The following is a 72,089-nucleotide window of genomic DNA, read 5'->3' as shown; positions in this document are numbered from 1 at the left end:
TAGGTAGGTAACTAGATAAGCAGGCAGGAAGACAGACAGACACAAAGATAGATCTTCTGACTTCACTTGTTTGGTTTTTCCCTAGGAATGATCGTCCCATAAGACCCAAGATTAGGGTTTTTTTCTCCTATGTTCCTAGAACTGGACTTTCACACATGTTCCACGACTGTTTTCTGGGGGAAGAGTTTGATTACCATAAGGACATTGGATTATGAAAGTAAGGAAGAGAAGATATTTATTTGGCTCCCAGGTTGGCAGTTCAGGAATCTAAGGTCATGCACTAGCATCTAGTGAGGGTCTCCTGTTGCATCACAGCACAGCATAGAGAGAACTAGTAGCCAGCTTGGATCTCTCTTCTGAAAAGCCAATAATGTCATCTCCCTCTTCGCAGATGAAATGACCCAGTAATTTGAGCAGCCTAAAAACTCTCCCAGAAGACTCTTTCATACATAAATAAATTCAGCGAAGTTGCAGAATACAAAAACCAACATACAAAACTCAGTAGCTTTCCCATAAACCAAAAATAAAGGCCCAGAGAAAGGAACCAGAAAAACAATCCCATTCACAATAGCCTCAAGCCGTAACAGAAACAGAAGCAAGGACAGTCAAATGAGACTGTTATCAGATGGAACACAGCCTTTGGTTATATGGAGTGGACACTGGGACGTGCCATCTCTAGCATCCCCTAGAGCACACAAGTACTGCCTCTGTGGTACCTCTGAGAGAATGTGCTATGGCTTCATTTGTTCCCCTGAAAGTTAAGGTGCTGGAACATCCATGAAGATCTTGGGGCAAAGTCTAATCACTGCCCTTGAGTTGTGGATGACTCAGCTATTTGAGTTTGACCCTCTTTTTTTTTCTTTTTTTATGTACCTTGCTGCTCTTCCACTGAGTTGAAGCATCTCAAGGCCCCCACAAGAAGTCAAGCAGATGCCAGTGGCATTTTTCTTGTACTTCCCAGCCTCCAGAACCATGAGCTAAAACATCAAAACATTTTTTTCTTCATAAATTATCCACCCTCAAGTACTTTGTTGTAGCAACAGAAATGGCCTAAGACAGGAAAATCGTAGCATTTTACTCCAAATGCTCCATTCAAAAGCTCTGTCCCCCGCAGGAGCCAGACAGAGATGGTGATACCAGCACAGCCAAGGAAGCCATGGGTTAAAACCACACGGCTTTTCTCCTGTTGCGGCTGCTGAGTCAGGGACATTTCTCTGTGTGTGGAAATTTGTGTGGAAAGCCACCACAAACAGCAAAAAGCTGTGTTAAACTCTATTTTTTCTGTTTAAAATTAAGCTCTCTCAGGTTTTACATGGATCCAATTCACCACGTTGAGGTGCCAATTATAGTGATGAGGCAAGCAGGCGTGCTTTTTATCCCACCCAGCTCTCACACGGCTAGCTTAGCCCTGGAAATAATAACACAGAAATTGTATTCATTTAAACACTGCCTGTCCCATTAGCTCTCGCCTCTTATTGGCTAACTCTCACATCTTGATTAACCCATTTCCATTAAATCTGTGTAGCACCATGAGGTGGTGGCTTACCGGGAAGATTCTAACCTAAGTCCATCTCAGGCTGGAGCTTCATGGCATATGCCTGACTCTGCTTCTTCCTCCCAGCATTCTGTTCGGTCTACTTTGCCTATCTAAGCTGCTGTCCTATCAAAAGGCCAAGGCAGTCTCTTTATTTAACCAATGAAATTAATACATAGACAGAAGACCCTCCTACACCAAGTAGGCACCTTAAAAAGTATTTGCTAATATTGATCAGAAATACCAGTTGTTATCAGCTATAATTAATGTACTCCATCCTTGCAAAGAAAAGAGATGAGACAGTCACTATTCTGTATGTGTGTGTTAAAGTTAAGAAATCTCATGTTTAAAAGGCAATGTCCTTAACCAGAGGTCATGGGAACTTGTCCAGAGCCTGCCCCCAGGGATATTCTTTGTCCTCCTGTGGCCTGTGCATCTCATGTAACACAGCACTTGTACCAGGTGCTGTCTACCCATGTGGCTTTGGGAGAGCCTTTTCCATGTTTTACAATCTAAACCACAGCCAACTTGGACTAAGCAGAGGTTGAGGCTGGTGGCAGATGCCGATCCCAGATCTCCTTTGTTTAAACAGAGTTGTTTTAGTCACATTTTAATGCTCTTGGCTAAATAAAAACGCTAAAAATTTAAAACTTCCTAGCTCACCCAACTGCCCACTTAGAATTTTCTGGACCTAATTGAGCATTAACACCAGCTATCTCTTTGGGTTTCTGAGCTTTTGAGCCTCCAGCCCCTGAACCAGGTGTCTCTGTGCTCTAGTTACTCAGAATTCTGTAGACATTCTTGTCCCTGCCCAGCTACACACACACACATACACACACACACACACACACACACAGAGAGAGAGAGAGAGAGAGAGAGAGAGAGAGAGAGAGAGAGAGAGTTCTGTATGCATCAGCATCTTCCAGGCCCTAGGTCCCTAGACCCAATGAATTCCATGTTGTAGTATGAAGGTCTCATTAGCCGTGTCAGTGTATGCAAAGTGTATTCTCAGTATTTTTAGGATAAGCATTCAAACATGTGTGGAGACCCTCAGGAAAAAAGGGAAAGATGCCTACAAAATAGCTCATATATTCGGGAAAAAAATTTAAACCATATGTTTCTGCTTCTTTTACTGATTTTTTACAAGTAAACCATTAAAGTGTAGTCCTCTCAGAGCTGTTTGATGTCCCAAGAGCTCCCAAATATTTTACAAGCTGTTTTCCTTAGAACCAAGAGGATGTGTTTAAACTTACCTAAGAGGTATGGAAAGAGCCCAAATCTGAAGGATTCTTTCATGGCCTTTGAATTGGACCCAACAAATATTTGGGCTCTCGCTCTCCATGGTGGGTAGAATCTGTAACTGCCATGCTGAAATCAGGCTGACTTGGTTTCTGGACACTTGGGAAAGAATGCTTGTGGATGGGTCCAGGTTTGGGGAAGGTGTCGTGTTTGTAAATGTGACTTTTCTGTTGCTTGGCCTCATTCTCTGCACTAAGGGCCAAGAGAGAAACAATCGAAGGTTCCCAACGAATGGGCTAGGACCCATCTCAAGTTTTCTACTACAGTTTTTATTGCAAAAAACTGACATCTCTCTCATCCTTCCAACCCACAGGGAATAGTCATCTCATCTCACTATGTGGACTTCATCCTCCGGAAAGCATGACCGCTCTGCAATCCCTCGCCTGCACTATCATAGATATGCATGCATGATGTCAAGTCGGCTTGGGCAGCAGTGATTCCCATCTCAGATTGTGCTGCTCATGACAGATGGGCTTTCTTCCTGCCACATTATCTTTTTCTATTTTTGAGAAACTAAATAAATGCACTAGTTTTTTTTAATATCTCTGTTTTGACGTTGGCACACTCGTCACAAATTCAGACATAAACAATCTTGCTTAGATCTGGTTATTCTTAGGGAATCCTGGGAACAGCCTGCCGGCTATTCTTGCCACTCAGAGACCAGTGGTATTAGGGGGAGTAGGTAATGATGGACCTGGCATGGGTTCCTTGATTTAAAATAAAAAAAAAAAAAACTAATTAAGGCTTTTCTATGGAGGGAGTTTCATTTTAGTGAACACCACAGGACAGTCTTTCTACCCTGTGATCTAGTGTAGCAATACTGTGGCAGGAACAAGTTATCTCTAACCCTAAGAAAGCCGAGGAGCGGTGTGAGCCTCCTATGGGTGCTCACGAATCAGCTCTAAAGGCAGAAACAACCTTCCCAGTGAGTTGATGGGAACTTTCTAGGTTGAGGACAACAGGGAGGGTCGGCCAGACTCACCATACTTTAAGAAAAACAAGCTAGTCAAATTTAGAGCCTTCTAGAACTCGGCTCTTATCCAGGGTGAAAATCACCTCAGGCACCTGGATCTTCTCAGCATGAAAGCACACAGCTGGGACAAAAACCAGGGCTTCGCCTAATTACCTGGCAAATTGATACTTTGTTAAGGGCCATGGAGTACCTGCTGAGCCGTCAGCACACACACACAGCACACAGCACACGCTGTCCTTGTCTGACTCCAGGGACACTTCCAGCCTTCTCCTGTCTACAGAAAGCAGGTAACTCCACAGACTCCTCTAAGCCCCGAGAACCTGTCCTTCAGAGCCCAGAGCAAGAGCACAGTAGAGCGGGGCTTTTAGCATTGGCTGTCCAGTGTCTCTTGACCAAGAAAGAGAATCCTTCCAGAGGCAAACCTGCCTTCCCTCTGTCACCCATCACAACCACCCTGGGATGCTGTAGCAGCAGACCTGTTGAAACAACTCGTTTGTTACCTGCTACATTAGAAACCAATGGGAAGGACTTTGACACCCTTAACATGGCCAGCGCCTTGTCTGGTCAGAGTCTAATACTGTGGACACGGTTTGCACAGGCGGCCATTCACATCACTCCTGTGACCGGCTCTAACTGGAAGATCTCCCGTGTTCACTCCTAGCCGCAACCTGGATGTCCCACAGTCATTACTTGACACCATACTTCTCAACCAGCTGCTGTCTCATCATCCAATCACCAGTTTCCCCATACCTGATCTCATCTGTGCCTTCACACCTAACATCCTGTATGCGCGCAACCCATGCATAGAGTCCTGCCCATATGTATGCAACCCCATGCATAGGGTCCTGCCCATATGCCCACATCCCCATGCATAGGGTCCTGCCTGTATTTACGCATCCCCATGCATAGAGTCCTCCCTGTATGTATGCATCCCCACGCATAGGCTCCTGCCTGTATGCACATATCCCCACACATAGGTTCCTGCCTGTATTCATGCATCCATATGCATAGGCTCCTGCCTGTAAGCATGCACCCCATTCATAGGTAACTTCCTGTGCCTCTGTCCTCTATGTTATCCTGATGACACTTGACACCTACTGATGTGAGGAAGTTATCAAAACTTCATTCTAACCTCAGATGCTAGTAATATTGGGCTATGTAACACACAAATGACTTCTCTTAGTTATTGATATAAAATCCCTTCCTGAAAATAAGTCCACAACATGAAGTATTTGAGGATAGGAGCCGACCTATCTCTTCTTCCAGTCAACTCATGACTCCATGAATATCAAGGACTGGCAGTATTGCAAAGTTAAATAGCCACACCTCTAGTCAGAGCCTTGCCTCGAGAGTGTTCCAAAGTTGAAACCAAACAGGAGCTTGGCACAAGCTGTGGTGGGAAACCTCTTCCTCTAAGATAACAGGGTGGGTGTCAGCTCATTTGCTGGACATAAGCCTCCTGCTTGGCCTTGACAAGGAGTGGAGAATTCCGACTCACCAGAACCTTGTAGACTAACCCAGCCTTTGGGTACCCTGTCCCATTCGGTATTCACTGGTATTGTGTCAGAAAGTTAAGGCTTCTGAAAACAAAGTATCAAAAGTGTTTGCTCTTTGCTTCCTGAGTAATTCCTCTGAACACACACACACACACACACAGAGAGAGAGAGAGAGAGAGAGAGAGAGAGAGAGAGAGAGAGAGAGAGAGAGAGATGGAGGCATAAGGGATCATGACTCACTTCCCAGTGTTGCTTATAGAGGCTCCCACTTCCCTGAGGACTTGAGGATCTACATCTACTTAATGGAGAGAGAGAGAGAGAGAGAGAGAGAGAGAGAGAGAGAGAGAGAGAGAGAGAGAACCAAGGGAGAAAAAATATCAGCTTAATGCTGAAGACTTAACAGCAAACTAGTCCTCATCCAGCCAATGGGTAAATAAGAACTTGGCTTTAAGCTTATCCTGCAGGGTCCATTGTCCCTAAACCAAGCAGAATTTCATGAACTTTCTGGGCAGGGCTTTGGGGACACTGTTTACATTTAACTCTCCCTCTGTCTCCAGCCTTCAAGCTTCCTCACATTTTCTTCTTTCCAGGCTCCTCATCATCATTTCTGGGTTTATTCCCAAGATGTCCTCTGGCTTTTATCAGTCTCTTCTAACAGGCAAGCTAAAACAGTCCCTGGCCCCCAGAAGGCGCTGGCTTGGGATCACCTGCAATTTTTCAAGAATGGAAATAATAATAATAAAGCTCAGAACGTCTTTTGAGAAATGAGTCAGAGCCATGAGTATGGCTCCCTGTACAGCAGTTACGTCTCTGAGGACTTGATACCCTGGCTCTGCTTAAGATATTTTACCCACCCAGGAAAAGTCTGAAATGTAAATGCCTAGAGACCCCGTGCAGTTCACAGAACATACCTTCTCTTCGAAAGCTTCTGTGTTAATCAAAAGTGATTAAAGCCAGGCACCAGCGGGGGCAATCTTTCACAGTCAGAAACCAGTAGGGAATGACGGAGATGGTTATCTGACAGCTCAGCAGAGATTCGCTCCTTTCTATAAAAATACACAGCCTGACAAAGGCTGGGCTGCAGGTTTACAATTTGTCTGATCTCATCACCTTTTAGCGCAGGGAAGCCTGGCTTGTATATTCAAACACGGGGGCTGCTGTGGGCTTCTTTATAGCAGGCCCTGTTCTGCCTGGACCCCAGATGAGAAACTGCTCTCAGAGCTGCCACCAAAGTTTCAGACCCATAAAATAGTGTCCCCTGTTCTCAGTGAAATCATGTCCCCTGTCCTCAGTACTCCTATAACCATTGAGTTGTTTCCTCCTACACAGGCTTTGGTGTGTTGTATGTACCTATTCTAGACCATGGGGTTCTGGAATCTTCACTGGGAGTCTGTGATGTCCACCCTGCGTTGCTGTGACTGTCTCCCTGGGAAAGGGGAACACCGCTTCTTCTAGAGAGATGTGAAGAATGGGGGTCATCATTTCTGTCCAGGCAGCAGTCCCTGACAAGGTAACTCATTGTAAGACAGGTTCAATGGACGCTGTTTTCAGACTATAACAAAATTAGAAATTTGTTAGGATGATTTTGGTAAAGCCTCACACGACAGTTGTTCTCAAACGCTATTTTATGTGCATCAGAGGATGTTCACACAAACATTTGCATTTCAAGGTTAGGTAAAAACCTGTCACAGGGGAATCTCCCAGGAATCTCCGAGGATGACCCCAGCTAAGACTCCTAGCAGTAGGGGATATGTAGCCTGAACTGGCCATCTCCTGTATCAGGCAAGACTTCAAATGAGGGAGTGGGAAAACAACCCATCCACATCAACTTTGGCCTATAGTATGCCCTGCCCTTGGGATGCGCTGGGGTCAGGGTGGCCTAGAGGATGAAGGAGTGGCCAACCACGACTGGTCTAGCCTGAAAGCCATGTCAGGAGAGTGAGCCCACCCCTGACACTGCCTGGAGCACCAGGACCCACAGACCTAGGATGGAACCAAACTCAACAGGAGGAAAAATGATGACACCCGATGATATTCTGCTTGGTGTCTAGCCCAATTGTCGTCAGAGAGGCTTCATCCAGACTGATGGAAGCAGATGCAGACCAACAGCCAAATGTTAAGGCAGAGCTTGGGAAACTGTGCAGAGACTGAATGAGAGGATTATAGGAGCCAGAGGGGTCAACCACAAGAAAACTCACAGGATCAGCTAACCAGGGTTTGTAGAGGCTCAGCGAGGCTGAACTGTCAACCGAGGTGTCTGCATGAGTCTCACCTAAGCCCTCTGCATGTATGTTACAGTTGTGCAGCTTGGTCTTGTGGGTCTCCTAACAATGTGAACAGGGGCTGTCTCTGACTCTTTTACTGGCTTTGGGGACCCTGTTCCTCATCCTGGGTCGCCTTGCCCAGCCTCAATACATGGTGAGGTGCTTACTCTTACTGCAACTCGATATGCCATGTTTTGTTGATACTCATGAGATACCTGCCCTTTCCTAAACAGAAACAGAGGAGGAATGGTTTGGGGCTAGGAACAGAGCGGGGTTGGGGGGAGGAACACAGAGGAGAGGAGGAAGGGAGCTGCCACTGGGATGTAAACAATTTTTTTTTTAAAGGAAGTAGAGAAAGTTGTTGACTCAAAGTGTCATTGAAGCTAATCTACACGTGATAGTGAAACAAGTGATAAGAAAATGTCTAGGAGACAGCTAAGGCTGTAAATACTTGTGAGACAGTCCTTAGACCAGAGTCGGAGGGCTTCACAGAGGTGTCCGAGGCCCCCAAGAAGCCTTGCTAAAGTGAGCTGTTGTTATGAATGACAGTGTGTGTTTCCGGGACCAAGAAGTTTCAGAATGGACTGAGAGCTTGGTATCCAGGCCTGGAGTTGAACGCGTGTGCAAAACCCTGCTTCCAGAATGTGCTCAGAAGCTATCCAGTGATTAAAAGCAGCCTGTACTCTGGGAACGAGCTGGACTAAGTCAAGATAAGCAGACTTTTTTATTGTAGGACTGATTTGAGCAGCAAATACACTAACATGTCACTTCAGTCTCAGAATCAGTTACAATCTGTAACACGCTCCACATGCCTCCACCAACTAACTCCATAACTAGGAACATCCTGTAAGACCAGAACACTGTTAAGCAGCGTGGGAAAATGTCTGTTCCCTTAGCTCTTTAATGAAAGATGTCTACAATTAAATCAGCTTTAGCCAGGCTCTGCTATCTTGGCTTGTTGGCCATACTGCACAGCACTAGAAGAAGGTCACATGACAGAGTCTCAGCTTTGTCCATTCTGTGATTTGGCCTCAGCACATCTAGAGGACTATGGAGATAGGTTGTTAGGGATATCTTCATGAAAGGTCACGGATCCTTCTGGAATAGCCTTATCTTAAGGAACAGATTGGGCACTAACAGGTAGGAGTGATCCAAAAAAACATTACCTCCATCACTCTAAATGTTTCCATAATCTGGCTTGTCATTACCAGCAACCTGGCAGGTCACCACCTCTTCTCCTGGGTTCACAGAGTAGCTTCTCCCCCAGACATCACCAGAATAAAACTTGCTAAAACCCAAATGAGTCGTGTGTACCTCCGTATCACCAGAGTAAATTTGCTAAAACCCAGAGTGAGTTGTGGCACACCTCACTCGAAAGATTTCTGTAGCTCCTCACTAGGCCCTATGCCAAGGCCCTCGCAATTCCTCATGAGGTCTCTGAAACCAGCTTGTTATACCACCCAACCCCAACCCCCTACTGACCATTTCCCTGGCCTATCTGTTCCTGGCTCATGTTGCTCCATCCACTTTGGCCCTGTGTTAGTTGCTTGTACGTGATAAGACACCACAACCAAGGCAACTCAGAGAAGAAAGAGTCTACTTCTGGTTCTGGATGGTCCAATGATGGCAGGAAGAATGACAACGAGCATTAGGCGTGGTGACCGGAGCAGGATGTTGCGAGTTCATATCCTTTACTGTAAGCACAGAGCAGAGAGAGCAAACTGGAGGTAAGGAGGGGGTTAAGCTCTCAGAACCCACTCCCTGTGACGTTTGTTTTCCAGTACCACCCAACAACAGTGCCAACAACTGGAGACGAAGTGTTCAGATATTTGAAACCATGAGGGACATTTCTCATTCTGACCTCACTCTCGGCTCCCTGGCCTCCACAGTCTCCTGGTTACATCGTCATGCACAACACACCAAATCCAAGTTCAGAAGTCCCTAGTCTTTCAGACACAACACTGTTTAAAAGTCCCTAGTCCTGAGTTTCCTTTGAGACTCACGGCCATGTCTTAATTGTAATTCCCTGTAATCAAAAGCAAATTATACATTTTTAAGATACAATAGAACAGAATGTACATTGCTGTTCCAAAAGGGAGAAACGGGGCCACAGTGAGGACAGACTTACCAAAGCGGACCAGAAACCAAAGGACAGATTCCAAATCCTGTAGTCCTATACCCCATGTCTGGGTGTTTAATTTCAAAGGGCTTTCAATGGCACGACCCCTCCAGGTTTGCTGCCTCTATCCTGGGTGATTCCACTCCATATCTGCAGCTCTTCTTGGCAGATGTTCCATGGTTCTGGCATCTCCAACATCTTGGGGTCTCCATTGAAACCTGGGTTTTACTCTCATAACTTCGCGCAATCGTCTTTCGTGGCCCCTTGCCCTGCCGTGGCCTTACTCAGGAACTCCCTTGCCGCACATGGACTGTCTTGATTGAGTCTCTGAAACGGTGAGAGGAGAATCCACAACCCTTCACACTTGAATTTTTCCTGCCTCTAAAAACAGTGTTCACTCCTTGGACCACATCAGCAGCCCCGTTTCCATTCCAAAGTCCTCTGTATTCCTCCCCAAACCAACATGGCAAGGTTTTTCACAGCAGCAGCCACAAACCTTTCTGTTCATTGTTTTTATGTTGCTATGGCAACATAAAATAGATGAGTTTATTTGGACTTATGGTTCCAGATGGGTAAGAGTCCACCATGGTGGGAGGTCATGTCAGCAAGCAGCAGGCGTGGTGGCTGGAGAAGGATGCTGAGAGCTCATATCCTACGTCCTATACATAAACACAGAGAGCAAAGTGAGCATTTGGGGAATTCTAAAGTTTCCTGAAAATCTGCCACAGTGACATACTTCTTCCAGCAAGATTGCACCACCTAAGCCTGCCCAAATAGCACTGGGACCAAGTGTTTAAATGCCCAAGACAATGGGGGACACTTCTCATTCGAACCACACAGCCCCATTGCTGAGCCTATGGCATTCTCAGAGATTTCCAGCTCAGATTTAACACTTAGTGTTTCCCCATCATGGATGCCTAGCCGCTTTATGATTTCTTCCATGTCTAGATGTCATCTTCTCTATGAAGACTTCTTTGAGAGCCCTATATAAACTCACAGCACCTCCACTGCTCCTCCTCCTATCTTCTTTTCCTGGGTTACTTTTTTCTATATCATTCTGCACTACTGGGCATATGTCACATCTCATTTTTTTGCACCTTGTCTCCCTAAAAGGGAATCAATGAGCATTGGTATGCATTGTTCACTGGAGTAGCTTCAGCCCTTGGAAACTAAAAATGATTTGCAGAGGGAAAAAAAATGATCAAATGTTCAACAAGGTTTACAGAATTTCCATAAAATGAGCCAGTGCATAAAGTTCTACACAGAGACAAGTCATATGCTAAAACAAAGTTCAAAGGTGAAAGTTTAAGCAAAGAAAGCTAACTTTTCTTTTTCAGATATAAAACATTTTCCTTGTCTCTATCATGATTTTCCCTTTCACAGATCTTTTGAACCCTGCTTGCTTGTTCTTCCTCTTATTGATGATTATTATTTCTTTTTGTTTCTGTAGACTGAAAATGATAATCTCTGAATCAGTCACAGCAATGCTGCAGTCTAGATTTCCTCACAATGCAGGCAAATAGACTCTTTCAATTATTCTCTATCAAATGATAAAAGCTGTGTGCAGTGTGTCATCCCAGTATTCAGGAAGCTGAGACAAGAGGACTGGGAGTCAAAGCCAGCAAGCAGTACATTGACTTCTTGCAAACCAATCAACAAACAAACATGAAAGAAAAGTCTGAGGCTCCAGAAAGATGTAATGGATATGCTGGAGACAGGTGGGGAAGGGAATACGAGGGATCAGGTTGTGTGTGGGAGAGTGGATGGACGGGGAGAGTACTGATGAGATGAATGGGAAGGGGGCACATTTCAGGGTCAGGTAGAAACCTGGTGCAAGGGAAACTCTCCGGAATCTGCAAGGATGACCCCAGCTAATACTCCTAGAAACAACAGATATGTAGCATGAACTGGTCATCTCCTGTGGTCAGGCAAGGCTTCCAGTGGACAGATCAGAACACCTACCAAGCCACATAATGTTCGACCTAAAGTTTGCCCTGCCTATGGGATGTCCTGGGGTAAGGATGGTGTAGAGACTGTGGGAGTAGCCAACGGATGACTGGTCCAGCCTGAGAGCCATGCCACCAGATACTGTGCTATACTCACAGATTGTGGACTACTCCAATTGCCATCAGAGAGGCTTCATCTAGTAACTGATAGAAACAGATGCAGAGACCCACATCCAACATTAGACCAAGCTTGGGGAAGCCTGCTGAAGAGAGGGAGGAAGGAGAGTAAGATCCAGAGGGGTCAAGGACGTCTTAAAAAAAAATCCACAGAGTCAACTAACGTGGCACACAGGAACTCAAGAGTCTGAAATGATATGGGATTCCCTCTGTGTGCTGTGAATATGTTTTATTGCCATTGGTTAATAAAGAAGCTGCTTTGGTCTATGGCAGGGCAGAATAGAGCTAGACAGGAAAACGAAACTGAATTCAGGGAGAAAGAGGGCAGAGTCAGGGAAATGCCAGTAAGTCACAGCCTGCGGCAGGACACAGACTAATAGAAATGGGTTAATTTGAGATGTAAAAGCTAGCTAGGAATATTCCTGAGTCCTTGACCAAGCATGTTGTAATTAATAAAGCTTCTGTGTGAAAAAAAAAACTTAAGAAGAAAAAGAAGGCTTCTAGATTCACAAAAACAGAAGCCAAGTACAGCTTTTTGGTAGCTACATTTTTTCAGATAGGCTCTATTGGCTTCTTTTAGAGAAGGCTTCCTGGTTTGTGCTGGTGGCACAAATGACTCTGATTCTTTTGGGAGTTTTTGCTATGGAGCATTTAAAAGGGGTTTGTGAGCAGAGTGCTACAAGTGACTTAATGGTGACATAGACCCACTGCGTCCCTGGAGTGGTGAGAATGGTTAGCAGAGCTGGCAGTGAACGTACCTCTACCATGTTCAACAAGGCAGAGCCAAAAGGCAACATGGCAGCATTAGTCCTCACCACACTGCTTAGCATTTTGAGAAGCACTCCTGATCAGAAAATGATTGCAGATACTCAATATGACAGATTCAGACAGAAAAGACCTCTAAATGGGTCACAGTGTTGGATAAATGTACATGGCTGAGAAAAGAGAGAAGAAAGAATGCAAACAATCATAAAATAAAGGAGTAAAGATAATAAAATAAATATTAAAAATCAATAGAGTAATAAAAAGCCACATCAATATGGAAAATATATAGTCTGGATTGTGTATATTATTGTGCTTTCTTTGAATTTTTTGACTGCAGAGAGACATTTGATTCTGAGGGCTGCTAAGCTAAATCAACATAAAAGTATCCTGAGTTCAAAATTTGGGTCTAAGGATATGTTACTTTAGAAAAGAGGTTCTGCTTTTGTTTCTACAGGAGTTGAGAACCTGTGGATTTCTTCCAGGCTAATGTGGTTTGATGGAACAAAACCCCCTGAAAGGTCTCCATGAACCCTAAAAGTACTCTACCCAACAAACACCAGGAAGCAGTTTGGAGAAAACTACACCCAAATTCTCAAAATGATTGTTTTATAAAAGTTTATTTTCATTTAAAAGGGGTTGGGTATAAATGGTTAAATGGACACAATCAGTCTCTTATAAAAGATGGGGGAGGAGAGATAGGATATAGAGATTAATACTTTTTATTAGTATGGATCTTGGTCTATTGATAAACTCTTAATTATGTTAGGTTTTCTAGATATATAAGGATTTATTTTAGTTGGATAATCTTCAATGCATCAAAGACCTATGGAATATGGCATTTAAAACATTTTAAGAACTTGGACTTTTCTTTAAATGAGACATGTCTTTTCTGACAGTACCAATTACTTCAGAGAAGTTGATTGTCATTGAAGAAACTTGTTATGGTATTTGCCTTCAATGTTACAAGGCTAGCCTTTTGGGCAAGAAACTGATGTTGCTCTTCCCTGGACTGCTTAATGGTATGCTGTATGAACTGGACATGCAGGGCCCACAAAAAAATGACTGCTGACATTGCCTAAAGAAATTGAGACAGTCCTTCAGGGTTCCTGTTTCATGAAAGTATCTTCCAGACATTCTGCAGGACATAGAAAAAAGTGATGGACAAACTGTCAACATAGGTGACAGAGTCTTTCAAATTTCCTGTTTCATGGAAAAGTCTGCCCGATAGTATAGGCTTGTATGCTAAATATGGGTGCCCCAATGTTACAGAAAACTTTGGGTGATTATCCAGGAAGTAAGATGTCTCTGTCATTTCTAGAATTTTGGAAGTTGTTTACTGTTTACTTACCGTAATATATCCTTCTGGGGCCTTTAATGGAGTTGAAGACTAGGTAGTTATAATGATAGTTTTCCTTAGTTATGAAAAAAGATAAATTAGATATGAAACTTTAGACTCATAAAGATAACATAGATGATAGAATATTGTCTTTAATTTTGCCAGATACAAATAGACTAAATATTGTAACTGTAATTTTTGTTTAATACCTATTTTGTTATATGTGATTTTACTATGACAAAGTGAAAAACTTTTTTTTATTTAGACAGAAAGGGGGAGATGATATGGGATTCCTCTCTGAATGTTGTAAATATGTTTTTATTATCACTGGTTAATAAAGAAGCTGCTTTGGCCTATAGTAGGGCAGAATAGATATAGACACAAAAACTGAACTGAATACATGGAGAATGAGGGTGGAGTCAGGGAGACATCACGTAGCTGCTGAATGAGAAGGATGCCAGAACTTTATCAGTAAGCTACAGTCTCATGGCAATACACAGACTAATAGAAATGGGTTAATTTAAGATGTAAAAGCTACCTAGGAATATGACTGAGTCATTGGCCAAACAGTTTTGAAATTAATATAGCTTTGTGTGGTTATTCAGGTCTGGGCGACTAGGAAGCAAAGGGCAGTCTCTGCCTACAACTGATGAAAACAGATGCAGAGATTCCCAGTCAAACATTAGGCCAAGCTTGGGAAATCCTGCTAAAGAGAGGAAGGAAGGAGTGTAGGAGCCAGAGGGGTCAAGAACATCATAAAAATATTTCACAGCATCAGCTAACCTAGAACAAAGAAAGTCAGAGTCTGAACTGACAACCAGGGATTCTCCATGGGACTGATGTAGACCCTCTACATAGATGTGATAGTTGTGTGCTTGGTCTACTTGGGGGACTCTCAACAGTGGGAGCAGGAGCTGTCCTAATGTTTTGACTGGCTCTTGGAAACCTAATCCTCATAATGGGTTGCCTTGCCCCGCCTTAATTCAAGGGGAGGTACTTAGTCTTACTGCAACTTGATATGTTTTATTGATATATGTGGGAGGCTTGCTCTTTCTGAACAGAAATGGAGGAGTGGATTGGGGAGGCAGAAGGGAGGTGGGGGATGCAATGGTAGGAGAGGAGGGAGGAGAAACTGCAGTAGAGATGTAAAATAAATAAATTTAAAGAAAAAAGAAATCAAAGCACACACACACACACACACATGATGTAATGAATGTTTATGCTTTAATGCTTCTGCTGAGTACAATTTAAAATGTGGAAATTAGATAAGATGCATTAGAAGACTGAAAAACAGGTTGGGGTAAATTGTCTGAGAAATGTGCATCCCAAGAGTTATTACGGTAAAAAGCTCATTTCCTTTTGATTTAATGCATACTGGCCTGGGAACTAGAAAAGTAAAAAGCCTAGAAATGCCAATAAGGACAGATAATAGATTTAAAAAAAAATTCTCTTTCCAAAGCAAAAGTAAGAAAGAAGGAAACAAAATTCATTTTTTTTCTAGTCTAGGGAACAAAAATGGAGCAATGTGCTCTAGCAGAAGTCCATAGAAGAAAACCACACCCACCGTCCTCCCAGCAGCAAGGGCTAAACAGGAAGCCTGTATTGTCATTCTTTCAAAAGTGCAGTGAGATCTGTCCAAACTCAAGGAAAGAGCAGTGAAGATGGGAGGGAAGCCTGAGTCTTCACCTTCTGCAAGCACCACTGGTGTGTCCCACCTTCTCACAGGCTCTCAGAAGCGTCAGTGGGCACATCAGTGGCCAGCAGTGGACAGGCATCTGTCCGTCTGAAGACAGGAGGCTATCAGAGGACAATGACTAAAAGGAAAAAGTAGATTAGTACCCAGAGCCTCAAACATGGTGTCTAAAGTGCCCAGAGATCAATTAGATGCATTAAGACTAAGACAACTTTAGTGTGAACAAGAAAAGACAATCAACAAATGGAAAGGAGAGAGCACAACAGTTGGAAGAGTCTCCAGGGGTTTTTAAGCAGCCATTATGAAAATTCTTCAGTCAGTAAATGTGAAAATAATTGAAACAAATTAAAAAATAGAATCATCAAAAAAAAAAAATTAGAAGGAACAAAACAGAAACTTTACAACAAAAGTATATGCTCAACTATGTTCATAGCAGCATTGTTTGTAATAGCCAGAACCTGGAAACAACCTAGATGCCCTTCAATGGAAGAATGGATGAAGAAAGTATGGAATATGTACATATTAGAGTATGACTCAGCAGTAAAAAACAATGACTTCTTGAATTTTGCATGCAAATGGACGGAAATAAAAAAACACTATCCTGAGTGAGGTAAGCCAGACCCTAAAAGAGGAACATAGGATGTACTCACTCATATTTGGTTTCTAGCCATAAAGAAAGGACATTGAGCCTATAACTCATGATCCTGGTGAACCCAAAGAAAAACATATAGGCATCCTCCTGAATATTAACCTTCATCAGGCGATGTAAGGAGACAGAGACAGAGACCCACATTGGCGCACCAGACTGAAACCCCAAGGTCCAAATCAGGAGCAAAAGGAGAGAGAGCACGAGCAAGGAACTCAGGACTGCGAGGGGTGCACCCACACACTGAGACAATGGGGATGTTCTATCAAAAACTCACCAAGGCCAGCTGGCCTGGGTCTGAAAAAGCATGGGATAAAACCGGACTTGCTGAACATAACAGACAATGAGGACTACTGAGAACTCAAGAACAATGGCACTGGGGTTTTTGATCCTATTGTACGTACTGGCTTTGTGGGAGCCTAGGCAGTTTGGATGCTCACCTTACTAGACCTGGATGGAGGTGGGTGGTCCTCGGACTTCCCACAGGGCAGGGAACCCTGATTGCTCTTTGGGCTGATGAGGGAGGGGGATTGGATGGGGGAGGGGGAGGGAAATGGGAGGCGGTGGCGGGGAGGAGGCAGAAATCTAAATAAATAAATAAATAAATAAATAAATAAATAAAATGTGCAAAACTAGAAACAGATTGAACGAATGAATGGAGAAAGAAATGAAAGAACTCAAAATAGCAACTATACAAGCTGAACAACCGAGAGGAATATATATCTGAACTGAATGCTTGGCCTTTCCCAAACTTGGGAAATATCAACCTACATAATTTAAAAGCTGAGCAAACCCAAAATGGAATTTTTTTAAAAAAAATAACACTGAAATTACCTTATACTCCAGCTTCCAAAGCTAAAGACAGCCAGAAAGAGCAGCTGACCCTGTAAGGAGAAAGAGTTCAGACCCACACAGACTCTTCTCAGAATGTGGGAGTCAGAGGGAAGTGATGTGTTTTCTCAAGTGCCAACAGAAAATGACTCCCATCTCGGGATTCCACACTCAGTAAAATCTCTTTCCGGAAATGAGAGCAAATGTAGGAACCCACAGATACTTTTGCCTTCTTTTCTCGGAGTTCTTAAGTTATGTTTGACAACAGAAGCAAGATTTCTATGTTTTTAATGCTCTCAGTGTATGCAGAGGAGCAGGACACTCACACTGTGAACAGGGAGAGACGGAGTAGGTGGAGGAAAACCATGGTGTGTGTATACGTGATGTCATGTCTAAGCAATTACTATGGGTGCCTTGCACAAAATGAAACGCTAAAGAAGAATGTAGCTACATCTTGATGTAATTTGGAAATATGTTCAAATCAAGAAGTAAACACATAGAGAATTAAAAGCATGCCTTGTATTTAGGTATTTAGGAATATATACATATGTAACAATAATTGGAGACAAACAGGCCATGAATTTAATAGAAAGCAAGAGGGGTTTGTGGTAGGGTTTAGAGGAAGAAGAGGGAAGAGGAAAATTATATTATAATATAAAAAATACTTTAAAAAGAAGAAAAAAACATACTTAAGTGAGACAATAAGATAAAATAGATTATATCAATTAATGTATAGATGAAATATGTTCATAATTATTGTGAACATAAATGGCTTCAACATGCCAAATAAAAACAGATATTAGCAAGTAGATTAAACAGAAACTGTGATCCAACTTCAGTTATCTTCAAAAATTCACGGCTGATGATACCTCAAACATAGATAGGCAACCTGAAAGTAAAGAGATGGGAAGACACGACATGATAAAATCTTAACAAAGTCAAATCAAGAATGATTCTGACAACAACATCACACAAATAATGATCAATGAAAATCCTCATGTCAATACAGATGCAAACATTCTCAAAATGGAAGTGCAGAGAACTCAGTAAGACAGAAAAAGTTATAAGCCATGAGCAAGAACATGCTTTGCCCAGGGAAGCAAGCTTGTGAAATATTCAAAAACAAATCCATGTAACCTAATATATTAATAGATCAATGAGTAAAACCCTGTTATAGTATTTGCAAATGCAGAAAAATCAGTTGGAAAAAACCACAATGTTTACTATTTATTAAAAACAAAACTATTGGTTAAGCATGAATATACAGTTCATTAAAACATGCCTGCATGTTCTATTCATCACAACAGTGCGTGAAAGAGTTAACAGATGACTCACAGCCAAGTCTAAATTCAACTCTTGGAGTCAGACACCCTCTTCTGATCACTGTGGGCACCCACACATGCACACACACAAATACAGGTAAATAATAATAATAAAAATTGCAAAAACCCAAATGAATACATTCCAGAATCCCCAAAGGACAGAAAGCTATTCGGCAATAGAAAACAATGAGCTGCTAATATATACCATTCAGAAGAATCTCAGGGGCTTTATGAAAAAAAAAAACAATAAAAACACATGCTGCGTGACTTCACATTTCTGCTGAAATAGAAGCAGATTGGTGGTTGTCAGCTGCTGGAGATGCCACGAGAGTGACGGTTACGGTGTGAATAGAAAATTGGTGTTTACTATAGCCCTGAAGATGATTTGGGTACATTAATATAAAATTGATTACAAGAATATATCCATAAACTTTGACAACGAAAATCCACAAATTTTCACAAGACTTGAACAAATTTAATTTATAGTTATTGTTGAATAAGATCAAACACATCAAAAAAAGATTAAATATCAATTTTAAAGTAAAAAATATTCTATACACACATAGACTAAAACTAAGCTCAGTGTCCATTGGTGCAGTAGTGGCAACTCTGTTAAGGGTAACCCAGCATTTTCTACGTGTATTTGACACTTGACTCACAGAAAGAAACATAACTGGTACCACAAACCTGATCAGTCACTTGTGATTAGAGAGGTCATAGGACCTAGCGGTGAAGCTATGGCTGTCGTTTCCTAAATTGACATGATGTGTTCATCAAATTCCCTTCTAACTAGTTATGTTGATGACATAGATCAGGGATGCTTTCTGCACTGAGCAGAAAAGTTTCATTGTGCAGTGGGCAGCAGTAACTACAGAACTCATAACTAATCAATGCTGGGGACAGATAACCACTGCGTAATTTATCTGTAAGTAGGACATCTATTTTACCCCCTCCAAAGCTCAGGGAACTTTGAAGAGAAGGAAATAAAACCCTATCACAGGAGAAAACTAGACATTAGCAGTGATGTCTTGAGATCTCTGCCTGTATGGGAGAGATGTACCAAATGCTCGCATCTTAACCGACCTGACAGTCTTCCTCTCTCTCTACTCCCTGTAGGCCACCTCTGTTGGAGGTGGAAGTACTCTGTGAGGCTGCGCTGCTCATAAGTCATCTTTTCAAATAAGCCCTAAGATTTTTAATGCATCAATGTTTGGTCTTCTAACAGTGGTGAACCTGGTCCCTCTGGTCATTCTCTGTCCTCTGGACTGTAGTACCCCAGAGGATTGTGGGAAAGCTCTCTGGTCTTCCTGTGTCTTCTGGACTGTAGTAACCCAGACAATTTAAAATTCCAAGAAGTTACACCTATAGTCTTCCTGCAATTGGGTCAGAGATGGTCTACATGCGAAGACACACTCTTGGGTCAGGGCCAGGTGAGTAACGTTGAGCTTGACACTGAGAACTGGTTTGTAAGATGTGGTGCACTTTATTTCCCATAGCTGGGGCTTAGCCAGAGGCATTCATGCTGCACTTTCTAAATACCTCAAAGACAGGCTGGGGCTGCAGCCAAATCAGGCAAACTGTTGGCTTGGTGCCAGTCTCCTGGGGTAATCCTGACACCTCTGGCTGAGTGCTTAGAGCTGAGTATCCCTTGTGGTCCAGAACAAGAAAGGCACTACTGCCTTCCAATCTCCTGTTCCAACACAATCAGGAATACAAAGAGGCTGAAGGAGAGACAAGGGGGAGGGCAGTTGAGATCAAGTCCTCTGTAACCTTAAAACAAAAGCCACATGTCTTTTTCATATTCCCAGGGTCTAGCCCCTGACCCCCACTAGGAATCCCTTGTGATACAAGTAACACGTGACTAAAATGCTCGTTATCAAGGCTTATACATCAAATGCTCTTCAATGGAGTGCAAATATCCCATGAAGAATTGACAGAGTCTTTTAGGCTACAGTAACACAAAAAGAAGAATGGTTGAGACACACGGAGCTATAAGAGTCATGGATGGAGACCTGGAAATTTGTTCCTCAAAGTATAGACTAGAAGGAAACAAGACTCAGCCTTCTGCTTAGCTGTCAGGAATGGGCCATCATGTGGCGAAGTCTGGTCCTTCTTCCACCATGGTGGCAAGTTACTGACATGAATACCCTACAAGGACAAGGGTTTACTAGGGCTTTGTGCTGCCGAGGGTTTAATGCATAGGCAGCCGTGTCTGTCGCTTTGAACCTGTGGTATAGCAGTACATAATGACAGGAACACACGAAAGAGAAGTTGCTTATTTCATGAAGACTGAAAGCAAAGAAATGAAGACAGGAAAAGTCCTTACAGCTCTTTCAAAGGCACAACCCCCAATGTGTAGGCCCTGCCTGTTGCGTTCTTATAAATTAGGGCCCAGATCTTTAACATGTGGCACTAAGGGAGCATTCAAGACTTATAAACTATAGCACAAAGGTATCACTAAGGCAACATTGGAAATCCACATGAACGTGGAATAATCATCCTCCAAGGGTGTGTATTTCAGTGTCTACCTGAGTCTGTGAGCATCTACATGCTTGGGTCTATCAGCACACACATGTATACAGTGTGTAAACATCATGTTTATGGCTCATTATTAGTGAGAATTTGCTCACCTTATCCACAGAGACTCAGCCCCTCTTCTGCTGTTGGGGAAAATTGGGGTTTCTTCAATGCTAATCCACCAGGGCTGGTTTTCTTTATTTCACTGAGACAGCTGTGGTTTGCTCTGCTCAGAACCATGGAGTACTTCTCAGCATGGAGACTTAGCAATGGGTGTTACCACCATTCCCCAAGTCCCTCTGTCCAGGGTCCAGGTCCTCTCCAAGTGCCCCCAGCTTTGATGCTTCAAGTAAGGGATGGTTACAGAACCCCTGGAAAAGCTCATCTTTCCCACTGTAGTGTGGAATCATAGAAGTGGCTAGGTTTGATGCCATTGACATGTTGACCAAAACTGCTTTATGTCTCAAGACAACGTTTAAGCTTTGTTTAGTCTTTGACTTATTCTTTTGTAGAATAATTTTAATTTTTTTAAGCTTACCATAAAAATGGAAAGTTGGGGGGGCAGTAAAGAGAGTTCAAAGATAGAGACTGAGAGCAGAACATGATGTAATCAGAATCTTAAGAATCTAAGTAACAGCACTTCAGAGGCAGAGACAAGCAGATCTCAGTAAGTTCGAGGCCAGTCTGGTCTACCAAGTTAGTTCCAGGACAGCCAGAATTGTTACGCAGAAAAACCTTGTCTCAAAAAAATAAAAAAGAAAAGAAAAGAAAAAGGAGAATATAAGCAAAAGAAAGAGCAGAGAAGAGCAATGAGGAGATGAGGATGGTGTCAGCAAACATTCACAGGGCACTTCCAGACATCAGGAGAACAATGGGCTCTGGCAGCATGATGCCTCTTCTGTGTATGTAGAGTTCTGGAGCTGTATGGCATGGCCTTGGTCACATGACCATCTATGTTGCTGAGCAAAACCACAGCAGTACTGGCAGTAGCTGCCACCCTTGCCTGGCTCCTCGGAGCTGATGGAGTGGCCAGAGTGTGTAGCAGAAGAAAGAGCTTAGACAAGCGCAGGCTTTCAGCAAGACTCAATCTTTAAATGCGGCAATGAGATCAGAAGTCCAAACAGTGAGCATGTAAGAGTCAGAAGGTGCATAAAGGAAGAAAGTGTTGTTTGGCGCTTTCTATCTGCATGGGTAAGAGCTGTGATCATTGTGCTTTTTTAAGGCCTAGGAATGGCTATAAATAGTGATGGAGCAGGGGACCTTTCAAGGTTTTTCCAGTCTGTTCCTTCATATTCATATCTCCCCCTCCCCTTTTCAAGTCCATATCCCCTCCTTCTCTCTTGAATTGTCAACTCTTTCCAAATCTACCAACAGGAGTTACTCAGACCAAGGGGTTGAAGGTGCCAAGTTTTTCTCAGCACTGATATAGCGCAGGAACTCAAGGCACGAAATTCGGAAACAACTTCAGGATACAAGCCACAGTTCTGAGCCTTAGAAAAGCCCTTTCCCCAGCATCCAAGAATCAAGAGCATGAGAAAAGAAAAAAAGAAAAGAAACAAGAGACAAAAGAATACACACTTAAGCAAGGCAGTGACAGGTGACAATGTGGATGTTACATGGGAGAAGGAGAACTATGGCTATGGCAGTCACAAGGTTGCAGAACATTTATAACATATGGAACTCTCCTTGTCTTCTTGGATACAGAGTGCCACTGTCCCCCGAGGCACCAAAAAGAGGTTACTAGACCCTCTTGGTCTCCAAACACAATTTGCCTTCTGAGGGCTGCCAGAACTCATGTCCGGCAACATGGCAGCCTTATGCTACTCTGCCCACGGAACTGCTGAGAAGCCCATGGTGTGAAACTGGGGCATGCTTGATTTCCATCCAGAAAACAAAAATGCAGAATAGGTGTCCTTTCCAGTCAGCTGGTAAAATGTCTGTGCTCAAAAGGTTAATTAAGTTGAATTTAAAATATTCTTTAATAATTAGAATACAACTAAAGGGCTTCTTTGTGGCATCTTTACAAACACTTTGTTGGTTATCCTCCCTCTCCCATCCCCGCCCCTCGGCTAGAATATTTCCCCAGGGTCCCTAGTCTGCTTCCACATCACATATACGTCATGGCCTCAGTTCCCTACTCCTCCCTTGAGGACTTTTCTGCCTCTCATGATATGCTCTAGTTTCAAGATCTGTAAGCACATCTCTCTATATACATATACAAAAAATCAAAATCCAGGATCTACACATGAAAGAAAATATGGAATACTCTTTCCAAGTATGAATTGCTTCTTTTGATATAACAACTTCCATCCATTTTCCTGCGAATTCATGGTTTCATTTTTCTTTACAGTTGAAGAAAATTATTTCTGTATCTGTATTATATTCTTTTCATTCATCTGCTGATGGACATCTCGGCCAGTCCACTGCCTAGCTAGTTGGTAGCACTGCAGCAGTAAACAGAAATGCAAGCATCTCATGGTGGGACCCAGAGAGCTTTGGGTCTATGCTAAGGAGTGGTATAAGGAGTCATATCCTAGTTCTTACAGTTACGATGCTCATCTCAGAGGATTAATTCTCCTTCTATTGATAGTCATTATTTGCCAATTATCTAGAGTTAGATCTGTGTGATTTTCCCCATCCGCATTGCCATATCAACCGGTGTTGGTTCCGTTCACGTCTTGTTTAGATGATGATACTGTTGAGAGTTCAAGAGTGCATCTACCCTGTCATACATAAGTGACATAATCTCACAGACGATGTCTCTGTGCTCTGGCTCTTAGAGCCTCTCCATCACTTCTTCTGAGAGGATTCCTGAGCCCTAGGGGTGGGATTGTGTAGATGCAGCAGCTGGGCCTGGGCACTCCATACTCAGGACTTCTTTGTGTTCTAACTGGGGTGGCTTTCTGTAGTATTCTCCGTCTTCTACATTTGTATTAAGGGCGGGAGCTCCACTTAGCTAGGAGTCTAAGGGTAAGTACTGGTGATGCAGTGAAGGAGTGTGCTGGTTTGGGGAGTGGAAGGAGGAGGTTTTCCTTTAGGTTCCACAGTGGACTTGATGGAACCATTCCCACTTCTCCCCTGCGTTTCCCCTTCTTTCGTGGAAGGGGTTCTCTCAAAACTTTCTTGTAGATGAGTTTTTCTTGGTCCTCTCTCTATGTATGGTATCCATTTAGGAACTGTCTGGAGTGCTGGCTTAGGTATCAACAAGTGTTTTGATTTTTGTTTAGCTCTCTTAATTTTAACACAAAACTTTTCTAGACACGTCACCCTTGATCAGCAGTTGTGGCTGCTGAGAGATCTGCTGTTATTCTTATGTTCCTGACTCTGCAGATGAGTTGGCATTTTCCTTTATAATCTTTAATATTGATCCTTTGTTTTATATTCTTATACCATAACTATGATATGTCATGGCAAGGTTCTTCTTTCGTCTACTTAAATTCTAGGGAACTAAGTGTCCTCAGTGTTTAGCTGTCCATTTCCTTCTCTGGGTTTGGTATTTTTCTGTGGTGGTTTCATTCAATAAACTTGCCCTTGGACTTTGTCTCACATCTTCTTATAGCCCATAGATTCTTAGGTTTGTTCTGCTGAATATATCTTAGAGTTCGTGGAAACTTCTGTCATGTTCTTTATTCTTTCTTTATGCATTTCTGAATGCATTAACATCTCAACACTTCACCTCCATCCTGAAATTCATTCTTTCTTGGTCTTGGCCATTGATTTTATGTTTCACTGCATTCTTGAGTTATCCAGTAACAATTTATCTAAGCCAAGGAAAATTATGATGCCTTGATACAAAAAGCCATTGCTATGTCGCAACAGCAAGAACAGATGTCAGCGTGGTAGGAACTCTCTGATATGAGAATCAAGTTCTATGTTACACTGTAACAGAAGGAAAATTTGAATAGACTCATTTTATAACAAAAACAGAGGCTCACTTTTTAAATGTATTTGGGATTCTAGGTCATGTGAGTCTTATGCCTCCTGTGGTTTTATGCCTGCCAAAGCCATGATTTTTGGCGTGAAATGGTATTCTATGTTTTGTTTTGGAACTGGCACTGTGAGGCAGGCTCCTCAATCCTCCTGATCGTACATTTATACTAGCTAAATTTGGAAATCTGAGGGACAAAAGAAGAGTTTAAAAGAATTTTTCTCAATTTCCCATCCCCACCTGCCCTCAGCCCACCTAGGAGATCTTTTCTATTTCCCTTTCTCTGGGAGAGACAAGTGTCCCCTTTGGGCCCTCCTTCTTATCTCGCCTCTCTGGGTCTGTGGCTTATAGAATGGTTGTCCTTTAATTTACAGCTAATAGCCACTTATGAGTGGTTTTATACCATGTTTGTCTTTCTGAGTCTGGGTTACCTCACTCAGAATGATTTTGGAGTGGGTTTGAGGGGGAGAGTACTGAAAGAGATGACTGGAAAAGGGGGCATTTGGGGACCAGGTAGAAACCTGGTACAAAGGGAAATCTTATGAATCTACCATGTAGACCTTGAATCTACCTTGATGACCTCAGCTAATACTCCTAGCAGTAGTGGATATATAACCTGGACAGACCATCTCCTGTGACTACCCCAATTGTCATCAGAGAGCCTTCATCCAGTGACTGATGCAAATGGATGTAGAGACCCACAGTCAAGCATTTAGGCCAAGCTCTGGGAATCCTGCTGAAGACAGGGAGAAAAGACTGTATGAGCCTGAGAGGTCAAAGACATCACAAGAAAACCCATTGAAACAACTAAGCTGGCAAATAGGAACTCACAGAGTCTGAACGAATAACCAGGGATCCTGCATGGGACCAACCTAGGCCCTCTACATAGATGTGACAGTTGCATAGCTTGGCCTACTTGTGGAACTCCTAACAATGGGAACAGGGTCTGTCCCTAACTCTTTCATTGGTTCTTGGGAACCTATTCCTCATACTGGGTTGCCTTGTCCAGCTGTATTATAAGGGGAGGCACATAATCTTCTAGTCTTCTTTGCAACTTGATGTGCCAGGCTTTGTTGATACCCATGGGAGACCTGACCTTTTATGAACAGAAACAGAGAAGGAATGGATTGGGGGGGGGGGGGCAGAAGGAAGGTAAGGGGAAGGAATGGGAGGAAAGGAAGTTTCCTCGACTTAGGAAACTTAAGTCGAGATGTAAAATAAATAAAAAATAAAATTTGAAAGCTACAATCCTATCTTTTAAATGCAGCCTCTAAGTGCCCATGTTTCTCTTGCTACCTAAGTTACCTTATAACAGCAGCCTATGCTTTCAAGCTTCAATCATGATGATAGCAAGCCTGTCCTGCATGAGTGCCAAGTGTCATCAAGTATCATCAAGTACCTGCCTGCAGCGTGACTCCTGACAGCCATTTTTGGATGGGCTATTTTCAGCAGAATTGAAAACTTACCACACTATCGATTCCAGGCTATAAAATGAGAATACATCTCCTCCCCCAAATAAATCACAGCCAGGACATTAGAAGTCGGTGTCAGAAGCACCTCCCATCTCCCTTCCCCATATTTATTTTATGTATATTGATCTTTTGCCTGCAGGTATGAAAGTGTACCACGTATATGCCTGGTGCCCGTAGAGGCCAGAAGGGGGCACCAGATCCCCTGAAACTGGAGTTACAGACAGCTGTGAGCTGCCATGTGGGTGCTAGAAACTGAACCTGGGTCCTCTGCAAGAGCTGTGAGTGCTCTTAACCACTGAGCCAGCTCTCCGCCTCCTTAAAAGCAGTTCTTAAAAAGCAAAGAAAATATAAAGCTTTAAAAGCTGTAAAAGAGACCGTAAGAAGTGACAATAGATTGGCGTGGTGTCTATCCCTGCCCCAAAGAGTGTGCCTACCACATTGAGATATGTGTGTCCCTAATAGCTGGAGAATCTGCAACAGACGAAAAATAAGTGTACTTAAACAGCCTAAAGCAGCCGAACCTTGAAAGAGTGGATAGCAACTGATTGCACCTAGAAAAATAACATTTTAGAAACACTTTCAAAGATGCCTCCCTTACACTAGATTACACCAGACTCAGAGATGGCAAGGTGGTTAACACGGAGCTGTGGAAACCCACATGGAGCACCCTTAATGCCAACTGACATTCCAAGAACGTGGTCAAGCTTTGGAACATAGGTAAAATCACTTAATAATGTTCATTAACTTATTTCAATGTGTGTTGTTTTAATTTCCCAAGTTAGACAGACTGAAAGACAAACGTCGTTGCTACTGAACCAATCTCCCTCAGGTACCAAGAAAAGGGTGTTTTTCATATCAGTTGGCAATTCCTTTAAAATTAAAATAAGTCAATATGGGAATATATAAGATGGGTTTTAAAAGTCAATACATGATAAAAAAGATAAGCTGGAGAGCTCCACAAAAGTTTCCTTCCTCAGAAAGTCAAGTTTCCATTTTTGTATCTTCAGCGTCAGACTGGCTGAAGGGCTGTGCACAGCCCAGCGCCCCCAGAGAGCCTGAACATACACACAGGTGTCACCATTGCTCCTACGAAAGGGAATTCTGCTGATCTCCCTGGTGGCCAGTGTCAGGGCTGTAGTTGGACTTGGGATTATGGTGTGCCAAGCCTTCCATTTGTTTATGAGTATTTATTTTGTGCTTCTCACAATCTAATCATTCTCTAAACATAGTCATGACACAAAAATTCCCATGTGGAGTTCATCTAGAAGGACATTAATGATACATGTGAACGTGTCCAGCAGATAACCCAACAATGAAAACAGAAAGCCCTAGCGTACGAAGAATGGAATCCTCCATCCGTTCCCAAGGGGAATTGGTTCCAGGACCTCCCACGGACAGCAAGGTCCCAGGATGCTCATGCTCCCTGTTTAACACGCCATACCACGTATTGGCTTAGAACCCATGCACATTTTCCCATACATTTTAAATAGTACCTTCTATAATGTAAGTGTATATAGAAATGGTTGCTTTATTGCACTTAAGGACGTAATGACACTCCAGTTCTTCCCGCTTTTTCTGAAATCATGGACGTGCAGCTGCAGGAGGCGCTCTCTGTGAAGCATGCAGGAGAGGCCGCTAAATTCTGTGGAGGCAGGTCCTGTCTGGTGGAGCATAAAAGGTCTCGAATGGTTTTTATTTCTCTGTCCTCCAGTATATCCTGAAAGAGAATTTGAGTTGTTCAAGCCAGAGAATTTCTCTCAAAAAAGAAAAAAAACTTATGTCTAGTCACCATCGTTTTAGGTAGAAGCATTAACCTTGTTCTGCCTGTGCCAAAGAAAAGGGAAAAGAAAAATCTAACATCAGTTAAATTTAACAAAATCTCCCTGAACAAAATGGTTCAAAAACTTGGTAGCACTCAGAGACCAAAGCCGGTTCTGACTGCCTCCACAAACACGGGGATAAACAAAATCATATATTCATCATCTGCCTTATTGGGGTATAACTGGGCAGCCTTCACCCTGGATTGGGTGAGAATTCAGCTTTTGTTGTGGGCTAAGTTTCAGTTGCTTGGTTACCAGGGATTATACATATGTTGTATTTCCACATGCTTGCTCACCAAGCCAATTGTGGTATGCTTTGTGGAGAGTGATTTAGGGCAAATTTCTATCACTTGCATATCAATATTGGGTTATTTGAAATGTAATACCCAGTCTGGAAAAATATTCCACACACACCCACACATCTCCACCACCACCCCGTCCACCACACACATTTCCATGAGACTGAATGGCTTTATAGAACTCAAACTTTACAACATGGATGCAGGCTACATCTGGAGTTTGGGGAACAGATGAAGTCATGAGTGAATGTGTATTGTTGACGTACAGTCATATCACACACACAGTCATGATGATGACCCCAATGCCTCAGACCCTTGGAAACAGCAAAGTACCAATGCTTACAAAAAAATTGACCAGTGTATGCAGAAACCATCAACCACAGCGTCTTCCTCCTGGACTGCGACCTGAGACTACTCCCCTGCAGGGACCCGATACCAAGGTGAGCTAATCTGTCTCCTTTTCCAGCTGTGTATCAGAAGCCCCACCCCACCCCCACACCTTTATCCAGCTGTATAAATAACTCTGCGTCCTTGATTCAGATGTCTAAAAGCGAAAAAGACTTTCCAGGTTGCTGCTGTTGGTACATCTCCAGCTCACCATTTCTGTATGTGTCTGTGTGTCTGTCCTTGCTTCACTCCGTCCATTCATTTCTTCCATCTCTCCAGTCAGGGTCCCAGGACCAAGCCCCACAGTACTCAGCACTAGAGAACAGGCTCTTAACAGTCCTTTGACAGTGGCCAGTGGAACAGGTACCTAAAGCCAGCAGGCATCTGACATGGATTCGGTCGGACTTAGTGGTTCTTAGGAATAATGGTTACTATGGCAATTGGTGCTTAGAAGTTGGAATCTCTCAAGTGGAAAAGGTGATGATGGTGGATGAAATAAAAGCTGCGAAAGTGACATTGCTTGCTTGTTATTGCCTAGAGACAGGAAATGGAAACAAAGGGCTTATTTCTTTCTGCAAACCGTTTCTTACAATAATCAACCCGAATGAGCAGAGCCAGGTATAAATGCATGCGGCTCTCTGAGGGTACACAGACACCTGGGAGAAAGCCAAGGTCAGCTCCTATGTGACTGGAAACAGGCCTCCCCCAAAGTCCTAAAGAACGCCTCAGAATTCCTCCTCCGGCCTCGGCTGCTGTTCTTCGACCCTCAACCTTTCTGTAATCCTTTGGCTGGAGATTCTGGAGGGGAAGCCCTTCCTTCTCTCAGCCCTGGAAACGCTCGAAGTCTGGTTCCTGTCATTCCCACAGCCTGACCTTTGCCCTAGAAGCTCCTGATTAAAAAGGGTGCCCAAGAGATTTATCTCGGGGCTGAAACCAGATAGGACAGGAGGGTCTAGAAAGGCCATGGAACACAAGGAGCCACACAGCCGAGCTGAAAGTCACGTGTGTGCTTGGGTTGGGAGGGAAGAGGAGAAAAGGAGGGTGTTAACCCGTTTGCCCCTGCTTCCCTTCAGCTGGGAAACCACACTGCATCCAGCCTGCCTGACATCCTGGAGTTCCTAGGATATTCACTGCACATACAGGGACCCAGTAGCATATTTCAGCTGTGAAACTAGTGGCATACGATCACTAAGCCATCTTAGCATCTGCTTGCTCTCCGTGTTTTCCAGAATCAGTCCTTCTGTTCATCTTAGTGGAGTCTATCTACCCAGTCCTTCCGAACTCAGATAAACTTGCCGAGGAAAACATCATACCAGGCTTGGAGAATAACAGAGGACAAGGCAGAGATGGCCTCTGGTTCGGGAGCTCACAACGGAGGGAGAGCAGGCATGACCAACTTAATGAGTCAATGACAGCAAAATGCAGTGGTTCCTTGGAATCTGCACAGGGTTATTTAATACCCAGTGGGTCAAATAAATAAGATCCTGAAGTCCCTTACATGACGCAGTGTGGTATCTGCATGTAACTTATATGTTTGTCACATGTATCTATGGCATCTCTGGATCACTTGTGAGCATGCAGTGCAAATGCCGTCTAATTTTTATATTGTATTATTTATTCGGTGAATAATGGCAAAGAACGTGCACGTATTCAGTACAATTGCAGGACTTGTTGGTTTTTTTCACTTGTTTAATTGCCATTTGTCAGTGAAGTGGGGCTTATTTTTTCAAAAGAATTGTGAACATAAAACATCGAGAGGAATAACAAATGCAATGTTCTTAGTGTTTCGATCTGAGTCTGATTGAATGCATATATTTAGAACATGCATCTGTGGAGGGCCAACCATAACCACATACTGTAATAAGTATCTTGACATAAATGTGTTAGACATGAAATGGAATAGACTACACTAATAATTATATACTAAAAACAGTTGGATACAGCGTTCAAGTTAAAGGGCAAGAGAAGACATGAGGATGACCACTAAGTACAAGGTTGAAAAGAGTGCAGAATGGGATAAAAAAAATGATAAAAGTGATTTGGACCATTTTGTGAATGTTCTGAGTGCCGCTGAGTCTTTCCTTTTAGAAGTCTAATTTCACATTATGATTCTCTGTCCACGGGACTAAAGTCACCGAGTAAACCATGTTCAAGTGTGTTTACCTAAGGTTACAAACATATTTGTTATTGTAAGATCTATGTATACTGGACATTAACTTGAAATCTTCTACATAGATCATATACTGTTCCCTTTGTCCCTGAAGGTATCTGTCAGCCCTGTGTGAGGACACACTGGCTCAAGTCTGGCCCCTCCTATAAGGTTACCCTACCTGATACCTCTGGCTCCCTGTATAGCATCCCTCCTATAAGGTTACCATACCTTATACCTCTAGCTTCCTGTATAGCATCTCGACTGTGAGAATATGCTGCCTCAGTCCTGCTTAAGCACAGCTGACGCCATGCTGAGCCTATTGTCCTGGCTCCTCCATCCATAATGCCCACTCCTCTATACTTGGCCAGATCTTGACATTGGTACTATCTGTCCACTCAGATTCTCCAGGCCAGCATCACACTTGGCTCCTAAGGACTATAATCATGGTTTGTTTTTTCTTTAAGTATCTGGATTATTTCTATCTTGTAGAAATGAATATTTTACTCAAACAGGTTTAGTCTTTTTTTTTTTTTTTTTTTTTTTTTTTTTTTGCTACCATAAAATACCAAAGACTGGATACTTTGCAAAGCAAAGAGGTAACATTTGATTTGGTTCACTGTTCTGGAGGTCCACGAGCTTGGCACTAGTATCTGCTCTGCTCTTGTGAGTGCCACATGACAGATGGCTTTGCAATAGGAACACATGCAAGAGTGATGTGTGTGTCACACACAGTGTGGAGGTTTAGGGAAGATCCTCTTAGGGCGAGTTCTCAAACAAATTAGCAAACTGGTGACCTTCATTAGTTCCTTTTAAGATTGGTTCCTTGTAGCCATTCAAGCCTCCAGTCTTCCCATGGGGCAGCTTACTCGTGCACCACACTGCCTGGAGCTGGTCCCCAGCAGAAGCCCATGACTTAGACACTTACCCTGAGATGCCCTAGTGACCACCTCCCCTCTTCATGTCCCACCTCTCATCATCCTGGTTCCTGATATTTGCCTGGCTTGTGACACGCCGGAAATTTTCCCTGGCTGAAGGAATCTCCTTTCTACTTTGCGCAGCCTGGGGGTCACCTGCTCCTCTAGTGTAGTAAGCCCTGTTCTTCTTTGGAACACGAGAAGTTCATGATTGGAATTTCCTCCCACAGGATGCTTTGCCTGACTGAAGAGAGGAAGCAAGCCAAGAAGTCAGTACTCTGTTCCAAGTGTGCGTCTACTTTCCTAGAAAACCGAGTTCCCAAAGGACAGGGAACTCACAGAGCATGAACTGCAATCTGACGTCCTACCTGGAATTTTAGTGCTCTTGTACCACTTGAATTTGATGATGGCCTCAGATTCCCACAGGTGTGAGCTCTGCATTGGCACACAGGGTGCCTCTGGCTCTTCCTGAACCCCTCAGTCGTGAACATTCTCATATGACTGTCCTTTCTCACTGAGAAGAAACAAAGGTCTGAGGATGAAATACTGTGTTCTCTGCTACATAGAAATGTACTGTTCCCATGTGAACTCCTGAGCTGAAAATGATTTTTCATACATACAAAGAAGTTCCCCATTGGTCTCCAGCTTCCACTGTTACAGCCAAGCCACGACTCTGATAACCCTGAGTGTGAGCCACGTCCTCTCTCTCTCAAACGTTGTGATGATACCATTGATCGGTGTCTCCATCTTTTGTCTTGGTCTGGATTCGTGGTACTGTCTTCACCAAGAGACATCTGAGCTCTCAAACCCATGGGATCTGAGGATTGTTTCTTTGTTTGTTTGTTTGTTTGTTTTTGTTTTTTGTTTTTTATGTACTTTTCTGGGCTTATTTTGTGGTCAGATAAGCGTTTCCGTGGGGTGGCCCTGTATGAGTCACCACCGCACCCTCTCATTCTCCACTCTGTTCTTCTGGATCTTTAACTCCTGCTTCTTGGTAAATTTTAAGTGTATTTCTAATCATTATTCCTTTTAATTTCCAGAGCTTTTCTTATTTTATCATTTGTCATTTTTTTAGCAACTTGTCTGATAAGAAAGGTGAGACCCTTGAGCAAGGGGAAGGTGCCTTCATTGTGTCTCAAGTCTCTAAATGGCCCATTGAGAGCCTTGACCAAGGGGAAGGTACCCTCATTGTGTCTCTAGTCTCTAAATGGACCATTGAGACCCTTGAGCAAGGGGAAGGTGCCCTCATTGTGTCTCAAGTTTCTAACTGGTCCATTGAGACCCTTGACCAAGGGGACGGTACCCTCATTGTGTCTCAGGTCTCTAAGTGGCCCATTCATCAGACTGGACAGCAAGGAAAACTGTATCAGCAAAACCTGTTTTTAGATATAAAACTAAAACTAAGTGTTCAACAGCAATGTTTGAGACCACTGTTCTAGCATCTTTAGATTCCAGTTTTCATTTTTTTCATTTCAAAAATAAACACCCACTTCCAGTAAGAGCTGTTTATTTAGCTAACCACTGCTTCTTATATACAAGTTTTCCTCACTTTTTACTTTTTGGGCTTCATTTTGCTGGAACGAACTCTCCAGAAATTTCTTATATGACTTATGATTGTTAAACTTTCAAAGTACTCAGAATTTACATTGTTATTTTTTATGTTGTATTTTTTGGCTTGAACTGGAATTCTAATTCAAAATCACATATTACAAAGTTTAAGGATACAGTTGCCTCCATCATCCCTGCTAAGGTCCCCAGTGGACCCAAGAAAGCATAGGCGGACTGAATTCCATAACTCAATTCATGTAAACATCTATCAGGTGGTGATAATTTTGGCATTTTGAGGAACAATGACAACACTAACATGAAGTCTGTCTGCCTTTTTTTCTCGATTCACAGACAGACTTGTTCTCATAATGCATCTTAGGAACTGGAGCACAAATTTTATCCTATGACTTCCGTTCCATAACTTGAGAGCCAGCAGCATTGCTTTGCACCCAGGACCGAGATTAGTGGAATAAAGGTCATTGAACACAATCGCTGTGGTATCATGCTTTGGTCACCAAGATAGCTAAGTTAGTAGTGATCAGAAAGCACACACAATGTGGATGAGCTGTGCAGAAGGTTGGTGCAAAACCTACGCGGTGTGAAGAGGGCTCTCAGGAGACACCGTGCAGGCTAGCCCTTAACACTCAGTTTTGGAACGTTCTTATTTTTAGGACATGGTTGTAAAACTAAAACTATGAAAAGTTGAAGCACCAAAAAGGGGGGCCTCACAGAATCACCCCACTGCTTTCAGAAATCTCCTGCGTTCTTCAATACTCAGTACTTCTTTGTCCTTTGTGATTGTATTTGAGAAGTTTGGTCACCACATGCCAGCCCACAGATTCAATCCTCAGCTCTGGCAATTACGCTCTTTAACTGCTGCCTTGACTCTGCTCATCTTTTCTCTGGCTCTCTTACTTTACAGAACGTCCTCACCCTCTGTGTGACAATATTCTACTATATGCTGACAACACTCACTCTGAAGAATTTCCTGGTGCTACAATCTGCTTCCTAAAGCAGGATCTGACTCGTGATTTGTAATTTCGGTAGATTTGTCGTGTCACTCTGGTGAAGGGTTTTTCCTCCTGTGTTTGAAGGTTTTTGGTTACATGTGTATTTTCATGTTTGTTTTATTGCTTTGGTCGGGAGGAGGTTGCAGAGGCGAATTTACATTTCTAATAGACAAGTTCGCCTAAAGTATCTATCTGCATGTCTATGTGCTCATGTGTTTCTACTTACATTTATACATACTGTGTAGGTAAAAGGTTGGTCCCTGCCCTTTCACTAAGTGGTCATAGCCTATAGTATCAATCCATCTTTTCACTAAGTGCTCATAACCCACAGTATTAGCTTGCCCAAGATGCCAGTCTCTTCTCTCTGGTATTTAAATTATTTTTGGAGGTAGAATAAAAAGCACGACAATTGCTAGTTTTTTGCTTTTGAAAAATTATTGAGCTCTTCTGAACCTAATATTTCTAATCTGTTAAATGAACACAGTGGGAATATTAAGTGTATCTTTGCACAATTGAACACCAGCCCCTGGCACACAGAGAGCAATAGTACAGGTGTTAGCCATGATCTTGGCGGTTCAGATAAGGGTCCAGCAATGGAGAAAATGACACTCAAAGGAAGGTCACTTGGGGTAGGATGGGCAATGTGTCCCATCACAGGAAATTTGCCAGTCTACCTAGATCCCACATCCTGAATGGTCAGATGGGAGGAAGCCTGAAAACCTGCCGTGGAGCCCTGCTGTGAGATTAGTACAAGAGATCAGGTCTGGACACGTTGTATCTCTCAGTAGGTAACTTGGTACTGAAGATGGGCACTCACAGTACCCCAGGGAAGGGAACATGTTCCATCTTGAAGACTCATCTGTTCTGGTTTTGTTTTGTTTTTATTTTTATTTTAATTTCCCTTGATAACTCTTGAAAACAGCTAAACATTTTCTCTTTTCGCAAAAACCAAGCCAGGCTAACTGTAGCCAAAACCAACAGCTGTTCATTTAACAAGTTTAAAAAAAAAAAGAAGAAAAGCAGAAGATGAAAGAGAGGAATAAGAAGAAAAGAAGAAAAGGGAGGAGAAAGGAAGAAGAAGAAGAAGAAGAAGAAGAAGAAGAAGAAGAAGAAGAAGAAGAAGAAGAAGAAGAAGAAGAAGAAGAAGAAGAAGAAGAAACTCTTAGAACCACACCAAGGTTACAAGATGCTCTAGGCTCTTTTAGGACACACGCGCACACATAAAATGTCTACAGCACTCACAGGTCCTGAAAAACCCTAACTGGTTTTTCAGAGATGCCACCCACAAGTCTCAGTCATTAGAATACTTGATCTCCATGGTTTGAATGGCATGTTCCCACAAATCTCAGGCATTAGAATACTTGGTTTGCAGTTGGTGCCTATTTGAGGACAAGGAGATGTAGTGGTGCTGAAGGAAGCTGACAGCAAGAAGGCCAGCTCTGGGCCTGGGCTATGTCCCTCCTAGACTGGACATTATCCCTGCCTTTCCAGACGGAACTGTGTTTGCCCATCCTGGGACTTCTAGGGCCTCCAAAAAACAGAGGGGGGACGGGTTGGTGGTGCTGTTTTGGGAGAGATGCAGCCTTGCTGGAGGAAGCACATCACTGTGGTGGGGGTTTCGGGACTTTATAAACTCTCCCCCCCTTCTAGTTTACTCTGTGCTTTGAGTTTGCATTTGAAGATATGATCTCTCAGTTTCCTTCCCCATGTCCCCGCTCCCACCCCCACCATTATGGACCCTCCCTCTGGAACCATATTCCAATATAAATTCTTTTTTTAATGAGTTGCTTTTGGCTACAGCTGTTATATCACAGCAAGAGAAAAGTAATTAATACAGTGCCTGCCTAATACTAAGGTGGTCCTTGCCTGTAGGCTCTCCATAGGAGGAACTGAGGACTGTGTGTCTGTGTGCTTTATACCTACTTGCTGTTCTGCAAAGCCTCTGCTAGGTCACAGCAGTTAGAGGCATGATGCAAAGACAACAGCCCAGACTGGATGTCAGCAGGAACCTTGCTCCATACTCCAACTTTACTGAGTACTTATCATAATTAGCTTGACTTGCAAACTTGATACGACCTAGAATTACCTTGGCAGAGAGCCTCTCCGGGAGGGATTGTCAACACTGGGGCATGTCTGGATTAATGAACTGAACTGACGTGGAAACATCTATCCCATTGTGGATGGTAGCATGTCCTAAGCAGGGAGTCCTTAACTACGTAAGAGTGGAGACATTGATTTGAGCACGAGCAGGCAAGTCAGTGTGCATGCCTTCGTCTCTCCTACCCTTGACTCTGGATGCGATGTGACAACAGGCTTCAAGGTCCCACCACTCTGACTTCTCTGCTATGGCGTATGAGATACAGAACTGTAGGCTCAAACAAACCCTGTCTACTCTAAGTTGCTTTATTGCGAGGCTATATTATCACAGTGGCAGAAGCAAAGCTGCCATAGTGCCCAAATGTGTCAGCATAAAAATAGCTTCAAAAATATTTTTCCTACTGCATCTTTTACCTTGGAGAATGACACCAGTTTCTACCTGGCTCCAAGCCCTGGCCTTCATCTGTCCTACTCTCCCGTGTCATCATTTCCATACTTTATTCCTTTCCCTTTCCACCATCCTCCCCATCGCCATATCCATCACCATCTCTTTTACCCTCTCCATCACCTTCTCCCTTTCCCCCTCCATCATCCTCCCCATCACCATCTCTTTCACCCTCTTCTCCATAACCTTCTCCCTTTTTCTCTCCATTATCTTTTCTCACACCATCTCTATTACCTTTTTTCTCTTCCTTTCCATCTCTTCTCTGTTATTTTATCCATCATCTTTATCATCACTCTGTATATCACCCTCTCCCTTGAACCTATCCACTATTATACTTCCACTTTCTCTATCAAGGGCCTGTCCACTTCTCTCCACACTCATTAGTTTGGGTCAACATAGTTTCTTGTCTGAATTTTTCTAATTAGTAATCTTGTCTCTGAGAATTCCCTATCTCCGAATCTCCACTTCCATGGTAAGACTTCAGCTAGAGACATTTTCTTAAAACACCGACCATTTTTAAATACTGGGTGTTTTTAAAAACACCCAGCATCTTTCTCTGCAGTGTGCAGTGTGCCCTTATTAGATGTCATAGCCATGTACAGTCCTCCAGTCACCACCTGCCTCTCATTTCATGTCTCATTCCCAGGCTGGTGTGTGTTTCAGTTCAGCAGCTGAGCAGAACAAAGGCTACACCATGGAGCTTCCATCACTGCCATCACTAGCAGCTGCATGACCTCGCACCATCAGAGTCCAGAGACAATCATGGAACACTAGTGGAATGTGCATAGTCTAGACTGGTGTTGTGTCTTACTGGGTACATGATTTTGTTCACTGATGACCTAAAAATTAACATCCAGGAAATATAGTTTTTGGTAAGCTTAAATGTATATAAAATAAAAGTTTAAAAGGAAAAATATTAAAATACATATTAATTTTAAAATGTAAACTAACTTCAGAATTCTCATGGAATGTAATGTTCTCAGTAAATTAAGCAGCAGTTTTCCTTTGCTTGGCTCTTTTATTTTATATATAAATCAAGGTTTACAGAGTCTGTGGCCTAAGAGATGGGGAAATATCCTTATGCTGAGCGCCTGTACCAGACCGGTGCAGAATGTGAGGCCGCGCCTCTGGCATTCCACACAGCAGCATCAACCAATTGGCAGACAAGTTCCCTGTGGACCTGAATAAAAGTAGGCGGGCACTGGCCCAACCCCACAAGTCCAATCACCCCCAGCCGACAGGCTGAAGCCAAAAGACTCTGCCAAGCCTGGAAGAGAGCCGGAACTAATTCCTGCCATGTCTATTTAGCTTCTTACTTTCTGAAGCCGGCGCTCCGATGCCCAGTGGAATAAGTCAGACACAGAGGAAAGTGCCCCAAGAAAGGGTTGAGCTCAAACCAGACCCCAACCCCTGCTTTTCCTCCTTAGTCATTGGGGGGTCAACCCTCATCTTGTCCTTGGGGTACTGACATAATTGGCTGAGCTCCAAGGCTAAGTCTTTTCTTCACATATCGGCAGTGCATACAGGGTCTACATGGAACTTGAGTCTAACTCATCAACTAAAGACACCAGCCATAATGCGGCTGGACCTGCTGCTCTCCTGCCAAGTCTCGGAAGCTGTGAAAGTTACTATGTCCCTTGTTTCTTTGTTCTCAGAAGCAAGAGGCCCAGAAGTGACCAATGCAAGCTCCGAAGAAGGGGGGCCTAGCTTGCCCATTCAGGGCGACACAGTGACCGTTTCCCACACAGTAGCCCCACATTCAGGGCGACACAGTGACCATTTCCCACACAGTAGCCCCAATCATTGATAACAGTGTCTTTTTAAGAATGAAATGAAATCCTCGCCGCTGCTGTGACTTCCTCCTAAGATCAAAGCTGTTCCCAAAGTGATGACAGAGAATGCGCTTGTTCTCTCTCCGTGTTGTAACCCTCGAACACCTGGAGACAGCGCTCTCCTCCATCTCTCCCTACCCCTGCACTAGACAGGCCTTTTGATGATATTTCACCCAGCGTTGTAGATGACATGGTTTCCAGAACTATCCAGATCGTAATCACTGTCTCAAAGACTCGCATTTCAAGTTCCTTCTGTAACACCACATACTAAATCCAACGTTCGGTAGGAAGCCACCAGCCCGGGTGGCAGCAGAGCATCGTGTTTTCCCCAGCACTCCTCCCCAGCTAGCACTCCTCCCCTAAGCACTCCTCCTCCCCAGCACTTCTCCCCAGTACTCCTCGCCAGCACTCCTCCTCCCCAGCACTCCTCCCCAGCACTTTTCCTCCCCAGCACTCCTCCTCCCCAGCACCCCTCCCCAGGACTCCTCCCCAGCACTCCTCCTCCCCAGCACCCCTCCCCAGGACTCCTCCCCAGCACTCCTCCTCCCATTTCCTTAGTAACAAAATCCAAGGTGCCTTATAATGTAACACATGACATTGTTGGCCTCCACTAGAGCCAATGGGTATCGAAAGCCCTCTGACGTTTATACAATTAACTGTCAGATAGCAAATGTTTAGTGTGGGTCACTGATCATTTGTCACAATTAAGTTTGTCTCTGTGGGTAATACACAGCTTAATAACTAACCTTTAGTCCCCCAATAACATTGCAACCCCTTTTAATTAAATGTACTGGTTTACTCTGGTCTGTGCTGTTGTGACAAGATGCCAGCATATCTACGGAAAACAGAGATTTATTTCTCAGTTTAGGAGTTTGGAAAGAGACGCAGCATTAAAATCACAGGTACCATGGGGGGAGCACACACACTGGGAGGCAGGCAGAACATTCATAGGATTCCACTCACCTGAGAGGGTCTCTCTGGCTCCCAGCAAAACAGTAAAGACTCTCAAAGCACTGGAGAGTGGAGCGAGGTGCCTGAAAGAAAACCTAAGGGGATGTGTGCACCATGGAGACAGGCAGCCCTGGACACTGGGCCTTGGAGGCAGTTTGGGACTATACAATTTTTGGCCTTAAGGAGGGAGGTCAGCAACCAGACTTCCTGTCCATCCCTGTCTATACTGAGTAAGACAAAGGGGCTGCTTGGGCTCAGTCACGTCTAAAGGAAAGAGAGGCAGAGATTGAAGGATCCCTTCATGGAGTATTCGGATCCACTACTGCTAAAGAGCCTCTCCTAAGTTCAGACTCCCAGAAGACACCTCTTCACTTCAGCGAATACGACAGTCCCACTCCAAGACTGCCAAATCAAAGGCCCCAAGCAGAAACCCCTCTTAGGAAATGAGCGCCAGGCAGGCACTTCTTACAAAGAATGCAGTCAGCTAACTACCCCTGACAGAACCTGGAGACACCACTGCCTCAGCTAGCCATCAGAAGGAAGACGGTATGGTGGATTTTCGTTCATCCCCTAAAGAAAGGCAACAGTGATGAGAACTAGGGTTTTCCTAGCAAATGCAGCAGCAGCAGCTAGCACACAGACAACCTTGATTTGGGGAGGGTTCTATAGATTTCAGAGCGTGAGGATGAGCTGGGTCAGCTGTGGCCCGGTGCTTCCACAGTTAAGCCGCGTGTGGATTAAACTATCAATAGGCTCGGGTTCACGGTAGGCAGTTTCTGGGCGATAGTACAGTCAGCTGAAGGGCTTGAGGACGCAGTCACTCTGCTGACATGGGTCCAAAGGCACAGTGTTTGGCAGCTGTTTTACATCATTTGTGCTTGGAAATGGTAGCCATGTGTTGTTGCCTTTAAGATTTCCGGGTCTTTCCTCTTTCCTGTTATGCCGAGTTGTTTTTCGTACTGCTCACGGTTTCTGTGATGGCATCTCAGGGTCTTAACGTTAGTTTTCACTTAACAAAAGTCCCATAACACTTAACATAAAACAACTGCACTTTAATTAAAACTCAAAACAGCCTAATTAAAAAGCTAAACTTTCAAATAAAACCACTCATTAAAAAATGAAAATTTCAGAAGTTGGCAACATTTAGAAAGAATGTAAACAACAATAATAGCAGTCTAAACACTATACATAGAAAATCACTTCAATTTTGCATAATTCCACGAGTTATGTATTCTAAAGATAGGAGATCTTGGGTGCAGAAAAATTAAATAGTTTTTTAAAAATCTTAAAATTTCAAAATTTTTCCTCTTTTTTATTTAAAACAATTTCATCCACTGTATCTGAATATTATTATTATACTTTCAGTGTCTTTAAAAGCCTGGTTCTATAAGGCTCTACATGTTTCTCAGACTAATCCTTTGGACAGAAATTAAGATTTTATTTTATGTAGGCTTTTATGATCCTTTTTCAAATTAATTAAAATTCTACTGTGAGTAAAATATACAGTATATGTTTGTAAAATTTCAGTTCACGTTTGAAAATGGTGCTCCTTTTGCAGCAGTGGCATTTCTGTTCTCTTGTTTTATACTCAACTATCCAAACTAATTTGTGAGTTTTGATTTAAAATCCTCTGACTTGTTTTCCCAATCCTGCAGTGTCTTAATTTTTTTTACATTCTCACTCGATCTTTGGCTCTCAGAGAGAAGTAAACCAACCCCACTGGACCCTGGTCAACTAAGGACAGAGCTGCAGGAGGAGTCTGGGGTGCGATGGTGGCTCTAATATGGAGACCTAGTCTCTCTAGCTATGCTGTCCCTCTCCTTCTTACCTGAGTTGGGAAATTTTGGTTCTGTAGACTGGAATGACCAGAGACTCAACCGACTGGAGACTAGAAAGCCAGCGACAAAAGAGTAACGCTTAATCCTGACTTCTTAGGGGTGGGAATGTGCCAAGCCCTGCAGACATGGAGTGTAGGCTGACCCTGGAAGCCACATGCCCTCCCTGGTTACAATCACGCGTAGGGACTCAAGAACACAGCCACTGAGGCATATCACTGAAAGCATCCTTATGCATTCAGAAAACCCTCCTGGATAGAGACCTGCACACGAGAGGAACAACCAGGTGATTGGTAGTCTCTAGGGATGTGAGAAGCAAGACCTCTACCAGACCTCTGTGACAGCTTTGACACTGCTGTCCACCTTAAACTTAATCTTTTACATATACGCAAGTATATTTTTGTATTAAATAAACTAATAAAAGCCCATGGGTAATGGCAAGGACAGGGACATAGAATGTGGGATGTATGAATGGTGAACAGGGATAATGGGATAGGGTGGGGTAGGGGTGAGAAGGTAAGGTTAAGGAGGAAGCATGGAAAGAGGTAAGAACACTACAGACTTTTGAAAAAGCCATATGAAAAGCTAGTACAGTACCTGCTTCCTAAAACATATGCACAAACAGAATATGAAATTAGTTTAGGAACTGGAGAGATGGCTCAATGGTTAAGAGCACTGACTGCCCTTCTAGAGGACCTGGGTTCAATTCCCAGCATTCACGTGGCAGTTCACAACTACTTGTAATTTCAGTTCCAGGGAACGGACACACATGGCAAAACACCAATGCACATAAAATAAAAATAAATAATTTTTTAAACTGCAATTTAAAAAAAGAAATTAATTTAAATGACGTTAGCCTATAATGGGGACATTGACTCTCCCAGACACTATGGGCCATCAAATAAGAAGCTCAGGGTGAGGTAGGGTTCACTTCTTTTTGATTTGTTGGCCTGCAAGTTTTCATATCCTCTCCTGAACATCACAAGTTATTGCTCCTAAGTAATCTATAGAACTTGATGGTTGGACAGTGTTGCTTATGATGAGTCATGGGACACAGTGAAAACAAGCTGATTCACACTTGGAAGCTTCAACCTTCCTAGCCAGATTTCAAAGTGCTGGAAGCTTTGCATGAATATTACCAGGGAAGAAAAGTATTCAGCAGCCTTACCCAGCAGCGTATGCTTCAGGCTACAGCAGTGAGTTGTCTGGCAAGATGTGTTCACTGGGGCAATAGTGGCATGAATGTCACGGGACTAACTAACTACTTTCTGCCGGGATTTAAACCCTACTCCACAAGACTGAACTCATGCCTGGTACTGTTAACTGGGCCCAAAATTATGGATTACTAGGTTATTGGCCCTAGGGGAGAATCTAATGCTTTTCTATTTTAAATGCAGTCAATGATTATTAATACAGAGACCCACCACTGTTCAAGGTGCACCAGATGAGTCTGAGCCTTTTAACTTTAAGAATTCTCAGGGGTGCCAGGTGGGTCTGGGATCTCCAGAAAAGAGAGGGCTTGTGTCATTTTATTACAATTTTAATTGTCTTTCATTTTTATTTCATTTTATTCTTCATGTTATTCTTGTATGAACTTACATTCTAACTTCATAAAATGCTTTCATGGTGTTTATTAGTTTCTTGCTGTCTATGTGTACTCTAATTTAAACACACATAACCACAGAGTCAAAGCTAGCATCCACACAGATAGAATATGTCATATTTGTCTTTCCTAGTCTGAGCTACCTCACTCAAAACAGTTATTTTGGGTTCCATCCATTTCCCTGTGACTATCTTACTGCTTTGAGCACTATATTGAACAGAAGTGGATGGAGTGGGCATTCTTGCCTTCTTGTTAATTTTAATTTTAGTGGAAAATCGCCATTCTTTTCTACATTTAGCAGAATGTTGGTTGTGCCCCTGCTGTATACTACCCTTAGTTCATAGAAATAATCCTCTGTGTTCTTAGATTCGCTAGAGCTTTTATCACAAAGGAATGTTGGATTTTTCTCAGTAATCTTTTCTGCATCGAATGAGATGCTCAAGTAACTTCTGTCCTTGTGTCTACTTATGTGGTGAATTACATTTGATTTATGCATGCTCAGTCATCCCCACATTCCTGGGATGAAGCCAAGCTTAGTGTAGTGGATGAGCTTTTTGATGTGTTCTTGAATTCTGTTCTAAAGTATTTTATTGAGATGCTTGGCATCTACATTCATCAGAGAGACTGTCCTAAAATTGGGTCTTTGTCTGATTTTACTATCAGAGTAATACTACTGGTTTCATATGGATATGTAAGTGTCCCTTTCGTTTCTGGTGTACAGAATATTTTGATGAGTGGGGGTGTTAGTTTTCCTTTGGAGGTCTGGTAGAATTCTGTGCTGCAACCCTCTGGCCCTGAGCTTCTGTAGTTGGGAGATCTTAAATTACTACCGTTATCTCATTGGTTGTTATGGGTCTGTTTAAATTATTTATTGCACTGTGAATCAACTTTGAGGGCTCACATACACTAGAAATGTATGCCTTTTAGGTTTTCTAGTTTAATAGAATAGGCATTATTTAAGTATGTCCTCTGATGCTCTGAATTTATTTACATCCTTCATAATGTCTTACTTGTTGCCTTTTATCTTATTAATTTGTGTTTCTCGCTACCTCTTCTGGTTAAATTGGCTAAAGGTTTGTCTATCTCATTAATCTTTTTAAATCACCAACTCATTTGCACCAGAAGACGGACTGATGAAACGAAAGTTGAGTCTGGAAGGAGTGACCAGTCCTGGCTGTGAGTAGCAAGACATGTAACTAAGGCTCAAAGGCCTGAAAGTGGAGCCTCTGACTTCATTGCTATGTTAGTGGTCATAGGGCTCCTATAAAGAGGGCTAATACATACTACAAAGGCTGAGTCCTTCTAGAAGGAAAGCTGGCTTGGGGAATCTGCAAGGGAAATCCTGGTGAGGCTGCCTTCCCTTTGCATGGTGGGAATGGCAGGTCTACTTGTTGAATGCAGTCTTGTGCATGCTCATAGAAACTCTCTAAAAGAAGCTAAAGGTTTAAAACAAATGTTGCTGCCAAGAGAGGACAAGGACAAGTGTGTCATCAGGAGTTGCATAGCCACTGCTAAGTGTAGTAAAAAGAACATCTAAGGCCACAGTGCTATGTTTTCCATGTTGCTTTCACTCTGTTCTAATATTTTTTAATGTTTTTCCACTTGATTTCTTCCTTGACACAATTATTATTCTATAGTTTGCCTATTTGGTCTCCATGATACCTGCACTTCTATAATTCTATTGCTATTGCTGTGTAGCTTTAGTACACTGTGGTCCCATAGAATACAGGATGCTATTTCAGTTTTCTTGTATTTGCTGAGATTTTGTGCCCTACTAATGTGGTCAGTTTTAGAGGAAGGTCCATGGAACGCTGAGAATAATGTGTATTCTTTAATGTTTGGGGTGAATGTTCTATAGGTCTCTTTTGGATTCATTTGATCTATAATGCCATTTAACTCTGATGTTTCTGTTCATTTTGTTAATTTCATGCAGTCCCAAGACAGTGGGTGTGGGGTTCCACTGTGGATGGGGACACGTGGGAGAGTGGGGTATGCAGGACTCTACATGGTCCTTAGGTAGTCAGGGCTTCCATCCTGAATTTTTACTTCTCAGTTCATTCAACAAGTGTTAGAGTTGGGCTGAGCAGTTATCTGATGGAAACGCTTGTAAAATGTATAAAATAGACACCAGGTATGGGTTCCTTGAAACTGTGGTGTATATATACTACATACATACAGAAAATCCACTGTGTTAATATTCAAAGACCCAGCAGTTCATGTACTACATTATTAATAAGCTTATTTCCACAGAGCTGGGGAGGATGTGTTGACATAGAGGATGACAGTAACGACGGGTGTCCATCCCTCCAGAAAGGAAGCGAGGCTGCCAGGAGCTGGGATTCTGCAGTTCCTATGATCCTGCTGTCCCACCTGCTCTGCAGCCCTCTAGACAGCACCAAGGGGGCCGCAGACTTCTGTGAATATCTGCTTTCCCTGTTCACCATCTCCACGGTGGGGCCGGGGCTGCACGCAGTGGCCGGAGCCTCTTCCTCTGTGAACTGAATATTAAAAGATGAAGTCCAGCTAGATAAATAAACCATGTCCCTGTGCCAGAGACGCTTGTCAGTGTCCACAGCCAAGAGAATTTTCCCATACACAACACCCTGCTGGGCAGCTGAGGGGGCTCCTCATGTTTCAGACTGGGGCGAAGGAGGGGACAAAGGGACAAAAGACGATCCGTCCTGTATCACTCCCAAATCACCATTCCTGGCTGGGTTAAAACCACTGAAGACCTGGGGATTTTCATTTGAAGAGGAGGACATGCGTTTGGTCACAGCTGGCCGTATTCTGGCAAGCAGCAGACAGAGAAGCAGGAGACCCATGCGGAGACTCTGGGAGGCTCCAGGAGGAGACACTGGAGGGCCAAAGCTCGGTCCTCTCATTAATGCTCTTGCAGAGCCACTTAGCGGAGACAGGCCTGTCTCACGAGGGATAGCATCTCAGTGAAGAAGGAAACGCACTGTCTTTTCTGGCTCCTAACTGTCTGTGCGGGAAAGGGACGGCAAGGGGAAGGGGCGGGTCATATCTTGATAAAAAGTTATGTCCACGTGGTTTTGTCATTGTCTGTGAAGATACCCATATTGTGGAGGCAGGTTTACAAGCATGAAGGTTTTTGTTTAATAAATTTACTTATAGTGTAAATGTGTGTGTCTATGTATGTACGTGTCACAAAGCCATCTGTGTGTATGTGTTTGCATGTTTCACAAAATTTTATGTGTTCATGCATGTTCACAAAGCTAGCCCTGTGTGTGTGTGTTCATATGCATGCTTCAAAAAGCTGTGTGTGTCCGTGCATGTGTCACAAAGCCATACAGAGGTAAGAGAACAATTTACATGAGCCATCCTCTCCTTCCCCCATGTGTGACCTGGACATCAAACTCAGGCTTCAGGTGCGGTAGCGCTTTTAAGCCGCTAAGCCACCTTGCTGATTCCACAGGAAGTGTTTATTGATGAGCCTCAAGCCCAGTTCTCACTGCTCTAAGGCGGGGCTTGCCTTCTGTCCAGGGGCTAGCATAACAGGATTAAGCCAAAGACCCCTGGGAAGGAGGAGATCTCTGGGCTTCCTAAGGACAGAAGAAAGCAAAAGAGCAGCGTCTCCACCTGTTAAAAATGATGGAGACTTCGGTTTTATTTTAATCGTGTGTTTAAGCATGGGTTGATCCCAATCTCTTTCACACATGACATTCTCATGGTAAGAGAGCCTCTGCACAGGGCAGTGCTACCATGGTCATGACATCATGACGACGTACACACACTAAGAGCTCCCTGGGAACCTGTGTTCTGGTGATACACAGGGGGATGAATGCCAAAAGGAGTCGGTATTCGCTTCGGGCTCCTCAGAGGAGTCACCTGCTGTCCCAGTGAGCTGCTCTGCCTTGTAGCGGTGACTCCCAGCACTGGTGGCTGGAGGCCAAGAGCCCTGAAGAAAGAACCTGACAAGAAACACGTAAACACGTGACCTGTGTGTAGTGCGCCCTCTCCAAAGCTGGACACTGTAAAAGGGGTACATGGAGAGACCGTGAATTCTACAGCACTTCCTAGGACCCGGGACAACTCACAAATCAGGCAACTCAAAATCAGAGGTGGTGCGGAAGCTCCGTTAGGAAGCCTTTTGAGGGGAAGAAGCAGCATGCCTGATCTTGCACTGGTGCACGGCTGCCTCGTCTGTTCTCCCTCACTGAAAAGTCTGTACGCACACAGCTGCGCGTTAGCTGGCTGCTACTGATGGGCGGGACTTGCGTTCTGCTTTTCTTTAGCACGAGAAACAGCTCAAATGAAGTTTTGCTAATGTTTGTAAAGCAAGCAAGATTGAGATCACCTAACCTGACGTCATCGGCTTCAGGCCTGCTCCCTGTCTTCATTTTCGTTAACAAGAGGCTGTGAACTGTTCAGCTACCAACACCACTTTGATGTAACCCAACTCCCGGCAGGTAATGGTCAGCTGAGCTTCCTCAACTGGCCGGGAGGAGCCTACAGGAACAGGGCAAGGATGGTGAGCCTGGGCATGGAGTTACTCCTGTAAACCTACCGAGGGCACTAGGCCAGGTCGCTGAAATCTGTTAGCCCAAAGAAAACTCACTGTCCACTTCAGGTGAGAATGTTCAACAACATAAGGCACACGGCTGCTTTGCCAGTAGAAGCAGAGGGTATAGCAGTGTGGGCAAGGCCAGCCCCACACGCTGGTTAAGGAAATAGATCCACTGTGCTGAAGGGAAATTCCCCAACTGGGGCACATGCTAAGCAGGGGGAGCTGAACCTCGAAGGACCGTCACTATGTCACCAAGTGGGCGGGTTCTACAGTCAGTGCTCTGAGTCTCAGCTGTTTGATTCTCAATGAGCTATCTCCTGTCAAGTTACCTTCAGCAGGTCACTCTGTCTCCCTGGTGTGTCGAAGGTCACTGTGGCTCCCAGAGCATTCGCTTTGGCCACCTACCGAGTGAAAGCAAGGAAACTGAGTATATCCAAGCACCTAAATTCCGTTTACCACACAGCCCAGATCCTCTGAGGTCACTGTCCACATGGCCCAGATCCTCTGAAGTCATTGCCCACACAACTCAGATCCTCTGAGGTCACTGCCTATAGCCCAGATCCTATGAGGTCACTGCCCATGGCCCAGATACTCTGAGGTCACTGCCCATGGCCCAGCAGATACTCTGAGGTCACTGACCACACAGTCTAGATCCTTTGAGGTCACTGCCCATGGCCCAGATCCTCTGAGGTCACCTCCCACGTGGCCCAGGTCCTCTTAGGTCACCGCCCACAGGGTCCATGTCCTCTGAGTCCACTGCCTATTGCGTTTTGAATTTCTCTCCATCTTCACTAAAACGACCTTCCTTTGCATTCTTTCTCCCACCTCTGGCTCTCACCCTCGGTCTCCTGGGCCGCCTTCTTTTTCTTTCTTTCTCTAAACAAAGGTATAAATTACCACTTAGCTTGAGCAGCTTGGTGGATCCCTGCTCTTTACGCAGGCAGCGTGCTCTGTAATGAATCACCTCTCAGCAAAGGCGCAGGCCCGGCAATCGGGAGCCTTTGATGGAGAGCCCCGGCTCCATAACTCAGGAGATCAGAAGCTTTTCTTCTCTGATGAAGTTCAGTTTAATGCAAAAGAAACATGTGTTTCCTGTCCATTTTCTAAATCGATTGAGTCATTTGTCTAATTTAAACACTCTATAAATTACACACATCTTCCTTGGACAGGGATGAGGCTGAGGTGCATGATATATGCCTTTTCATATGGCTTGAATCCATCACTGTCTCCCTCAAGGCCCCTTGGCTTTCTCCTGAGTGGGTGGAGGCCCCATAACTCTCTGATCTACTCCATTTCCCTGTCACCCCTTAGTATCCTTGTTCAGACAATTTGGTCCGAGAATTATGGCTGACTGCAGAAGACACAGACTGAAGGCTAAATTGGCACTACATCATTCCCTCCCTTCGTTTGTTAGCACAGCCGGCCAGCTCTGCAACCTCCCACCATAGCCTGCCGCTCTTGCATAAGTGCGTGGATATGCAAAAAGGCGATGGAGGCCGATGGGTATGGGTATCTGAGGAAAGAGATTAGGTCACCAGACTTGCCAAGTTAGCGCACTGAAAATTAGAGGACAGAAACTCACATACTGCTCGTCAATTTGTCTGGTACAGGAGCCTTCCAGAAGTGTAAAGTTCTCTCAAGATTTAGCATCTACAGATGGTAGGTTATTTGACTTCTCAAAGCTTGCTGGGAAATTGTAACTTGGATATCAATTAGACTCTACTTTATTATCATTTAATTAGACTCCATTTTGTTTTTTAAAGCTACTCTTTGTCCTCATGCCTATTCATTAAATCACATCCTTAGAAATATTTAACCTGGGAAAAAATGAATTTAAGCCTCTTATTTTATGCACAGGCTGAAAATGGCAAAGGGTACCAGTTAGGAGAAAAATAGAACTAAGATTCTCAAATATTGATTCTGACTTTAGAAAGTATAAAGTTAAGAAGGACACAAGTCTCTAATCACTGTTATCAAGTGGTATTGCAGATAAGTTTCATCTAAGGCAACAAGAGATGTTCAAAACTGATTTTGAAAGCATAAGAGAAAGCTTTGCATAGTTTCAAACTAAAAGTATAATGTACCTAGAATATAAATGTGTAACTGCATAGTTTAAAAATGTGGGAGAAGACAGGAGAGGTGGCTTAGGTGTTTAAGAACAGTTGTTTTCCCCCACAAAAGTGAGAGGGCTTAGCTCAAAGAATAGAATGTAAGAGCAATCAAGGAAGATTACTGACATCAACCTCAGGTCACACACACTCACACACACACACATGTGCACATGCACACAATCATGTGAGCTGGCAAACACATACATGAACACCACACATATTCATTCATGAAACCGAAGAAAAAGAAAAAAGACTCAAGAAAAGTTTATTTTAAAACGATTCACTAGATTTCTAAGAATTACTAATGATACATTTTTAGAAATGTGTGAGACCAGCTACGGTCCCCATAAGATTTCTAAAAGTTACAAGAATCATACACAGACTAGATAAATGAGACAGTTGTGCGGCACTGGAACCTGTTTATAGAAGTCCGAATCCCAGAAAGACTAAGCACGTTCCTGTTGCCACACTGCAAGAGCACATGCGAGCCTGCTTCAGTCTGCAGCTCTCATAGGTCGACTTGCCTGGGACTCCAACCCTGGCACCTGAGTACCTGGACTTGGTCACCTCTTGTCTGGGGATTACTTGTTGGTAGTTAAATTCCAACTCTGGCTCTTGTTCTCCATTCTCTCAAGATGACATAGCTCTGTCCTCCACCAGCCAGTTTCCTAGGCCTGGGGCTTTGCTGCTTGTCCTACTGAGCGATGCTTCAGATTTATTTTACAGTTTTATTAGTTCTTCAAGGATTTTATACAATGTGTTTTGATTATATTTATCCCCTCACACAGTTCCTCCCAGATTGAACCCCACAGTCTCTATCAATACAACTTTGTGTCTTTTGTTTTTTTTATACCCATCAAGTTCAATTTGTACTCCGCATAAACTAGTGGCTGTGTGGTCTTCTGTTAGAGCATTGTGGCCTTCCGTAGAGAGTTGCTGAGTTACTGGGGCCACACTCAGGAAACCAGCTCTCCCTCTCCCCGCAGCTATCAATTACCAATAGCTCCTTGGCTAGGGCTGGGACCTGATGCCTACCTCCCTTCTCTGTGCTACAACTGGTCTGGCTTGAGTTTGCACATGCCTTGTGCATGCTGAGAATTCATGTGTGCAGCTGCCTTGCTGTGTATCTGTGGTCATTCATCACTTCTGATTCTTGCACTCTTTCCATCCCTGATGTGGGACTCTCCTTTGTATGTGCATTGCTTTAATTGGTTCATGAATAAAGCTATTTGGGCCAATGGCTTAGCAGAGTACAGCCAGACAGGAAATACAGAGAGAGAGAGAGAGAGAGAGAGAGAGAGAGAGAGAGAGAGAGAGAGAGAGAAAAGGAGTCAAGCAGACACCAACCAGTCACTGAGGAAACAAGACATGTAGAAAATGAGGTAATGTCACAGCCACATGGGAATACATACACTAATAAAAATGGGTTAATTTAAGATGTAAGAGTTAGCTAGAAACACACCTGAGTCTTCGGCCAAACAGTGTTGTAATTAATATCGTTTTTGTGTGACTCCTGTATTGCTGGTACAGCCCATTTGGATATTAGTGTAATGATTTCTCAAAAAAATAGGAAACACCCTTCCTCAAGACCTATCAATACCACTTTTGGTTTGGATATAAATCCAAAGGATGCTCAACCGTGCCACAAGGACATGTGCTTAACCATATTCATAGCAGCATTATTTGTCATAGCCAGAACCTGGAAACAACCTAAATGCCCCTCAGTTGAAGAATGGATAAGAAAAATGTGGTACATTTACACAGTAGAGTACTACAAAGCAGAAAAAAATGATGACATCTTGAATTTTGCAGGCAAATGGAAGGAGCTAGAAAACATCATTTTGGGTGAGGTAACCCAGACCCAGAAAGGCAATTATCATATAAACTCACTCATAAGTGGTTTTTAAACATAAAGCAAAGAAAACCAGTCTACAAATCATAATCCCAGAGAAATCCACAATGTGGGCAATCGCATATGATGTTTGAGGTTCTTTGAAAGTCATTCTCACCCTTCCTAATGCTGTGGCTCTTTAATAAGATCCTCATGTTGTGATGACCCTCAACAACAAAATTATTTTTATTGCTACTTTAAACTGCAATTTTGTTACTTTTATGAATAATAATGAAAATATATGATATGCAGGACATCTGATGTGTGACCCCTGTGAAAGTCTTTTGGAGACTTAGTAAGTAAGAGCCTATAGAACATTAATTATCAACCTGTGAGCCACACCCCTTTGGTAGCTATTCAGTTTGATCAAAACCATTTGTTGAAGATGCTATCTTTTTTCTGACAAGTATTGTTGGTCATTTCTTGGAGAGAGAGAGAGAGAGAGAGAGAGAGAGAAGAGAGAAGAGAGAAGAGAGAAGAGAGAAGAGAGAAGAGAGAAGAGAGAAGAGAGAAGAGAGAAGAGAGAAGAGAAGAGAAATGTGGGCTTACACATGAGTCCTCAGTTCTGGATTTCTGCATCTGGTTTTATGCTTGTGCTGTGCTGTTTTATTACTATAATTCTATAGTATAACTTGAAAACTTGCATGGTGATACCTCCAACAAGTTGCTGTTGTTTTTTTCTTTATCATAAAAAACTTTAAATAAATAAAAATATCACACACCAAAATTAATCAGGGCCAAATTCTATATAAATTAGTCAACTTATATCCAGTTATATAAACAGAAGATGTGATGGTTCACATTGAATCTTACACTTTCAGTATCAAATATATTGTATGCATTTGTTCACAACCAAAACAAACAAACAAAATCTATGTTAGACTTAGAACTAGAGAAACAATCAGCTTTATATACGCCTTCATCATTCGCATTCATTACCTGTCCTCAGTCGTTACTTGCGCCTCAGCCTTTCTTGTTCCCCTTTCTTCAGGTTACACATGCACATTGTTTATATATAAATATAGTATTGGATAGATTCTGCACATGAGAGAGCTGTGTGGTTTCCTTCTAAGATTGTATGATTTTGTAAATATTGTATGTTTAAAATACATCCATTTTCTGCAAATCTTTTACTAAACTTCATTTTCCTTTAGAGCTAAATAGTGTTCCATTTTACATATATATACCAAATTTTCATTATCCATTTATCTGTTGGTGGTCAATTAGGGTGATTCCAGTTCCTTATATAGTAAATGAAGCAGCAGTAAACACGGGGGTGAAGATAACTCTCTGATAGGGTGTGAAGTCTCTGGTTATGAGCTCAGCAGTGAAATAGCAGGGTCATATGGTAGTTGCAATTTCACATTTTTGAGAGGTCTCCACATTGATTTCTACACTGACTATATTAACTTTCACCTCCACCAAGAGGGAGTGGGGATACCATTCTCTCTACCTCATCTCTAACATTTGTTGTCAGATTTCTTATGGTACCCATTCTGATGGGAGGGAAATGGCATTGCAAAGTAGTTTAATTTGCATTCCCTTGATGGCTAGGGATATCAGACGCTTTTAAATATAGTGATTTGATGTGGGATTTCCCCTCTGTATGCTGTGAATATGTTTTATTACCATTGCTTAATAAAGGCTCTGCTTTGGCCTGTGGTAGGGCAGAATAGAACTAGGCAGGTGTTCCTAAATTGAAGGCAGGGAGAAAGAAGGCAGAATCAGGCAGATGACATGTAGCTGCTGAAGGAGAAAGATGCCAGAACCTTACCAGTAAACCACAAGCCTCGTGATAAAATATAAAATAGTATAAATGGGCTAATTTAAGATGTAAGAGCTAGCTAGGAATACGCCTAAGCCATTGGCTAAGCAGTGTTGTAATTAATATAGTTTTGTATGATTATTTGGGTCTGAGTGACCAGGAAATGCAAGCACAGTTTCTCTTTACAGTTATTGGATATTTGTGTTTCTCTTTTTCTAAAAATTGTCAATTCAGGTCATTTACCCATTTGTTGATTAGCAGTTTTATTTCATTGGTATTTAATTTCTGAAATTCTATTAAATTTTGGACATGAGTCCCTTGTCTAAAGGGTAGCTGGTAAAGATTTCCTACCATTCTGTGGGATGTTTTTTAATGCTCAGGATTGTTTTAACTACCCTGTGTCTTTTGTTTCCACATGAAATTATGTGGATGAGGTAGTTGAGTGTTTAAGGCTACAGATTGCTTCGGATTTCTCTGCCAAGTCTTCCTAGCTATGAGGATAGCAACCCTCCACAGATGTACATTAGAACTCTTGCCTGCTAAAGAAAGAACCAACTTTAGAGTCAACTCCCTGGGCATCTGTCCATCTAAATTTGTCACTAGTACCATAAACTTAAACTCTCAGAACTTTTCAGTATTGAACATTAATAAATGGATTTTTCCTGGGCTTCTTTACTTGTACCTAAAAACCAAAATTGATGTGGGAGTGTCATATATCAATCTGTTGATTTCATTGGTTAAGTAATAAAGAAACTGCTTGACGTCATAGCTTAGAACATAGGTGGAGTAAACAGAAAAGAATGCTGGGAGGAAGAGGAAGTGAGCTCAGACTCGACAGTTCTGCTCTCTGGAGCAGAGACGCCAGGCTCCGCTCTCCCAGGCAGCTCTGACCCAGGATGGACGTAGGCTAGAATCTTCCCGGTAAGCGCACCTTGTGGTGCTTACACACATTATTAGAAATGGGCTAGTCCAGGTGCGAGAGTTAGCCTAGAAGAGGCTAGATATAATGGGCGAGCAGTGTTTAAAAGAATACAGTGTCCGTGTAACTATTTCGGGGCATAAGCTAGTAGGCGGCCGAGGTGCTGGGGATGCAGCCCCGCTGCTCATATTACTACACAAAATGTGGGGAACTAATTAAAACTAATTTATCAGTCCTCCAAACCTCTGTATGGATGTTGTATTACCAAGGTGCATCACTGGTAAAGGCAGTGACAATGGACAAATGAACAGGCACTGCAAAAAAGCCACCCTAAATAGACATCTTTAAAGGCATTTAACACCATTACCCATCTGGGAAATGCAAATTAAAACTACCTTGAGATTCTGTTTCACCCAACCAGAATGGGTATTATCAAGAAAACAAATGGCAACAGATTCTGGCATGGGGAAGGGAGGATCCTCAAAGTGATTTGTTTTTAAACAAGCAAACTGGTATGTCCACTGTAGAAATCAGTGTGGAAGTTTCTCAAGAAGTTAACAATAGATCTACCATATGGCCAGCTACAGTACTTCTGGGCATACACCCAGAGAACTCTGTACCCCACAAAAGAAAGACCTGCATAGCCATAGATAGGAATATGGACTTTGTATAAATGTTCATTAGCAATTGATGTTTGGATTATGAAAATATGGTACACACCCGATAGACATCCCTTCAGCATCCAAGAAAAATGAAATTTGCAGGGAAAGAGTTGACATGGGAAAATATTATGTTAAGTTGGGTAGCAGAAAGGTCCAGAAAGACAGATGCCATATGTTCTTTGTCATATGCAAATCCTAACCTTGAATTTCAGATCTCTGTGTTTAAGTTTGAATGAGTGTTTGCAGAGGCCAGGAAGCAAGAAGGGAACCATGAGAGGTGTTCAGGTGGGCGGAGGCAGGGAAACAGAGCTGGGAAAGTCTTAAAATATGTAAAAATGTTAAAATACATGATATGAAAATAGAGTGGAAAAGTATAAACAGAGATAAGGTGCGTGCGGGAGGAGGAAAAGTTGGGGAGGGTCAATTATAGCAAGATGTATGGAAAAGCTGTGTAAAAACCTAGTACTGTTTTATATGTTAAGTAAAAAATATCATTGTTTTTAGAGAGGTTAGAGAGGGTTTAATAAGCAAGGGCTCTTACTTTGCTAGCTTGAGAACCCCAGCAGCCATGTAAAAATCCAAGCATGGTTGGCCACACTGTTTGCACACATCTTTAATTCCAGAACTCTGAGGACCGAGGCAGATAGGCTCTCTGTGCCTTTGAGGCCAGCCTGATCTACATAGTAAGCTACAGGCCACCCAAAGCTGTATGGTGAGACCCTGGGTGTGGCTGCACATGTAGCTTCAACATTGTAGGGCAGATAGGTAAATCCCCAGAGCTCACTGGCCAGCCAGCCTGGTTTTAGTGGGAGCTTCCAGCTCAGTGAAAGACCCTGTCTTAGGCAAAACAGCAGAGAGTGATGAATGCATCTGGTGTCCTGATCTGGTCTCTGTATGTGTGAGTGTGGGATTGCATACCTGGACACACACACACACACACACACACACCCTGTGTGGATTATTATTGATGCTCTCAAAAATAATAGTTTTCTACAAAAGTCCCAATGCTAGACATGTAAAGCTTCAGGGAGCTCCACTCACCTACCCCAAGGCATCTGGAACAATCAGGTTATTGCCGTTGCTCCTGTTTCCACCAGAATTTGATGGTAAGACTCTCTTACTAAAGAGGATGGTAAGACTCTCTTGCTGAAGACACTGTGTATTTTGGATAGAAAACAGAAAAACCAAGCTATGCCTGATATGAAAGAATGTTCTCTGCCTGATACACATGGTGCCTGAAAGAGCCATGCATCTACAATTTCTCACCCAGCTGTGGAGTGTTCATGCTACAGTACTGATTTACCAGTCATTGTGTTCCCAATGATGCAACTTTGGCATGACTCTTTTGAAAGTATCTGTCTTAGTTAGGGTTTCTGTTGCTGTAAATAGGGTTTCATTGCTGTGAAAAGGCACCATGACCGTGGCAACTTTTATAAAAGAAAACATTTGATTGGTTGGCTTACAGTTCAGAGGTTTAGTCCATTATCATCACAGTGAGATATGGCAAAATGCAGGCAGACATGATGCTGGAGAAGGAGCTGAGAGTTCTACATCTTGATCTGAAGGCAACAGGAAGTAGACCAGGACACTGGGCATGACTTGAGCATGTATGAGACCTCAAAGTCCACCCCCACAGTGACACACTTCCTCCCACAAGGCCATACCTACTGCAACAAAGTCATACCTCTAATAGTGTCATGCCCAATGGGGGCCATTTTCTTTCAAACCACCACAGAGAATCCAACTACTTTCTGACTGAGTTTAAGGACCCCTCTATGAGAGAAGTTCCATGCCTGATACTGTGAATCTAGTCAAAAGCCTATTATTGGGTAGGTAACAGGTCTTAGTGGGAAATTTACTGTTGATGTTTTACTAAATGGACATGCGGTCAAATTGCCTTCTAAATATTTATGTTCTACTTTCAGCCTCCCTGGTCAAAGAAGTTTCTTTTTGGTGTACTCCTGACTGATCATGGTGCTGAGAACAGACAGCTGTGGTGTTTTCTGCCATAAATGAGACACCCAAATCACCTCCTTTAAGGCCCAGAACATATTAAGGAAGGGGGTGTGGAAAGACTGGACAGTCAGAAGGCAGGGAGAAGTGCTCTGAAATGTTGTCTTCTGGATATGATATGGCTACTACAACTGTGAACACACAGTAGTGCACATTCCACATGCACACACACACATGCATGCACACACACTCACACACAGAGACACACAAGTAGCAGGGGACTAGCTGGGGAAAAGAACAGGATGAGCAAGGCTAAGAGGGGAAACAAGAGGATGTGTGAGGGGAACAAAATCACAATTCATCATACACACGTGTGAAAATGCCAAAATTCAAAAAAAGAAATCTAGCTAGAAAGGCAGTGGGAAAAAAGAAAAGCAGACTTTCAGCCCACTGACTCCCCAGAGGGAAACTGGGAAAGGTGACTAAAAAGAATTTAAGTGCCCAAGCTGAGGTCAACCAGGCATCCCTGAGCAGGAGGGGGAATCATCCCCAAACATGAGCAGATGTATTACTCGGCTGACGTTTTCACTTTGCACACACCCGATTAGAAAGCAGATGTGTTTGTATCTGACACAAGCATTAATCAAGAAAGCAAAAGTAAACTTCAGATAAAAATAATTATCAGTAATTGTCAAGATGACAATGACCATAACTGTCAAATGGTAAAGAGCCGATCTCCTGAGACTGCAAACTGCACAGGCTCCAGACAACACAGCCAGAGAACAGGGAAGGAGAGGCGGTGCTAGAGGCATGAATATAGAGCAGCCCTCTTTGAACAACTGGGAGAAACAGCTAGTCATTCAGCAGGGCAGTTTACTGTGCTTGTGCCAATAGAGAGGTCTCTAAGGAAATGTGCCGAGTGGAATCTGACAATCTCTAAATATTCTGTGCTACCCCATTTATACAGCAATATCAAAATTATAGACTGGGAAATTTACTGAATATGACTGCAGTAGCCAAGAAAATAACAGCAAGAATTAAAAGACTGGGTGATATGAAATTAAAAGGCTTCTGCATAGCACAGCAAGCAACAGTGAAGAAATAGCCTATAGAATGGGAGAAACTATTTGACAGCTGTCTATCTGACAGGATATTAAAATTCAAAACTAAAAATTAAATACTAGTCATGCATGGTAGTACATACCTGTACTCTGAGAATTCGGGAGTTAGAGTCAGGAGGATCAGTCCTTCAATGCATTCTTAAAGAGTTTGATACCAGCCTGAGCTTGAAACCCTGTCCCAAAAACAAACAAACAAAAATTGAAGTCCCCAAATCCTAAATTTTCCAATCAATAAGTAGGAGGCAAATGAGTTGAACAAATGGCTTTCAAAATAAGTAAATATTGTGGAATATTATTTTAAGATGTGTTACATTTGTTTATACTGTGGAATATTTGTTTAATGATGCGAAAATGTGTTGTATTCTTTTTTTTTTTTTTTTGCCAATGTGTCAAAAAACCTTTATTCCTTTGTACAGCCTCATGCTTTCTTGCCAGCTGCCTTTGAAGAAGGCACTTTCTGGGCTGGGGTTTTCTGACCCTTCTGACCTTTAGCAGGAGGTGCTGCCTTCTGGCCTGAAGCCTTCTGGCCTGCAGCTTTCTTGGCGGGTCCTGTCGCCTTCTTGGGTGGAACTTTACCCTTAGCAGCAGCTGCTGCTGCAGCCGCAGCTGCAATGGCAGCCTTAGCAACAGGTGCCTTTTTGGGAGAGGCTTTCAGGATAGCTGCTCTCTGTAGTTTCTTGACTTCAGTCTTGATGATTCATTTTCTTTGCCTTCATGACTTTGAAACGATCAAAATCTGTCATCTTGGCTTTCCTTTCCCTGGCATCAATCTTCTTGGCCCATCTTGTGGCTGCCCATTTCGTATTGATATCTGCCTTCTCCCAAGCTTTCCGTACATACTTCTGTCGGGCACTGTGTGGGAACTTGAGGATGAAGTCAGTGAGCTGCATGCATTTGAACGGCATGGCCTGTCTCCTCACCCGAGTGCAGGGTCCATCCACCAGAGCCCGGTTCTGATCAATAACATCGACAATCGCGACCAGCTTTCCAGCATGAGGCCCAAAGGAGACGTAGGCCACCCGGCCAACCTCCACGAAGCGCCGGAACACCATGTCGGCGGCGTTCAGCCTGTTGTATTCTTTTATGTTGAATTTACTCTGTGAAGCTGTGTTACTGTGCCTGCCTTAACATTTGATTGTCTAATAAAGAGTTGAACGGCCAATAGCAAGGCAGGAGAAAGGATAGGCACAGTGGCAGGCAGAGAGAATAAATAGGAGGAGAAATCTGGAAAGAAAAGATCAAAGAGTGGGAGAAAGAGGAGGAGGAGAAGACTCCAGGGGCCAGTCATCCAGTTACACAGCAAGTCACAGAGTAAGAAGTAAAGGAAGGTATATAGAAATAAAGAAGGGTAAAAAGCCCAGAGGCAAAAGATAGACAGGATAATTTAAGAAAAGCCAAGCTAAGTTCGGGCATTCAGAACTAAGAATAAGATTTCGTATCATTTATTTGGGAGTTGGGTGGGGGGCCCACAAAGAGCAAAAGATTCAAAAGAGCTAATAAAACAACTACAGGTTAAAGTGTTCGATGAATACATGAAAAACTGATCAACCATCTTACCCACAAAAGGGAACTGCAAATAAAAACTACTGTGGGATACTATCTCATCTCAGACTATCACACCCCCTCCCCAAGAAAGAATGACAATAGGGATATGGAGATTGGTGAGGGGAGGGACCATGTGATGTCCAGGTGGTGGGGATAAACATTAATGTGGTCACTGTGGAAATTATTGTGAGGTTCTTCGATAACTACAGTCAGAACTACCAAATCACACGGCTCTACCCTTCCTGGGAGGACACCTGTGTTGGTTAATTTTGGGTCAACACAAGCTAGAGTCATTTGGGAAGGACTTTCAGATGAGAAAATGGCTCTGTAAGTTGGCCTATAGGTAAGTCTGTGAGGCGTTTTCTTAATTGACGATGGATGTGGGAAGGCCTAGCCCACTGTGGGTGGGACCCAGGCTGGGCAAGCAGTCCTGAGTTATATAAGAAAGTAGAATGAGCAATTGTGTGGAGCATGCCAGGGTGTAATGTTTCTCCAAGCCCTGCGCTGCAGTTCCTGCCCTGACTTCCTTTAAGGATGGGTTGTAGTTTGGGAGGATAGCCTTTTCTTTCCCAAGTTTTTTTTTTTTTAATCGAAGTGTTTTATCACAGCAATAGAAATTCTAACTAAGACAATACTTCGAGGAATCCAAGTCAGCTGTCAATGGTGTCACCTTCACACCCATGCATATTACAGAGTTCCACAGTAGTAAGCTGTAATGCCAGCCTAGGTGCCTGTGAACAGATGAGCAATAAAGAAAAAAATACTCTCTCTTCTCTCTCTCCTCTCATTTCTCTCTGTCAGAGAGACAGTGAGAAAGAGATGCCATTTTACTTAGTCATAAAGAAGAAATTATTTGCAATAAAAGTGAATGAAGCTGAAGATCATTATGTGCAATGAAAACACGAAACTCATAAAGATCACGTTTTTTCTCACATGTGGAGTGTGTGTGAGCATGCATGTGTGTGAGTGCGTGTGCGTGTGTGTGTGTGCGTGCCATGAAAGAAGAATAGGACTACTGGGTGGAGAATAGGGACCAATACAAGGGGGACAGGGACACAGAAGAGAGAAATGGGATAAATGTGGTGAAACTGAATATACAAACATAAATGAAAATATCATGATGAGAGCCATTTTTGTAGAGCAAACACGGGATAATAAAAATTCAGAGTTGAGGAACAGAACAGTCGATTCCAGGGGGTAAGGAAGGGTGGGGACAAGAGAAAAAGTAAGGGTGGCAACCCTAGGGACCCCATGGTAAAAGAATGCCTGAGTCTGTTGAATTATTGCCTTTTTTCTGATATTGATACGGTGCCCAAATGACATTCTGAATGTATCAGAACTTACTCAACTATAATCGTACCTGGCCACAGAATATATGAGATCTCTGTGTATTGTTCTTAACAATTGTATGTAAATCTCTATCAAAAAAATTTTTAAAGCTTGAACAGGAAAAAGTATTGTAATGTAATTCTTTTTAGTGATTTAGACAGATGGAAATAGGAAAAACATGAATTCATGAATATTTTTTATTACAAAATGTTTTCATAAACTTTTCAGGGTATATTCTAAAGGGAGAATTCTAATTCTCCCCAATAGTTAACTTTTTACCCTGAAAATGGGATCAAGGTGGAGTTGTCAGTCTCTGTGGCTTGCACATTATCCAGCGCACCTATGTCTATACCAAGGAGAGCTCAATGTTTAGCTTAAACAATCTACGTCAACTTGAATCCAATAATTTCACTATTCTTTACAAAATAATCTGATTAAGCTCCATGAAAACCGTATTAGAAAAACATTCATTATTTGGCAATGAGTGTTGAAATGTTTTACACGACATTGCCACATGATCTTGAAAGGGAATGGCCTCCAGGCAACTTTGTTTTAAAATCTAAACTTAGTAATAGCCACTTTATTTCATTTGTGTATAAACACAATGAGCTCAAAACCATTCAAAAAACTCTCCCTCTGTGCTAAACATGTTCACCTGTGCTCCTTCCATCACTGTTCCCCAAACAGGAGCACATGACAGCCAACTACATGCCGTTTACACAAAGTATTGTAAGTCATTTCACAGATGTACTTTAGTCATACACAAATACCACAGCATTTTATCTGAGACTTCAGCACTCAGGTTTTTGTTGCTGTTATTTTGTTTGTTTGGTTTGGGTTTTTTTTTTTTTATTAGTCTGTTTTTAATCAATAGTGCACCCTGGTGACAATCTTCCATGTCGCGGGGGTCAGGGCGCTGATCAATGTGACTGATTTGGGGGCTGTTTAGGTTTTCAGCTATTGTCCTTATTTAGAGACTTTTTGTTATTGTTTTATGGTACTGGATATCAGTTGTAAGCCTTTGAGAATCCAGAGCTAGCTCCACACCACTGAGCTTCCTTTTCCTGCCCCATACAGGCTCTGGATAGGATGACTGTGTGCCATAGAAAACAGAAACCCTGGCCCTAGCCTCAGCTGATGACAAGATTGACACGCACAGTCCAAGAAATTACAGAAACAGCCAGCCCCACACTAATAACACTCGGAGAGAAGGGCAAAGAGGAAATCTGGCCAAGCCTTGTTATTACTCTTGGCAGACACAGAACAAAGTTTTCCTCAATGGATCAGTGAACTTCACAGCGTCTACTTGGGGCACATCTGCAGTCCATATCACCTATCACAACCAGCCATAGACAACAAACAACTATCAGAAATCCTAGGACCAAACAGCTGATGAATAAATCCTAAAATTAAGGATTAACTTCATAGTTTTTTCCATAATATCTATCTAATTTCTGGATCCTCACCTAAACTCTTGGCTGCCCATTTGAGCTGGCCTCAGAGTTAGCTCCTAGGAATCATCTTCCAGAATCTGGATGTCCGGTGGTGGCCTGCTCTCCATGCAGATATGGGTCCATCAAGTCTCATAATTTACATAATTAGACCAATGAAGATGAAGACATCCACTGTCTCCCTGGAGTCTGGCTCCAGGTCACTAGTGAGTATGCCCATTGACTCTGGGTTTCTGCTGACTCTGATTCAATATTCTAGTTCCCTCTCGGGGGATGGTTCAGTTCTTCACCCTGTCCACACCTCTCTTTCTTGGCCTGAATCTGATCCCTTTACCTCCCAGATTCTGACAACTCAAGACATTATCCCTGACCTTGAGCTCTGCCAGTTCTCAAAGACCTGAGATCATGTTTCTAGGCTGCCGTGAGACAGAGACTCATGTTCATTTGTCCATAATCGAATAACCAGACCCATCAAAAAGAGCAGGAGGGAGCAACTCTGATCAGACACATCTGGACAACCAGGATATTCAAGTCAATTCTGTTCAATGAAAATGTCTCGAGCTCCTGCAAGTGTCGGGCACTCTTCCAACTGTTGTAATTACAGATTAGTGTAACATAGTTCCTACTTGCCCAGAGCTTGCTGTCACATTGGATAACACATGTAAACATAGCTCTTCATTCAAATGCAATTGTAAGTGATATAGTTAGGAGCTAAGAAACAATGTAAGTCTATGGCCCTTGAGAATAGCATGTAGGTCCTCCCAGAGGAGGCAAGAGGAGGAGTGAAGAAGAGAAGGCAAGTAGCAGAGAAAGTCTCAGCACTGGAGAACACCTAGCAGGTAAGACAGAGCAGACTGCATCAACCTGCCCCGCCCCTCCTGTAGCACCTGAGAAAATATAATGTCTCTTGGGGAGCTGTCTGCACCCAGGTTCAGCAAGGAGTCTCCACCCAAGCCTAGGGTGGACACATAACTCTACCCACTAAGGGACAGGCTAAAGCCCAAGAAGAATTGGAGAAATGAAACAAAGGTGACCAATAAAGCCATGGAAAGTGTCCTCTTATATAGCCTGTGCAAAGTAATACACACACACACACACACACACACACACACACACACACACTGAGCTGACAGACTCTTAGGCCAAGTGAGACAAATGTCAGTGGTAGAAATGATGGATATTTCCCCAGGAGAGAGAAATATTTCTAGCAGGAGTGAGGCTCAATGGTAATTAGAGTTGATTTTTTTTTCTCTTTCTAAAGTATCAATATTGTTACATGTCTGCATCCATGTAAATACATTAACACAAGCCTGTTGACTCATATGCGTATGTTTTAGAGTGGATGGCCTGGTATTGGATAAACAATGAGGGGGCTCATCCCTGGGGAAGACTTGGACTCATTACCTATAGCCCTTCACCTACGGCAGCCTTGTGAGATTGCCCCCATTCACACTGCCATTTGAACGGGTGCTGTTGCTCAGGTTTCATTAGGCAGCTGTGAAACGGAGAGCTTATCCATGCAGCTTCCCTGTCATATATAGAACAGACATTTTTATAGGAGCTGTCCTGGCCCTTACACTCTTTCCACCTGCTTCTTCGTGATGGTTCCTGAGCCTTAGGTGTAGGTGCTGCATTGTACCGGTTTGGGCGTGGCACCCATGGTCATTTGTTCTCTGCATTCTGATAAGTGGTTTTCTGCAAGACTCCATCTGCAACAACAAGAAGCTTCTGGAATGAGAGGTGAAAGACTGCAAGGATGCAATTTTTATGTATATCATAATTTTAGGCAAATATAGTATGATTTCTTACTGTTTTTCCAAACATCTTTAATGTTCCTTATCCCCCCCACCTCTGAATTGCTTCCCCTCCCCCTTCCCAGTTAAAGCCTCTTCCCCATCCCTCCCACATCCCCCTTCATAGTACCTGTATCCTGTTATTCCCCTGTCCGAGCTCATCCTCCCACATCCCTATTTCCTGATTTCTGCAACGACTCTAGGTTACATGTTTCAAAGTTAGGAGTCACAAATGAGAGAAGACATGTGGCGTTTGTCTTTCTGGGTCTGGGCAGCTCACTTCAGTGTATTTTCTAATTTTATTCATTTACCTGCAGGTTTCCTGATTTCATTTTTCTTTACAGATGAATAGAATCCCCCTGTGTACATCTGTACCATATTTTCTTGAGGAGTATCCCTTTACACTGTGTGAACATATGTCTCTGTGATTGGTTTAATAAATAATCTGACTGGCCAATAGCGGAACAGGATAGTTAGGTGGGCGGGCCAAACCGAGAATGCTGAGAGGCAGAAGGATAGAGTCAGGAGCAAATGCAGAGAGAAACAAGATAAGCATAGCAAACTGAGAGAAGGTACCAAGCCATGTGACAAAACATAGATATGAAATATGGGTTAATTTAAAATGTAAGAGCTAGCTCCTAATAAGTCTGAGCCATTGGCCAAACATGTATAATTCTTATTAAGTCTCTGTGTTGGTTATTTGGGAACTGGTGAGTGGGAAGGAAACACCCACCAACATCTTCTTTATCCATTCATCAGTTAAAGGGCATTAAGATTGTTTCCTCTTCCTACATATAGTAAATAAAAAGACATTAAACATGGTTGAGCAAGTATCTTTGTAGTAGAATCTCAAGTTATCTGGGCATATGCTAAAAAGTGGTAGCTGAGTCATATGGCAAATTTTAACTTATTGAGAATCCGCCATACTGATTTCCAGAGTGTCTGTACCAGTTTGCAATCCCACCAAAGAGAATGAGGGCCCCTCTTTCCCCACATCTTCACCAACAGTCCTTGTAGGCTGCTGTCTTGCTCTTAGCCAATCTGATTTCAATAAGATAAAATCTCAAAGTAGTTCTAATTTACACCTCCCTAATTGCAAAGGCTGTTGAAAACTTTTAAATATATTTCTTAGCCATTTTTATTTCTTCTTTTGAGAATTCTCTATTCAGATCCATAGCCTATTTTCAATTTTTTAAATAATGTTTTTCTTTATTCTTTGAGAATTTCATACAGTATACTTTGATCATATTTATTTCCTTTACCCAACTCCTCCCAGCTCTTATACCACCTCCTACCCATTCAACCTCATGTTCTCTTCTTGGCCAACTACCCCGAGGCTAGGGGCCTGCCCTGAAACTGTAACTGACATACCCAATGTCACTCCATTGAAGAACACTGATTTGTCCTCTTCCAGAAGGTATCAATTTCAAAGGTTGAAATTTACCCACTGAAGTTTACTCTGTGGGTAAAGCATAAAGCACCTTCTGCACAAGTGTGAGGACCTGAGTTCAGATCTTCAGAACACAAGTGAGTGCAGAAACCTGTCTATAATCTCACTATTTGATGGGAGACGGACAGGGAACCCCTGGAAAAGCTGGCTAGCCAGTCGCGCTAAACCAGCAGGTTTTCTGGCTCAGCAAGAGATGCTTCTTCAATAGACAAGGTGGAGATACACCAAGGAAGATACCCAATATCAGCCTTGGGCCTCCACATGCACATTCACGTGTACATACGTGCGCGCGCACACACACACATGTGCAAACACCTATGCAAATAGGCATACAAGAGCACATGTCACACACATATGTATGGAGAACATACCTAACACTCCTGTCAGAAGGTGGAGTCTAGTCCTCCTCCCCTCCAGATGTAGTAACTTGCTCCTGGTCAACAGAACGTACTGCAAGCATGGGAAGCTTGTTCTTAAAGCAGAAAGAAGATGTGATTTCCTGCTGCAGCCCCTTCTCCCATTCCCTTTCTCCCCTCCCTCTCCATGAATATGCAAGCACTTGACACTCTGCCACCGGCTTGTGAGAAAGGTTAGGGCCCACTTAAATTACCTCATTTTGACTTAATTACCCTTTTCAAGACCCTCACATTCAAAGAATCGCATTCTGTGTTGATGATTAAGAATTGGGGAAAGAGCAAAATCTAGCCTATTCTTTTGCTGCATGATATTCAAACAGCGAGCGGGCTGGGGGAGACCTAGGAGTCAGGAGAGTAGCTCTTGCCAGAACATCAGGATCTGTCCAGGTGATACCTACTGGGGCCGGGATCCTACTGACCATACAATCCCAGCCGATTCAGAGCAGCACTCCTGTCCCACCACATCTAGCCTGGATCCTGGGAATACAACTGAGCCATGTCTGGGACATAAAAAAGGCACAGACCAAAGGCCATTGGCCAGTGTCTTTCAGAAAGGTACCCCTGAGTTCCAGGCATATGATGGGCAGGACAAAAGATGTGTGGGAATTGCTGAGAGAATTTCCCATGATGCACCTGGACCTGTGTTCTCTTGTGTAACATGGCCAGCTCATCAAAAGTTGGTCCTGCATTTTTTCTTGGTTGGGGTTCCTAGAAGCCAAAAAAAAAAAAAAAAAAAAAAAAAAAAAANGCCCCCCACCCCACCCCCCCAAAACAACAAAACAAAAAAAAAAAAAAAAAAAAAAAAAAAAAAAAAAAAAAGGTCCAGAAACCAGGCAGCCAGAGTCCTGGGGCATAAATTAAGGAAGAAACTGTCAGCACCCCACTATGGAAGTTGAGCTTCTCCCAGGAAACTCACAGGAGGGACAGCAGATAGGAGTGGTCAAGCCCCCAGGCTGCAGCTGCAGTTACAAAGGGAGTATTGAAGCTTGTGTGGGCAGAAGAGAAGCAGAGAGAAGAGCTGGGAAGGGAAGCGCTGCAGGGACTCAGTGCTGGCCAGAGAGCCTGAAGAACAATCTGATATCCAGGACCAAGAGCTGGAAGGAGGAGCCTTGACCTTTGAACTGAGTCCTTAGTGCCAGGAACGGGGAGCAGAATGGCTGGGCTACAGATAATAAGCCTGGGCTCAGGCTTCCATCTCAGTACCCGCCCTGCCCCAGACGAACACTCAGATTCCCTGCCCCCTGACTTTGCTGAAACAGAGGAGGCAAAGCCCGAGGGGACCCCACCTCTTCTTGCTTTGTCGGCTCTTCCTCCTTTCTCCACCCCTTCTAAGAGTCTTGGGTCTCCAACTTCACTAGAAACTGGAGATCTGGGAACTCTCCTCTCTTCTCTCCCCAGCAAGCTGCAGTACCCCTGAACTTGGCAGGCTGTCCCCCAATGAGTGTTGTCCAGAGTGCACGCTGTGTTTTCCCCAGTGTTCAGGGCTACATCAGCATTGGAATGCGGGAGCCAATCAGAGGTCATTGGGCCTCTGAGATTGGGTTCGGATCCTTAATGAGGGATAGGATTGTTGTACAAACCAGTGGAAGGTTGGAAAGATGGTTAAGAGCACTGCTGCTTTTCCAGAAGATTTGGGGTCAATTCCCAACACCTACATGGTGGCTCACAACTGTCTACAACTCCAGGAAATAGATCCAATGTCCTATGCTCTCCTTGCCTCAACGGGTACCAGACATACATGCGGTTCACATACATACATGCAGATAAAACACTCATACACATAGAATAAAAATAAATATTTTAAGCAAGCTGAGCCTTCTCTTGTCCTCTCCCTTATGGAGTTGGTTTCCTTCCACTGCCTGTCAACAGATGACACAGCAAGAAGCCAGTCTTCTTCAGATGCCAAGATTTATGTATTTGACTTTCCAGCCTTTGGAACCGTTAGTCAAACAAATGAACATTGCTTATAAATTACCTACTTTAGCCTTCTGGTCTAAGAACACAAAAAGGAATAGGGGCAGGCCCCAATGTTGTTCTCGTGAGTCCTAAGGAATCTTGGCTCTGCCTCTCATCGACCATTGTACCTGGCATCTTCAGGACTCTCTGGTGTAACGCAGGGCTGGAATGAATGCCCAGGGCCAGCTTTAGGGGCTGCTAGTTCACGCTTGGTGGGAAGTTGAACAGGTACTCCGAGGGACAGGTTTGCACCCTAGCCTCCAGGGTTGTCCTCTAGGGCTGTCCCCCAAGGTCCTCCTCTAGGGGTCTCTGCCAGGGCTCTCCTCCAGGCTCCAGCCTCCAGGGTTTTCCTTCATCTGTCACTCTGCCCTCAACTTCACCATCTACATTCTATTGCGTTGATTACACTTGCTGTATCAGCATCCTCCCTGCCTCCAGCCTCCATAAGCCTTCTAACTCATCCACTTGATAGCATAAGCAAGCCTCGTTTATCCGTTGCCTCCTAAAATCCCTTCCACAATGTTGCCATTGCTTTGGAATTGAAGCTCTGAGGCCAGAAGACCTTGCCTGGCTTCACCCCATCTCTCATGTCTTGGACCTGTTCTCAAAACAGAAAGTTCCTAGATCAGGGCCATATCTGGGTTTGCTCCTCAGACCAACTGCAGCTTAGTCATTATCCTGGACTCAACCAATAGTACTGGATGGACAGATGAAGGCAGGACAAGTGAGCCAAAAAGAAAACTGTGTGATCCTCTGAGAGATGCAGAGGACAGCGTCCCCTCCCCAGAGTCTCCTCTCAGCCTGTGTCTGGGGCTCCTGCTGCAGAAGGCAGACTACACCCCTAAGCCTCTTGGGTCCTTTAGCGTTTAAGGCCCATGCATTCTCACACTGGCACCGTGATCGGGTTTCCTTTCACTCAGTGTCTGGACTGCAACAAGCAGCCATGTGTGAGGCGGGTGTCCTTGAAGATTCATCTTCATGTCCAGGCATGCAGAACTGGGCAACGGCCTGACTCCAAGCTGCCCAAGAACAACTGGGAATACGTAATTGTTTGTCTTGAGGTAAACAAAATTATAAGGAGTTGCAGGCTTTCGGATAAGATGGTCAGCAAGTTTCCTAGAGCCAAGAGGAGAGTCAGCAGCTCATATATGCCCAGTGCGTCCGTGGTGCCCCAGCTGTAATGCTGAATCTGGGCAGAAGGATGGGCTGTGGAACCTCCAAAGCTAATGCTGAAACCTAATTCTTCAGACTTAGAGGTATTTATGGATGGGTCATAGGAGGATGGGTGGAATCGGGTAAATTCCTAAAGGTGGGGTCCTCTGTGACAGCATTAGTAGCTTGACAAGAAGCAGAGAGATCCGAGGTGAGACCCTTGCTCTGTCTTTCCCTCCCTAGGAAGCAGGGTGAGCCCTTGCCAACAGACCCAGAAAGATAAATAAACTTCTATCCTGTCTGCAGTCTGTAGCATTCAGGTATTACGGAGGATAACAAAAACAAAGACTGGAGTGCCTTAGTATGCGAGAGCCCTCCTCTCCGGAGCCCATGCCAGAGTCATGTCTGTTAGCAGAAGGGCAGAAGTTTATCTGTGGCTCTGTAGAGAACAGTTCAAGTCCAAACACCTATGACCCTTGTCACAGTGAGCTAGGGGACCAGCCAGTACCCGCTCTGAGATGGGTAGACATGCTGGCTGACACGTGGTGACATCCAAGAGCAGTTATAGGTGCCTCTCAGACAATCTCAGAGCCACATGCAGCACTGAAGACCAAGGCCCCACCATGGGTGTGTGCCAAAGCCCCTACTCCCTGTGCATGAACTGTGATGCCCCCGGGCTAGACAAACAGAGACCAGGAAGTGATGGCACACTGTCTAAGTGCACACTAAGTGAGAAGCGGTGCCTTTGTGTGTCCTTCAAAGATAAACTGTCTTTAGCCTCAAGAACGTCACACATGTGACAATGAGATGTGACCACATCCACCCCAATTGCCCCTCTGGCTCCTCCCATAGTCCCCACAACACAGCTCCTCCCTCCTTCGTGCCTTCTTATTTGACAACCACTTAGTTCAGTCAGTGACGCCCATTTGCCTTACTGAGGAGTTATTGGCAGGGAACTTATAAGGAGGAAGAATTTATCTTTCCGAGAGTGCATGTATTTTTTTTATTTATTTTTATTGAGCTCTATGGTTTTCTCTCAAAGAGGAATCTAAAATGGCTGGAAGACACTTAAGGAAATGCTCAACATCCTTAGTCATCAGATAAGTGCGTGTATTTTTTTTTTATAGCCAACTCCACGGCCACATCTTCGCAGCCTCTCAGCAGACAGGGCTGCTCACTTGCTGATGAGAAGTCATGGCACAACAACAGACTCAGTCTCCCAAGCTGTGTTTGTTCAGCTCTCTGGGCCTTGACACATATTGACCCACAGAATAGACTCATGAGTCAAATGTCCTGCCCTCATCCTGGAGCTAAGCGTGTGGCCCTAATGTGACGGCTAATCTTCAAGACAACCTGGCTGGTTTTAAGTCACCTAGCAGATGGTAAGTACACCAGTGGGTATACCCTGTGAGAGCATTTCCAGAGAGGACTAACTTAAGGGAGAAGACATGCCCGGGTGTAAGTGGAACAATCTTATTGGGGGAGGGGTGAGAAAGGAGAGAAAGGGGAACAAAGGGAGCCAGTTGAGTGCCAGCTTTCTCTCCTTTCTGGCTTTTCATAAACTGTTCTTCTCGACCGTGATCTCCCCACCATGATGGTGTGAACCCTCTGAAATCATGAGCCGAAACAGATCCTCCCAAAAACTGTTTCCGTTAGATATTGGGTCATCATCACACCCAAAAATAACAAATGCTTTTCTATCTGAACTTTATTTTCCTCGCCTGTGAAGTAGCTAAGACTGCCATCTCTAGGATTATTAGATGAAGTAGTCAGGAGTCGCAAGACAACCAGCGTAGATAGGACTTACAAACAGCAGGTGACCAGTAAATGCTCACCCTTTCCATGCCTCCAGGCTTGGGACACGGTCGACTCCTGTACAACAGTCCACTGGACTAGATGATCTGTCTGAGCCCTTTTCATGCCGACCCTTCACACATTTGTAAGAAAGTCAGGCTGTGGCCAAACGGAGTATGGACAGTGAGGCCAATGTCCAGCCAGTAGGCACAGAAGCGTCTTTATTTGGGGGACACTTGATCTCTCGCTCTGACTAGACCCATTGGTGCATCTGAGGCAAAGTGGGGGGGGGGATAAGAAGAAAGGTCAGAAGGAATGAAGGGGACGGAAGAGAAGCCAAGTGTCTGGACCGTGTGACCTCAGGCTGCAGCACGAAAGAGACTGCAAACATTCGCCTTGATCAGGAAATAGGAATGCGCCTCAGACACTGCGCCCGCCCTGGGGCTTCTCTGCTGACTTACGCAGCAAATTGCTCCGCTAATTAGGCTGCATTCTGACTTCAGACTCAGTTGTGAGCTGACCTTCTGCGTGGACCCCAGGACTAAGGTGGGATCTGAAGGGGCTACTGCCACCTAGAGTCACGATTATGAACTGCAGAGGGCTGGCAAAGAGAAGACAAAGGGAAAACTCCCTCTGTCTCCTGGAGGGAAGAAAAGCTCATAACCATGAATAAAAGAGTAAATGGTGTCTCAGATCTGCAGGAACAGCAACACGGAAAGCTAAGGCAAGAAGATCCCCAAATTTGATAACTGTCTGGGATACAGCATGAATTCAAGTCTAAGCTGGGCCTGGCTCAAAATAAAAGATACCAAGACATCTGGGGGAATTTGTCAGCTGTCTTGGGTTTGCCTAACATGGGCACAGACCTGGGTCAGTCCCAGCCCTGTGCAGGTTACAGTGAACTTCTCATTGCCCTCTCTGGATTTTTGAAGGAGTCAGGGCAGTTCAGCAGCAGCTGACTCCTGTCTGTCTGTGCACTGATAACTAGTGACTGGAGGGGGGGCGGGCTACAGAATGGTGAACTCTGTGGTAGTAGGAGAAG

The 72,089-nt window shown here is 43.5% G+C and overlaps 1 pseudogene; it reads right to left on the bottom strand.

Moving 5' to 3' along the window:
* Nucleotides 1–58,564: 58,564 nt before the first annotated feature.
* Nucleotides 58,565–59,224, bottom strand: LOC126505456 (60S ribosomal protein L14-like; annotated as a pseudogene).
* Nucleotides 59,225–72,089: the final 12,865 nt, after the last annotated feature.

This window comes from Alexandromys fortis, unplaced genomic scaffold (assembly GCF_014885135.2).
Source record: "Alexandromys fortis isolate MF-2015 unplaced genomic scaffold, M_Fortis_MF-2015_v1.1 scaffold_59, whole genome shotgun sequence".
NCBI classification, from domain to species: domain Eukaryota; kingdom Metazoa; phylum Chordata; class Mammalia; order Rodentia; family Cricetidae; genus Alexandromys; species Alexandromys fortis.
This window is presented reverse-complemented; position numbering and strand designations above follow the sequence as displayed.